The 71,852-nt window shown below is 41.4% G+C and overlaps 2 protein-coding genes and 3 non-coding genes across 8 annotated transcripts; all 5 read right to left on the bottom strand.

Annotated features, from left to right (window-relative positions):
• Positions 1-30,524: 30,524 nt before the first annotated feature.
• On the bottom strand, positions 30,525-37,480 carry LOC128825761 (uncharacterized). 3 transcript variants are annotated; one of them, XM_054008529.1, is made up of 5 exons: positions 37,412-37,480; positions 35,868-35,893; positions 32,087-35,126; positions 31,632-31,688; positions 30,525-30,693 (listed from the first exon to the last, which is right to left on the bottom strand). In XM_054008529.1, exon 3 carries the CDS (start codon positions 34,419-34,421, stop codon positions 32,733-32,735), a length of 1,689 nt encoding a protein of 562 aa, XP_053864504.1. In that variant the 5' UTR covers positions 34,422-35,126; positions 35,868-35,893; positions 37,412-37,480; the 3' UTR covers positions 30,525-30,693; positions 31,632-31,688; positions 32,087-32,732. The 3 variants fall into 3 exon arrangements, with proteins under 3 accessions (XP_053864504.1, XP_053864502.1, XP_053864503.1); XM_054008527.1 differs by having other exon boundaries at positions 31,632-35,126; XM_054008528.1 differs by lacking the exon at positions 37,412-37,480 and adding an exon at positions 37,006-37,162 and having other exon boundaries at positions 31,632-35,126.
• Positions 30,770-30,842, bottom strand: LOC128825930 (small nucleolar RNA SNORD65). The gene has a single exon (XR_008442763.1). It is a non-coding gene; the product is annotated as a small nucleolar RNA SNORD65 (small nucleolar RNA).
• On the bottom strand, positions 35,354-35,429 carry LOC128825925 (small nucleolar RNA SNORD49). The gene has a single exon (XR_008442758.1). It is a non-coding gene; the product is annotated as a small nucleolar RNA SNORD49 (small nucleolar RNA).
• LOC128825933 (small nucleolar RNA SNORD65) lies at positions 35,964-36,037 on the bottom strand. Its single transcript, XR_008442765.1, has one exon. It is a non-coding gene; the product is annotated as a small nucleolar RNA SNORD65 (small nucleolar RNA).
• Positions 37,481-42,495: 5,015 nt separating the features above from the next.
• NCBP3 (nuclear cap binding subunit 3) lies at positions 42,496-67,279 on the bottom strand. Of its 2 annotated transcripts, XM_054008155.1 has the most exons (14): positions 67,066-67,279; positions 65,899-65,964; positions 63,078-63,183; positions 61,418-61,543; positions 59,546-59,674; positions 55,734-55,807; positions 54,551-54,659; positions 53,620-53,719; positions 53,158-53,264; positions 50,805-51,090; positions 49,028-49,185; positions 48,130-48,294; positions 47,746-47,791; positions 45,847-45,930 (listed from the first exon to the last, which is right to left on the bottom strand). In XM_054008155.1, the coding sequence occupies exons 1-13, from the start codon at positions 67,216-67,218 to the stop codon at positions 47,769-47,771; spliced, it is 1,602 nt and encodes a 533-aa protein (XP_053864130.1). In that variant the 5' UTR covers positions 67,219-67,279; the 3' UTR covers positions 45,847-45,930; positions 47,746-47,768. The 2 variants fall into 2 exon arrangements, with proteins under 2 accessions (XP_053864129.1, XP_053864130.1); XM_054008154.1 differs by lacking the exon at positions 47,746-47,791 and having other exon boundaries at positions 42,496-45,930; positions 67,066-67,276.
• Between the last annotated feature and the right edge of the window lie 4,573 nt (positions 67,280-71,852).

Below are 71,852 nucleotides of genomic sequence, written 5' to 3'. Positions count from 1 at the left end.
TGATTTCTTGGTGAAACCCTGTGGATTGAGCAAAAGATTCACAGAGATGGGCTAGTTTGTGATGGAACATGGAAATCAGGAGAGTTTCACATGACTTTTGGAGTCTAGCTCTGAACGGATTTGTGTGGCCAAACTGAGACAATCCAACAAATCCATCTCAATTTCATGTTGTTCCTGGTGGCATTCCGTACCTGCTCCTGTGTCTCATCCAGTACTTAGGGAAGTGATTAGGAAGTCAGCAGAAGGGGCAGACTTTTGCTGCAGTTGTCCATGCAATTTATCCATCTAATTTCATCCCTACCTACTTCTATAAACGCCTTCAAGCTTCCCTCAACACTTGATTGTTTATGACTGCTGCCTGCCTTCTATTTGTTTCCCTTCTTGCTATCTACTGCAGTTTTAGTATGGTACAGTAAGTTTTCAGTCGCAGCTTGGGGCCTCATCGGAGATCAGGGCCCTACTGTGTCAGGCACTGTAGATGAAGCAGCACTGTCTGTCTCAAGTTCACAGTCTAACTAGGCCAAGGAAGTATTATTCCCATTTTACAAATAGGGAAGTGAAAGAAAGAGAGGCCAGGCATTAAGGGCCAGATTTTAAAAGGTATTTAGGTGGCTAATGGGATTTGTAAAAGCACCACTGCACCTAACTCCCACTGATTTGGGCTCCTAGGCACGTATCTGCATCTTTAAAAATCTGGTCCTAAGAGACATGATCGAGGTCACACCTGTGGTCTGTGGCAGAGCCAGGAATGGAATCCAGTCTTACCCCAGTGCCTGAATCACAAGCTCACCTTTTCCCTCTGCTTGCCCTTTTTTTGTCCCCCACAGCAGATACCCCTCGTTTATGGTGTGTTTCTGTTAGTGAGGGTGACATCCTAGAGCAGGTCTCCACTACCCCACAAGGGGGTGTGAATAGCGCTGCGCTGTAACTCCCTCATGTGGACGCCGTGGGCATGAACTAAAAGGTTCCTACCTGTTTGAAGAGGATTACATTCATGTGGATTTCAGTTCGCCCCCGCAGCATCCACACGGGGCAGCACTTCGGTGCACACCACAAAGCAGTGTAGACATGCCCTTAATGGCTTTTGTTTCAGTTCTGCCCTACAGTGCCCCTCTATGTTCTGGCCAGAGTAGCAGGGGCAAGGCAGGACATCAGTAACCTTATTTTAAAAAGCTGCTGGAATCACAGACAGATGCAAGGCTCTGCTACAGGAAATCAGCTGTTTTCAAACTTCCACTTAATCCAGTTTTATACTAGTAAATCTTGACAACAGTAACCGAGATGGAACTAACCACCATCGTCTGCATGGCTGCAGGCTCTAACTGCAAGAGAGGTGACCTTGCTTTAGGCTTTGCACTCCAACGTTTTAGCTTGTCAATTATCTTCTCAGCTACAGTGAGGGCTAATGATCAAATACTGTTTCCAGGTGTGAAACATCCCTTTCACTAGAAGTATGGGCCAGAATATCTAACTTCTATTATTTTTATTTATTATAGGACAGAGCCAGGATCAAGGCCTCATTGTGGTAGATGCTATGGAAGTATACCATAGGGACAGTCTGTGTCCCAGTGAGCTTACAATCTATATAGACACAACAGACAAAGGAAGTATTGTTATTCCCATTTACAGATGGGGGACTGAACGTTAAGTGACCTGACCAAGGATGTCTGGGCTAGTCTACACTACCCGCCCGGATCGGCGGGTAGAAATCGATCTCTCGGGGATCGATTTATCGCGTCTCATCTAGACGGATATATCGATCCCCAAATCGACGCGCTTACTCCCACCTCGTCAGGAGGAGTAAGCGCCGTCGACAGGGGAGCCGCGGCAGTCGATTTGCCACCGTCCTCACAGCGGGGTAAGTCGAATAGGATACACTGAATTCAGCTACGCTATTCGCGTAGCTGAATTTGCGTATCTTAAACCAACCCCCCCCACCTCCCTTAGTGTAGATCTAGCCTCTGAGATACAGCTGAGAATTGTACCTAGATCTACTGAGCTTCAGTCCAGTGCCTTCGCTCTGAGACCATCTTTCCTAATGAACAAATTGCACAGAGTTCCTTTCAGACTGCTTTGAGGGCCCAATCCTGTGACATGCTCAGGACATCACAGGATTGGGCCCTAGAAGAGTTTCTTTTACAGAGATGTACATTTCATTTGTTATTTGCTCTGGGAGTGTGGAACCTGGTGCCCCTGATAGAATTAGCAATTGGCTTTGTGTAATGCTATTTAGGATGTGCTAGATTGCTCCATCTGTGCAATTTATGTAAATCTCTGCCAGAATTAAAGTATCACACTACAAAATCATTTTCAAAGCATCAACGTGGTGGGGGTGATTCCTTGTTGTTAATCTCTTTGAGTCAAATTCTGCATCTAGGCCAACAGCCAGTTATTGAAATGCTAGGAAGGAAGAGGTGTTAAAAACCATAAAGCAATTATCAATAATCCTACAAATATTTAGTCAAAGGTGTGATTATTTCATGGATTCTAAAGGGAAGTAAATTGTTCTCAGGTGAAAGTTACTTACATGTCTGCCTCACAGGAATTACAAACTGCTTATGTTGTTGTTGGTTTATAACCTCAAGGTTGCCAGGTGCTGAGAGCCTCCTTAGAGGGGGCTGAGAGCTCTCAGTTTGGGCAGGGGGAGCGCTGAGAAGCCCCAGGTGGCTTCCCCCCCAGTTCCTGGAGAGGAACAGGGACGTGAGAAGTTCTGGGCAGCTTCCCCTGCGCTCCCAGCGGGGAACGAGGAGTGGAGTGGAGTGGAGTGGAGGCAGCCCACCAGGAGCTCGTGGGGAAGCCAGGTTCCTGGCAGGGAGCTGCCAGCGGAGCTGAGAGACCAGGCTAATTACTGCGGTGGTTGTAAGTCAACCTAATATAGGTTGCCTTATGTTTCTCGTGTAGACATACCCTAAAAGAGGCATATAGAAGAGATGTACTCTGCAGAGTACATACTGGGGATCGTGTACTTAGACAAAAAACCTAATGGGAGGACATCGGATGTTGATTAGAGCTGGGAACTAGGACTCCAGAGTTCTTTTCCTGAATTGCCCAAAGTGGCGAAAGGTAATAAAAATCCAGCTTGGCCTGTTAAGGTTATTTTTATAAGCAATTTACTGTGCGTTAGAGACAGCAAAACTGGTACAAACTGGATGGGTTTATGATAAGAATCACCGATTATGGGTCTCCAGGGTTCCTGGAGAGGTCACCACATTGCTATAGCAACAAATCAAGATAGTGCTAGAACTGGAAATAAGCATCCACATATAAAAATCACTGGATAAGTGGTTTGATTGCATAATTTTAATGGGACAAGGTTGCCATCCCTTTTTGCTCACTGCTTTTCTGGAAGTCACTGAGAAACTCGTTCCAGCTAAATTAGTTTGACAGGTTGGGACTGAACAGCTTGTGCTAAACGCTGCTTCATGGTCATAGGTGACATCAGCCCCAACTCGCTCATCTACCTTCCCACCATTGGGCCTTTGCTTTTCTGATCCCGAAAGTCGCCCTGATCAAGTGGGCGAGAGTACCAAACAACATCTCTGCTTCCGATGTGTTCAGCTGAACCCTGAGCAGCACCTGGGATGTGAGCTTGAGGTTCTTGATATCAACATCACTGGAGCATGTCATCTTTCCTACCCCATCTTATTTGTCCTCTTGTCTAGTAAGAGTTTGGGTTAGCCAGCCAAGACACCTTTTGCAACACTGTTGCAATTAAAAAGGAAAGCTCTGTGCAATGTTTTAGCCCAAGTTTGGTAAAAGTTTGCCAGCCCTCAGAGTGCCTAATGGAGTCATGTGCCTTGCCACTGGTTTTCCAGCACCTATGTTGCAAGCAAGAAAAAGACAGCCAGAAGTTGGATTTTCTATTTTCACTTTTCTTCTCTCTCCTTGTGGATGCAGCTGTTTTCTCTTATCTTAAAAAGATAACAGGATGGTCTTCAGCTAACTTTTCCCCCAACAAATCAAATAGCTGTGTTATTACAATTAATAAAAGATTTAATACCATATCTTAATACCATCTAAAGGACTTTAAAAAAAGGTGATCTTATCCTATAAAACACACTGTACAACTAAACTGAAGAAGGAGGGAAATTGTTAAAATTTGGAAACTTTGACTTCTAAAGTTTCAAACGCTTTAACGATTTCTTCTACTTTTTACTACATGACTGAGAAAAGGTGTTTATGGTGATTGTTACAATAGAAGGAAGCCAATGACAACTTGAAGTGAAACCTTGAACCACACTTTATGGTGTTGTACCAGGAAACAAGAAAGTTTTAGAATGCCCTATCCATGCTGGGCCTGAGACACACCTCCTTATCAGTACACCGGCTCTAGTTCCTGCTCTGGCATTGATCTCCTGTAGGACTTGGGCCAGCTATTTAAACTCACTACTGCAATTTTCCCATCTCTAAAATGGGAATACTACTCACAGAGCTATTCCAGTTAGTTATATTTGTGAAGGGTTGAGATATTGGGATGTAAGAAGCTATATAAAAGCAAAGGGATAAGAAGGTAAGAGCAAGTCTAATCCTCAACATCTTACATTGCTCGCAAATATCTAGATAAAATGTTAAATTTAGCATTTTTCACCATTCAGTCAAAGCTAATGACCTTTGAAAGAGGACACCTGTGTCAAGATGCATTTGTTGAACAGTTCCCCTGACTTTTCAGGATTAAACAACATCTATGGAATTATCTTTGAAATCAAAGGACTTGTCCTATGCTTTTAAGGTGGTCAATAGTGGGAGAAGGCCTCAAACTTATTTATTTTATATTCTTGCCCTTAAAATCACAGTAGTAGTCAGAGAATGTCAGTGGTGCAGTGTTCAGTGGTCAAAGCTGAGTTGAGTGGATCCACTGCCTATTCTATTCATTGCCAGCACAATTAAAAATGGTGATACATAATACATAACTTGATTATTAACTTGCTATAGATCATTTTTGAGGAGCTATATTGTAGAGAAAGCAGGTAGCAGCAGCAGGAATAAGTGACATCAGCCACTGCTCATTAGTTGTAGAGATCAGTGAACATTTTACACTAATAGTTTCTGATGTTTGTAACAATAAAAAAAAGTTACAGCAGTTCCTGTAGTATGCTACGATATCCTATAATTTCCCTGACCTTAGAAGAATCAAAAAGGCCAATTCCAGGAAAATCGATACCAAGTTTTACATTGAGCCAGCTGTTTGGGTGTAGACTGTGGGAGTTTAGCTCGTACTGTGTCGATATGCCTACAGCATAGCCATGATCAATAAGCCCCGCTGATGTAAATAATAGCATTTGACCTAATGCAAGATATTAATGCCTTTGAGCACTGCAGAATGAACACAGCTGTGGAAAGTGAGCCAGGTTCTATTCTGATTGTGCATTATCCTCAAAAAACGTTGTAACAAAACTAGAACAAGTTCCAACTGCAGGAACTTGATTAGTGATGGCGATGCACAAGCCAGAAATAACCCAGCTTGGCTCTCAGGTTGTTGGGGGAGATCATAGGGCAGGCAGTGGGGAACAAAAAATAATCTCTCTATTTGCAAACTGAGCAAATCACACAGAGACTAATTGAGACACAGAATTTCAGGCTCTGTCTTTCCCATTCTCTAACTTCCTATGTAGAAAAGAGAGCTGCTTACTTTTGAAATCCTACATTGCATCTTTTCTGACTATTACCTTAGGGTTTCAATCTGTTCACCACTGCCTTTGATTATGTGCACTGTATTCTAAATTAATTGCCTAGGTTTGCTGACAGCTAATGGCTTATTGATTCTGTAACTTGTGCACCGTAATTTACTTTTCTTTACTCCTTTATTAATTCAATCTGAGGGGGAAATAAACCAGTGGAATCCATACAGCAGCATCCAGTAACAGTTTAAGCAAGTATATTCTGCAAGTGCTGGAAGGGTTTGGCTAAAGAATTCAATTTGCAACCTCTCTCTTTAGTAAGTCTGTATCTACCTTATCCTTGATGGATTATTAGTGGAAACTTATGCAGTATTTCAGATCTAAAAAACATAACATGGGGCCTTGTTGGGGCGTATGAAGTCAATGGAGTTGCACCAGTTTACACCAGTTGAACATCTGGTCTAAGGTATTTTCTCTGGTTTGAATCTGAATGTTTACAGTTGGGTTGGCAGTCCTGAGTTCTATTCCTGACCCTGCCACTGACTCACTGCGTTACCTTCAGTACATCACTTATCCTCTCAGTACTGCATCTTTCCACACCTGCAAAGCGAGGACGGTAATTCTCGCCCACCTGAGTGATGTGTGTTGATGTCTATTATTATTCATTTTATTTGTATTGTGGTGGTGTCCTTAGGCCCCCACCAGGATCAGGGCCCCACTGTGATGGGTGTGATACAAACATCACAACGGTCCTTACCCTGAAGAGCTGACAATCTATGTGCGCAGGGCCAGTAAGAGCCTCCGTTCTGATCTCGCTTATGCCAATTTTACACAATGTAACTTCACTGAAGTCAGTGGCGTACCTGTGTAAATTAGGAGGACCTCTGCTGACTTCAACAGAGTTCCATTAGTGTAAGACTGGCGCGCGAGAGATCAGACTCAGCACTTCTCATGCTTAGGTCTCCAACTGCTTTACAAAGGTCAGTTTGCATTATAAGAAACAACTATTAGAATTACTGGTCTACGGAGATTTAGGGCTGGTTGTCTTTAATAAATGCTTGTCAGGGAAGGTAAAGGAGACAATGCACTAAGAGTGGGCCTTGGCTCCAACAGCCAAATGGGAGCAGAATCCAGTTGGAAAAAAACACCAACTGAATCAGGCTGGGAATAAACCCCACTTTCCATTTCCAGCCATCCTCCTTGTCACATTTCCATCCACAAATGGCAAAACCTGTACTTCCAGTCTAAATTGGCTTATTTAAACAAAAGGAAAGAAAGAACAGAAGTAAGGTATTCATACGAGAGCACAGTGTGTATGACTCCTTTGTAACTTGCTACATGTAAGTAACCCACATATTAAATGGCTGTTGAACACTATGCATAGAAATTTAGGCAGAGATTTTCAAAGGTTGCAAGATCTCTTAAGGCAGCTTTGAAAATCTCAGCCTTAAAATAAAAGGAAAACAGAAGTCTTCCATTTCATAGCTACCCCCTCACATCACTTTCTGATCTGTAGAGATCCTTGATACTACTATTCACTATTTCACATGACAGTAACTGTTTTATTTTCTCTCTTTTTCCTTACACACCTGGATGCTAAATTAGGGATTTAAGACCAAAACATTTTTAGACTGCTGTAGGGAAAGCTATAATTTCATGTAAGACGAGAGCTCATCCTGCCACATGTTGTGGAAGTAGGTTTTCACAGGGTTGTAGGTTAAAATGTAAAATGTAATTGGCAGGATTTCATGGGAAAAGGGGTAGGAGGGTAATGCAAAAATTGTGGAACAGAGTCGGATTATGTTCAGGTCCTGTATGGAGGAGACTAAGAGAAAAAACGACCAAAAATTTAAGGGTCAGATTTTCATAAGATCTCAGAGCCACCTAAATAAGTGATCGGATTGTCAAGAAAGCTCGACTGCCAGTCCTCAACAGGTGATGAGCACTTTCTAAAAATTGTCCCTAACATTACTATGAAATAGATCCATTTTTCCCCCTCACTCAGGAGAAACATGCAACAGAACGTTTGAAAATATCACTATAAGGGGACCAAACGACTCAGGAGATAGACCCTGTATTCCATAGAATTCACTAGTAGGCTGTAGCTTTAAACTTCAGCTCATATCCGTGATGACTCAAGCCCACCCCCTCATCCCCCAGATGGCTGTTTAGCCAGAGTATGCCTACCTTGCAAGGGAAGGTGTGATTGTAGTACAGGGAGGCATACCCATGCCAGCTTTAATCTAGCTACCGCAGATAACAAGAATAATGAAGATGTGATGGCATGGGCCACCAGAGTACGACCCTCCCAGGGACACTGGGCACGTACACAGGTGCCCACATCACACAACCAACCACCAAAGCTGGCACCCTGGAGGGGGCCTTTCTGGCTCACCATCCAGAAGTCCTGATGATGCTTCCCATGCCAAACTTCCACAGACTTCTAAGTGAATTTCACTCAGAGCAGCTGCAGCATCAGCCCCATAACAAAACACAAACAACATATCTACAGAATTAACAGGGAAGAGGAAAAGAGTAGAAAAGAATGCAATCAGCTTGCAGCTCCAGGGGCTACAAAAACACACCAAGGGATTTGGGGTTGCAATGAAATTTAAAAATGAAATGCATGGTTTGGGGGGCGGTGGAGGAGGGTGCTACATGCACATTTAGCACCTGATCCTGTTCGTAATTACTAATGCAAGTAGTGCCATTCAAGTCACTTGAGTGAATAAGGGCTGCAGGATCGAACCCTCCCACATTAACTAGTCCATGGAAAAATTTTGTGCGTTCAGCAGAATCTGGCAGGATTTCATTAACAGGGGCCCTCTGCACCTCGCTGCCTCTAGCGCTTCTGGCTCCCTCAGACGTTGCTTCTTTGGCTGTGCTGTGCGATGGAGCTCTAGGGAACGGGGAGGTGCTTGGAGTCAGCCAGTCTGCTAACAACCTGATTTAGAGGCTCAGATTGCGGCTGTAGATACCTGCTGCACAGAGCCAGGGCACCCGCTAGTTTTGTTTGTTTCTTTCTTCATTATACGGCAACCCTAGTAGCAACACATTCGTACTTTGCGTGGAACAACTTCTGTAAGCAGACTGAGGAAAAGCCTGAGTTTTCTCTGCTATTTATTTCAGAGGTGGTAACATTTGCTCCTTTAAATGTCGCCTTCACTTTCGAAATTGAACTCTTTCCAGCTAATAAATCACAGTTTAGTTGAGAGGAGACTGTTTGCTTAAGTGACGTTATTTATATGAAGAAATGATCCTGCAAGAGCTGGTTTTTCTGACACTGAAAACTCCCATATAATGCAAACGCAATATTCATTTGTATAGTGTTTCTCATGCCAAATGTATCTCAAAGAGGTCTTGTTGAACAAATGTGATGTTGTTTAACAAGGTTACAAGTCCGGTTGATAAAGGCAATTGTGTTGGTGTTTTCTATACTAGGATTTTTGTAAGGCTGTGACAGGGTTCGACTCACCACCGCTGGCGCCCTCTGTTGGTCGGTCCAGGAATTAGCTCTCGTCAGCTGCAGAGCGCCCTCTGCGCGTGGCGTTTCGTCCGTTGTCTGCTCTGCTGGTTTGGGAGCCGCGTTGATCCCCGCTTGGCGGTGTCTGCTTCAGGACACTGCCCTGCGGCAGTGCCCACTACTCCAGTCTCACCCCCTTCCGGGGGGTGGGGGGCTAACAGCAGTCTTTCGGCTTGCACCTGCCTCAGTGGCCAACCACAACTCCAAAGTCTAGCCCCTCACTTCAAGGGCAAGTTGCAGTCTGTCTGCTGTGGCCAGGTGCAGAGTAACGGGGGAAGGGAGGGACCCAGGCCCACTCACTACTCTGGGTCCCAACCCAGGGACCCTCTAACGGTAGCCTCTCTCTGCCCTCCTTCTCTCCCCTCTTGTCCAACTATGTTCCCTGGGCCACTTCCCCTTTGGCCCTGTGCACCTTCTAGACCTTTCTTAGCAGGGCCACAGCCTGGCAGGTAACCAGGTCGGATCTCTCCTCTGCGCCCCGGAGCCTGCCCAGCACTGCTCTGTCCAAGGTGCTAGCTCCTTTCCTTAGGAGCCAGTCCTTCTCCCTTGCCAGCCAGGGAGAGACTGATCCCTTCTCTGCTAGGCAGCCTTTATATAGAACCCAGCTCGGCCCTGATTGGCTCTCCAAAGGCCTTTGACGATTGGCTGCTGGCCTGTGCAGCCTCTCTGGCCTGTTCTAGCCCTTTTTCTCAGGGGGTGGGTCAGCCGCCCCACCACAAAGGCATGTAACTGTCTACTTTTAAAACTTAATATGTCCCATATTAAATGGATTAACAATTGATACTCAAAAGTATAATTGCTAATCAAGAGACATCAGCAAATAGAGGTAAGTTTCTAGTAGGGATGTAAATAGTATTTAAAAAAGTAACCATTTAACTATTTAAATTGTATCGGTTAAATGTTTAGCCGTTAACAAGTTCACAACATAGGCACAGGAACTTGGGGTGCAGGGGGTGCTGCAGCATCCCCACGTTTTAAGCGGGGTCCCAGCTGCCGCCCCATGCCCAGGGTCCCGGCTGCTGCCCCGCATATTAGGCATTTAAACGTTAATGGAATACATTACTGGTAAGACTGATGCTTATCGGTTAACCGGTTACAGCCCTAGTTTCCAGTAAACTCCCACGGGATCCGTTTTTGGCACAATGCTTTTCTTAAGCATATGTGTGCAATCATCAATGCAAAGCTGTGTTAGTCCTTAGAAATACAGCAAATTGTTATAAAGTTTCCAACAATTTTGCACCTTTTTTTTCCAGTTTCCAAGGTTTACCATCACCCTTTCCATATTTGAATCCCCTACATATGCAGTAAACATTAAGGTCTCAATCATGAATTTCTTCCTCGTTCTTCTATTGGGGAAGGGGTAAGTATGCCCCTTCCACAGGGGATTCAGCTTCCCAAACAATTCATACCCCAGTACATGCAGAGACCCTAGGCCTTGGCCCTGGCTGCTGGCTCGTTGGGAGCCATCTGAGATTCAGCTCTGCCAACATTTTACCAACAATCCCCTCTCAAAATTACTCTATGTTGATGGTCCACTTCACAATTTCCCCACCTTCTAGGGAGATCTAAAGATTGTGAGCAAACCCCAGCTTCAGTGGGAGACTGAAATTAAGCATTTTTTCTTTCATGTTTTTTGTGGTTCCCTCTCCCACTCTGTCCTATTAATGGAGGTGGAGAACATCAGCTCAGAACTACCAGCCTCACAGTTGCCTTGTGACCTTTTGTCTGGCTAGTCTCAACTACTCCAATTAAAGTTCCAAGACTCAGGGCTGGTCTATACTGAACCGGTACGATGGCATAGCTACATCTCTAAAGGGTGGGAAAAATCCACACCTCTGAGAAATACAGTTAAACCGACTTGACCACTGGCATCGACAGCGCTATGTTGATGGAAGAAACTTCCACTGACCTAGCTACTATCTCTTTGGATGGTTGATTAACGACAGTGACAGGAGAACCCCTCCCATGGCTGTTATAAGTGTTTACAGTTACACTGTACGTCTTGAAGACCTGAGCAGGGCACTACACAAGAGGAGAGTTCAAAGAAATAGGAGATACAAAGACTGCTTTCATTTTTTTAAAGAATAAAGAGATTTCACCAAAAAAGTGTTGAAAGAAGCAGAGGATTTGCACCGAGCCAGAGCTAACGTTGCAAGAAATAGAACTGAATATGTGAATGTGAAAAGGGAGAGGAAGAGGTGAGCAACCTTAGGTGAGGTCCAGAATGATCATTAGCTATTTCAGCCTTAAGGGTCAGATTGCACTGCCCTTCCTCACACCTTACTCCAAGAGTAGCCCCCGTGATTTTAATCCGGGCTGATTCAGAACTAAGTTAATACACATTGCCAGTATGGATGGCACAGTCTGGCCCTCAGGGTTGAACTATTGCCTGAAAAGAACTAGTGTTTATAATTTGATAGACATTCCAGGCGTAACCTTCAAGGGCGGCATAAGGCACTAGAGAAAGTGACAAAGAGAGAGAGAGATGACACACAATTGTTAGGTCCTGGGTTACTGAGAGTTCTTGACAGGCAATGAGACCCAACAGTGAAGGATATTATGGGCTTGGCTAATCATGCACCCTAGAGGGTCATGGAGGAACATTGGAGCGGAGGAGGGGGCGGGCTCAGGCCACCCAACCCTGCCCACCCCAGCTGCAGCACCAGTTTCCGGCCCTGCACATGGCCCCAGCTCTAGTGAAGCTTCACACGCGGCTGGGGGCCCTGCTGCTGGCCCCCACTGCAGCCCAGCTGTGGCTCCCCTCCTGCCCCCGCCCCCAGCCGCTGGCCATGGCTCCTTCCCCAGCCCTGCTCCCAGCCTCAGCCCCACCTCCAGCCTCGCTTTGGGGGGTGCGGACAGGGGCAAGGGGGGGCGCACGACCCTCAAAAGTTTGGGGACCGCTGCTCTACACCATGAGAATCCTCACTGCACTGAGTCCTGAGTCTGACCCAGCATGCACTGGGCTCAATGTAAAACCTGGAATGGATTCTTGTGACACTTCTGGGGGTGCCCAGGGTTGTGAGGCACCTGGCTCCCATCTACGCTGAGCACGAAGAACCCTTGACTCTGCCTGCTGGGGGTCAGCTCCCCACTGCATGGGCAACACAAGCCCTCTCCTCTAGGCCTATCCAGGCCCATCACTTTGACAGGTCACACCTTAGCCCCCGAGAACATCTCCCCGGAGTGTCCAGCCCCTGTTCCACCGGACGCTTGCAGTGTTCACAGATTTGCTGCTCCCAAAGAAGCCGGACGGCACAGTTCACCTCTTACACCTAAGAGCACGGCCCTGCTTCGCACACAGCACTTAGATTTGTTTTGAACGAAAACAAGCATTTAACAAAGTACAGTGATTCAAGTGATAGCAAGCAGCGGTATTGGAAACCCAGGGTAACAAAATCACAACATGCATTCTAGAACCTAGCCTGACTTAACTAGATACCAACATGTCTTATAGAGAAAGGTTCACCCAAAGTCCTCCCAGCATTTTACAGCCAGGCTTGGTTGATAAATCACATTCCCAGCTTACCTCCTCGGAGAAAGGGGTACACCCTGGCTCTGCACCCCCAGAAGTACCCAAGAACTCATTGTCTATACGTGTAAACAGGATCCTCTCCTGCTGTTTTTGTTTCATCCTCTAAACTTCCTCTCTTGAAGATTTCACAATGTCTTTATTCGCCTTTGACTCGATAAGCAAACCGCCCTCCATCCATTGTGAGACACACAATGCTCAATACACACAAGACCAGAAAGAGAGTTAAGCATCATTACCTCCTGCTGGAAAGAAACCGGTCCAAGACACATCACCTCTCGGTTACCTGCCTTAAGAACATAATTTTCAATATAGGGACACAAAACTCCTTAAATATTATCCATACTTCCATTTTGCAGTGATGATGACCAGTGAGCTGCTAACTTGCAGCGGAGACCTCACATGCCATGCTTTAGTGAATGCATATATCTGACCCCAGGGATCCCAGTAAAACACTATGTCAGTTGTCCTTGTCAGTTGTCACCAAGAGGTTCCTGGGTCACAGTCCCCTTGAGGCAGTCTCTTCTTTGGGCGTTCGGGAATCTGGAAGGGATTTCCCCAGGACAGTACAACTCCACCACAGCCTACATCTCTTCTCTCACTGCCCCCTACCTCCACATTGTCCATACATATCTCCCTTCTAACAGCTCCCGGCGTCTCTTTTCCTTCCCTCCAATTGCTTATGACCTTCTTTCATACCTCACGGTGCGGTCCTGTGACCTGCACTGCCTCCTTATGCCTGGATCTGAGTGTCCCACTGAAATCAAAACGGCCTTCCTCTCTGTTTTCATTTCTCTTGCAAAGCCATCCCTCAGAAGAATTAACTAGTTCATACATGGCTGCTTGGGAAACTGACATACCAAACAATGGAAGTAACTTGCCCAAGGCCACAAAGTCTGTGGCAGAGATAGGATCAGGACTCCCATTTCTATACTCTCCTTTAGACCATGCTGCCCTTAGTCTAATCATAGCCAAGAAGGTATCAGTTCCTTTAAGCCGTTCTAGTGTCATTGCTGTTACCTCGATCTTCTCCTTACTCTGAATCCTAGTTCTTCTCCAGCCGCAGACAATTCAGGGTTGCCAATATGCTGCTGTTTGACATGGTACTGCTCTCATCTCCACAGATCTCTTTGAAGCTCAAAAGCGGTAGCTTTGAGATACTTTTTCCCTTGATGTAGCCACCTTAGTATCTCTTTCCCTCACAAGCTGAGCATCTTCCCCCATTACAGACACTTCCTCGGAGGTGCATAGACTGGATAAGGAGGATGCCTGGGAGTAGGGAGCATTAATTCAAGTTCAAAGTGCATGTAACGTGGTGCAGTTTCCTCCTATTTCTTTTGTAAAATCATCAGCAGGCTTTTCAGAAGAGCCAAGTTTGGTACCTAAGGCTAAAGGTAATAATTTGACATGGGTGAGTGGTTGGTTCCTTGATGGAATCCTGATCTAAATGTGAATCCCTCCCCCTTTTCACCCCATAAGCCCTGGGACAGAAATGCTATTTGCGAGGTAATACCAGAGCAAGCTGTCAGGCAATTCCATTTTAACCTACTGCTATTATTGTTTATTTTTTCTAGCGTGGTAGCATCCAGAGGCCGCAATCAGAATCACAACCTCATTTTACTAGATGCTGTACAAACCTATAAGAACAACCAGTGCCTGCCCATAAGAGCTTAGTCCCATGTGGGCAATGGCCTTCTGAAGAAACAAATCAGTTACTAGAAACAACCAAGATGGGGAAGACCTAGGGACAAAGCTCCCCATGTTAGGTTTCTATGTACTTAAGTCTAAGGAAAACTTATTTGGAGATCAACAGAATCAAACACAATGATTGGTCAGATTTATTTCATGAACATTTGAAGCTCTGCTCCATGATTTCTCTGTCCCCTTCTCCAGTCGTTTAATTTTGGGGAAGACAAAGGAGACACTTAGGGTCTCATTTTCAAATAGGGTCTCTAAAATTTGCAAGCCCAAAGTTCTGCCCAGTTCCTTAAAGTTGCACTTGCATTTAGAGATGAATTGTTGTGTTTGGAGCTAAGGTTTTGGTTCAGTCCCTTAATAAAGCTGCCTCAGAGGAGTGCTGGAAAAGGATGGGACAGATTCAGTGGAAGTCTATAGAGTGAAATCAGTTTGTCCATTTGGGGATTTCTTCACTCCATGCAGGGGATAGGGAGAGAGATTAAAAAAAATAAATAAGGCCTTTAATGCAGCAGAAATAATAATAAAAAAAAAAAAGACATTTTAACCCAGCAAGGAAAGCACTAGGGACCTAACTCTTGCAAGAAAATGCATCTTCTTCTTCTCCTCCTCCTTCTTGCCTTCTGCCATCGAGAGGTGTCCTGACCTCCCATTCACTAGACACCAGGGAGATAAATCAGTGTTGCCGGATGGAGCTGGGTTTTCTTTCAATTACCCTTTGACCATTTATTTCCTTTGCTTCTTTCCAACAGTAAAATATTTTATATGCACGGATTACAAACTGTCCCCCTTTCAACAGAGTGCAGGACACATTTCCATCTAGGTGGAGCATATGCCTTAAAGGAGATGGAGGAGCAGCTCAAGTTTGCTTTTCATTTAGGTTGGGTTCTTTCAGCAAGAGCGAGTTACAATACAAATCCACGGGTGGAAACTCTAAATAGGACCACAGGCCAACATTTTTAAACTTGGTGCCTAAATTAAAGAATCTGAATAAGTGGCATGATTGTCTGACGCACTCAAGTTAATAGGATCTGTAGATTCTCAAACCCCCTAAAAATCCAGGCCAGCTATTGAGGTGTCTAACTTGAACATTTTGGCTTTAGTTTACCTTATATTTAAAGTCCAATGTTGGATGTAGGGAAGAATGTTTCTCTGGCTGAAGCACAGGCCTTGGAATCAGGTCCTAATTCCTGGCTTTGATACAGGCTTCCTGTATGATCTTGGGTAAGTCAATTCACCTCTCTGTGCCCCAGTCTTTTCATCTGTAAAATGGGAATAATGTTGCTTCCCCATTTCCCAGGGGTGTTGGTAAAATGATTCAAGATCCTCTGATGGAAGCACAATAGAAGTATAAAGCATTATTTTTGTGTCTTCAGCCATTCCAACTGACATTGTTTGGGTGGACAGCATATTAAATGGTTGTTACATATGAGATAATTTCAACATGTAGTATTACATTTGCTATCAGATGAGCTGGGCTCAAAGGTTTATTAGTCTAATCACTACATGAAGCATTCTATGCCACTGGTGTATATTTACAAAGTTGTCTCCTATATGCATTTGACAGAGTTAAAGCTGTTCAGGAAGATTCATCATCATCATAGCATTGTGGTGGCATATAAATAACATTAATTCCTAGACCTATCCTAGAATCCTAGAATTCATAGAAATAAGCCAGAGAAAACTTCCCAGATCATCCAGAAGTATGCTAACACCACAAAGAAGTCATCCAAAAAGTTATGTCCAGTATTTCAAGTGTTAAGCTGGGGGAGCGGGGAGGAATGACAGGACTGCAAGAAAGACGTATTCAGTGTTGGAAATCTTGCAGTTTGATGTATTTTGCATGCGTATGTTTGCAATCTAATACTACCTTTTTGATTCACTCAGAGGTACTCTTCACACAGCGCACAGTCAACTTGTGGAACTCCCTGCCTGAGGAGGTTGTGAAGGTTAGGATTATAACAGGGTTTAAAAAAGAACTGGATAAATTCATGGAGGTTAAGTCCATTAATGGCTATTAGCCAGGATGGGTAAGGAATGGTGTCCCTAGACTCTGTTTGTCAGAGGGTGGAGATGGATGGCAGGAGAGAGATCACTTGATCCTGTTAGGTTCACTCCCTCTGGGGCACCTGGCATTAGCCACTGTCGGTAGACAGGATATTGGACAGGATGGACCTTTGGTCTGACCCAGTATGGCCATTCTTATGTTCTGATGTACTCACTTGTGGTGCTACTCTTGCAGTTTGAGTACTGTATTATTAACCATTGTAAATAAAAACGTGTGAACCAGAACTAACTTGGTGAAGTAGAAAGTGAAACTGTGACAACCAAATGGACATCACTAACCAAGGTACTGATGCAGCAGAGCAAAATGTCTATAGTTTCATAGAAATGTAGGGACCTTGAAAGGTCATCTAGTCCATTTCTCTCCCCCTCCGTCCCATGCAGGGTCAGGACCAAGTAAACCTAGACCATCTCTGACAGGTTTTTGTTTAACCTGTTCTTAAAAATGTCCAGTGACAGGTATTCCACAACCTCCCCCAGAAAGCCTAGTCCAGTACTTAACTATTCTTACAGTTAGAAAGTGTTTCCTAATATCTAACCTAAATCTCCCTTGCTGCAGACTGAGCTGATCACTTCTTTTCCTGCTTTCAGTGAACATGGAGAACAACTGATCTCCATCCTCTTTATCCCAGCCTTAACATTTCTGAAGCTTGTTATCAGGTCCCTTCTCGCTCTCTCTTTTCTCGGTTTTGTTTAACCTTTACTCACAGGTCAGGTTTTCTAAACCTTTTATCGTTTTTGTTGCTCTCCTCTGGACTCTTTCCAATATGTCCACATCATTCTTAAAGTGTGGTGCACAAAACTAGACGAAATACTCTAGCTGAGGCCTCACCAGTGCCAAGTAGAGCAGAACAATTACCTCCCATCTCTGACATACAACACTCCTGTTAATACACTCAAAACTGACATTAGCCTTTTTCACAACTGTATTATACTATTAGCTCATTCAATTTGTGATCCACTACAAGCACCATATCCTTTTTAGCAGTACTACTGCCTAGCCAGTTATTCCTCATTTTTGTAGCTGGGCAGTCAATTTTTCCTTCCTACATGTAATACTTTGCACTTGTCTTATTGCATTTCATCTTGTGGATTTCAGACCAATTGTCCCATTTGTCAAGGTTGTTTTGGATCCGAATCCTCTCCTCTAAAGTGCTTGCAACCCTTCCCCGTGTGGTTTCATCTGCAAATTTTATAAACCTAGTCTCTACTTCATTATCCAAGTTATAAATGAAAATATCAAATCGTATTGGCACCAGGACAGATCCCTGCAGGACCCCACTAGATATGCCCTCCCACTTTAACAGTGAACAGCTGAGAACTACTCTGAGAACTACTCTGAGTCGAGTTGTTCAACCAGTTGTGCATCCACTTTATAGGAATTTCATCTAGACCATATTTCCTTAGTGTGCTTATGGGAATGTCAGGTGAGATGTGTCAAAAATCAAGATATGTCTACGGCTTGACGATTATTAAAATGTCAAGAATTTCAGAGATTGAATTTACTCTTCACCACATATGCAATTTTCTGACTTTTTTGCATTTTGCTCAGTTTTTATAGCAAAACCTGTCTGATCAATTACTTTTTAGCTTTCAGTCCTGAAGTATTGACCTCAGTGAGTCTACTCCAGAGGTGGGCAAACTACGGCGCGTGGGCTACATCCGGCCCGTGGAACCCTCCTGCCCGGCCTCTGAGCTCCTGGCCCGGGAGCCTAGCCCTTGGCCCCTCCCTTGCTGTTCCCCCTCCCCCGCAGCCTCAGCTCACTGCACTGCTGGAGCAATGCTCTGGGCAGCGGGCCTGTGAGCTCTGGGGCAGCGCGGCTGCAGAGCCTGGCCTGACCCAGTGCTATGTGCTGCGCGGTGGCGTGGCTGGCTGCAACCGGGCGGTGCGGCTGTAGCGCCACCAGCCACCGGTGATCCAGGCAACACGGTAAGGGGGCAAGGAGCGGGGAGTTGGATAGAGGGCAGGGAACAGGGAGGTTGAACGGGGGGGGGGGTTACCAGGAAGGAGGAGGGTTGGATGGGGTGGTGGGGGGCAGTCAGGGGCAGGGGTTTCAGGGGGGCCGTCAGGAATGAGAGGAGGGGTTGGATGGGGAGGCAGGGGGCAGTCGGGGTGGGAGTTCCAGGGACGGTCAGGGGAGAGGGATCAGGGGTGTGTGTGGATGGGGCAGTGGTCTCGGAGGGGCCGTCAGGGAACAGAGGGTTTGGATGGTGCAGGAATCTGGGGGGGGGGGGGGGGGGAGGACGTCAGGGGGCAAGAAGCGGGGGGTGAGGGGTGGATATGGGGTGGGGGCCAGGCCATGCCTGGTTGTTTGGGAAGGCACAGCCTCCCCTAACTGGCCCTCCATACAATTTCTAAAACCTGATGCGGCCCTCAGGCCAAAAAGTTTGCCCACCCCTGGTCTACTCATTGCCCACAGGTTAAGCATGTGCTTAACTGCTCTACTAAATCATACCCTACAGCTCCATCTGCTCTTCAATCATTGCGTGACTGCAGCACTTGGACTCACACCCAAGCTAGTTTTGATCAACCTAGTTCAAATAACAATAGCTGTGAAGCTGCGGCAATATGGAACACAAGCTTACACAGTACCCTGGGGATGTATTTGCGTGGTTAGCCCTTGCCAAGTAGACTATACCAAACACTCCGCTTAGCTCCCTGACGGACAGTGCTGAAATGGTGTGAGGAGGGATAGAGGGCAGGTAGCTTCCTTATTTTTTGTTTTTAAGGACTGGAAAAAAAAGAAAACAAAATCTTTAGGTGTCTTTGGCAATCTCATTCTATTGCTTTCAATGGAAATGAACGGCCTAAGACTAGTCTCTACACTGCTACATCAAATTACTGTACAATACAGCTACAATAAATCAAAGAGTGACATTTCATTGGGTGAGGGTTTGTCTATACGTTAATCTAAGTCGCCTATCTGAGCTAATAGCCAGGAACAGAACAATTGTTTCCCAAACCAGCACTTTTACTATCTTTAAAGGCTACAAATCCATTTTTCTTCTTGAGGTTAACAGCACATCCTCTTAACTTGCATCTGAAGAAGTGAGGTTCTTACCCGTGAAAGCTTATGCTCCCAATATTTCTGTTAGTCTTAAAGGTGCCACAGGACCCTCTGTTCCTCTTAACTTGATCACTGCACCACCTTGTGGCGAAATACTAGTTCACTTACCGTACCCCTGCATCTGAAGCTTAGTCTTGCTTTAAAATGTTCCTTTTTGCACCTATGGAATCACATTCTACTCTCAGTTATAACTGTGCCCAGTTCACTGAAGCAAGATGGGCTGCATGGGTGTAACCAAAAGCGGAGTTTGGCCCAATCTAGCAGAGCTGGCTTAAAATTCTTTTATAAGTGGAAATTGAAAAAGACAAAAACACACATGAACTGATGACAGGGAAGATGAAGAATGGAGATATTACTGATTTTACCATATTGCTAATGCATCACCTTAGCTTTCTTGGTAGTTGCCATGACACTGTTGTTTGAGCCCAGATAACGATTCCCGTTAGGTTTTCAGGGCAGGTAGTTTTGGTTCCCCACACCCATTTGGCACTGATTTACTATCTAAATAGAGAGCATCTGGTCATCAGATCCTGGGAAAATTACAGAAGCAATGATCTCAGCCTCTGAGCATGAGTGGAGAAGAGAACATGGCTAGTACTGATTTCAGTACCCATACCTAGTGGCCAAGGCTTAAGCACCCACTGTTAGCTCTACTGAGGAAGATTCAGGTTTTACATCTCCGACCAAGGCATTTTGATAGGCTACAGAAGGGGGAAGCGTTTGCTAGGATGTAGGGCTCGGAGGAAACAAACTTTTTTTTGCCTCACACTAATATCAGGGTAATCAGAGTTTGTCAGCAGCAGGTGTCTCTTGGGAGTTCCTCACTTTCCCTTTGCCCCGACTTGAGGATGGGATGGGGGGAAGGAAGTACCCCTCCCCCTGCCTTCAAAGCAAAGGAATGAAGACATGCAGCTGAGCTCCTATTTCATTCTGAAATCAGCTCTCTCTAACTGTGATTAATCTCATTTTCCCGAGATGGGATGAAACTGACTAAGCCTCAAACATTAACATATGTTAAGGAGTTTCTTCCCCCCCCCCCCCGCCCGCTTTTACTAAGTAAGAGTGCATTGATTTAATCGTAATAGCAGCCAGCTAGGCAAGAAATTGAGCTTGGCTCACAGATTGTAGATTTGAAGTGGGATTTGTTTTGCGTTAGTAGCAGGGATTTATTAAATACTGGAATTGTTGTTTCTTCAACAATGGTAACATTAATATGCAGGTGTGCCTGATTACTTTACAACGAGATTGCGAGCCTCTAACCAGCACTTATAGAAAACACCCCATCGTTTATTGCAAATTAAACAGACAAAAGAACTAGAATATTTGAAATTCAACCACTTTCCTTGAAGACCTTTTTCGATTACAGATGTATACTATTATTGGCACTGTTATATGGCTTTTGGGACATTTAGGTCACTCAGACCACATCACTACTCTATTCAACTCCTTTCCATGATCCTCTACCCTCCCATTTCCAGGGGCTTGTTCCTGCAGTGTCTAGCACTACAGCCTGGGTCAGCCAAGCACCTAGGCACGTGCTTCACTTTAAGCACGTGACGAGTCCCACTGAGTTAAATGAGATTTCAAGTTGAGCGTACGCTTAAGTGCTTTGCTGGATCAAGCCCAGAGCGCTGAGCACCAGGAAGGATTGGAGCCCTGCTGAATCAAGTTTCCTATGATTGCCCCTGGCTGACAAAGCTCTGCAGACTTCCACCCCGCCTATCATCTCTGTTCTTGTGTGTTATCACATCCTACCTCGCCAGCTATGCTCCTGTAAATGATACCAGCCATACCACTCCCTTTGTCTCCTTTTCCCATTCCTAGTCCTCTTCCATGCTACTCTTTATGGCTGGGTCAGCCCAGGTCAGCGCACCAGACTCCCACCCTCTGTTCATTTAAATCCCTCCCACTTGTTCCACAAGGCTTACAAACACTAACCCACGTCAATCCAATGCCATCACCAATCCCACCTATGCAAACCTCTGCATCTCTTTTGGCGTTCTTGTCTGATCTTTCTCGGTTTTGACTGTAAGCCCCTTGGGGCAAAAAGCCGCCATAAACTGTTGGCCACATATGAGAGCTTAAGAAAAAATAAAACATAATATGTAAAATAGACGCCTGTATGGTTTGAGATCTACTGATGAAAAGCGCTATGTAAGAACTAGGTATTATTATTACTACAAAGTCCTTTCTTGACTACACAACAATTGCTATAATATGAACACAACACAACACAGAGCCTTTCTTCCTAAAGCACTTTACAATCTAGTGGCCTAACACTGCCAGAATTAACTAATGAGTGCAGTGCTTACTCCTGAGTAGCAGCAACCGGGGAGAGAAGAAACTTAGCATAAACCCCCTCCTCTTTGAAATTACCATGGGTTCATTAATGGTCACCCAGAGCACAAGGCCTCAAATATTATGACAGCTATCCTAGAAATAGAAGACCTACGTTTTCCAAGAGGCCCTTCATCAAACTCAATCTATCACCAAAGGGTTGCAATGCCTAAGCTGGGATCTCGACTCGTGTTTCCAAGGTATCCCTTTGGCTTAGGTCACTCTGTGGGTACGTCTATACTTACTTCCTGGTCCGGATGTAAGCGATCGATCTTCTGGGATCGATTTATCGCGTCTTGTCTAGACGCGATAAATCAATCCTGGAAGTGCTTGCCGTCGACGCCGGTACTCCCGCTCAGCGAGAGGAGTACGCGGCATCGACGGGGGAGCCTGCCTGCCGCGTCTGGACCCGCGGTAAGTTCGGACTAAGGTACTTCAAATTCAGCTACGTTATTAACGTAGTTGAATTTGCGTACCTTAGTCTGAAGTGGGGGGTTAGTGTGGACCAGGCCTGTGTTTTGCAGTGATTAAAATTTCCAATGAAAAGAAATGAATCCTTAGCATGTGCACCAAGGGGACACGTCTTTCAGTTAACAAACACTCTTGTTGGCTTACTTTATAAGTGTCACTTTTTCCAAGCTCACATTTTTTCCCCTGCCCCATATAAGGATAAATGTTTGCTCCAAACCTATTTCAATGACTATGTTCGGAGCCAGAGTTTGGTAGCATCCACTAAAACATAGTGAACCTAGCACCAGCATAGATATTTCAAATGCTAAATGAGATGCAAGCATGTGACTTTGGGGAGTTGGCGTTTAATAGTTGTTCCTAATTTATTCAGTTGAAGTAGCTCACAATTGTCAATGTTGAAGGACTGATGCTGTTTTAACTTGTCCATGGACTAGTGCATTATGGTTACGAATGAACTGCCTGCAGAAAAGTGCTTTCAGAATAATATTAATGTATGTCTCCTTAGGAAAGATGTTAAAAAAATAAGAAACAGAAAATGTCTTGACATCTCAACTCTCTATGAGCAAAAACTGGAAGTCATCTTCTCGTATGAAGATTAATTCAGAAATGCCTACATACTCTTGGTAAATACATCGCAGGATTAATCTATAATAGAAGGCAGTCAGAAAAATTTGGATGACTATGTGGTTAGAGAGAGAGAACCTGTATTTATTTTACGAAGGATAAAAGTTATTTGTTCCATGCACCTGAAGGCTAATGATTCATATACAAATCAGGGGATTCCATTGCTGTATCTTGAGTTCAGAGGCCCTGATTCTGCAATGAGACTTGAGGGCAGACCCTCATGCCCATGCAAATCTCATGGCACGGCTGGCGCCAGAGCGTATTGCTTGCAGGCAGCCTGACTTGCCAAAATGGCTCATCTGAAATAATGGAAGTAGTCCCCTTCGGTCACAGAGTACAAATATAACAACACATGAGCACACCCAAATGTAGGGTTTCATCTTTGTGTTCAATTTTTAAAGGTTGTGTCTTAGTAACCACCCATAATTATCTGTGGCACTTCCCACAGGCAGGATCTAGTCTTGCTGATGGCGAGAGAGAATTTGGTTTTTCATATTAAAGTTTAAAACAAAATTGTTACATGGCATGAATGAATGAATGATGAAATATATTGTATTTAAGAACACAGAGTAGACTACTGAGTGCGGTGTCAAATGCAATAGAGGAGGAGATGTGTTACATTTTTAGTCCTACTGCTTCTAATACCAAAACTACAAAGGATAAAAAGTGCAGATTTTACACTTGACTAGGATAACTAATAGTTCATTTCAAAGTGGCTCATTTAATCAGAAATTGTGGCAATTTTTAGAGTGGTACCGCTCAGAGAGAGGGGAAAAAACCTATTAGTAATAACAATTTATGCTTCAATATCACCATCTGAAGATCTCACTGACCTTTAACAATATTAATGAATTAGTATTACCACCCTGGGTTGACAAAAATCCTCTCTCTATCTGACAGAGGGAGAGACAAAGGCACAGGCTAATGCCATGACCTGGCCCAGGTCACATGGCAAGCCTGCGGCAGAACCAGGAACTGAACTCAGACGTCCTGGCACTGAGTCCTGTGCTTTAACTACCAACCAAGCCTACCCTTGTCGCTGGCAGAACTTGGCTATTTGTGGAATTTCAATTCAGTCCTGAAGTTCACGTAGGTACCTTTCCAAACTTTAACCTAAGTGACTTAGAAGCCTAAGTCCCATTGACTTTGTGCTGCAGCGAGAGCAGGAGATTGAAAGCAAGAGCTCAGAGGGAAAGTGAAATAGAGGATTTGCCATGTCTTCCCGCAGTAACAGAAAGAGAGAGAAGTATCAGGTGGAACTCCAGTTGTTACCTCCCTGAGAGCACCCCAGCTTTTACTCTTACATTTACAGTGCAAGTTTTTACAGGCACACTGGGTATTTATGCACTTTCACCCACACTGGAAATGGAACCTCCACATGAGAGTATTCTTTTCTTTCCACTTCACTACAGGTCTAATTCTGCCTTCAGATGCCTGCATGCAACTCTCCTTCACGGCTGCAGGCACCTCACAAACTCTATGGGCAGAGATCAAAGGTCACTACCATCTGATGGCTGCTTGTTGGCCTATGTGAAAATGAGCTCAGTGAGGTCTCACTGATGTTTCTACTAACCAAGTACCTGCAACACATAAAACAGTCACAAATAGCATCCTCAGTGGCCGTCTCAGCATAAAAAAGTATAATCACCTTCTCACCACAGCAATGGCCACTCCAGATCAGGATTGAAACTTCTAGTCATAACCTATAGTAGGTGTTCGGTGTATCAGGGCACCTTACATCAGCACTGAATTTGCTCATAAATGAATTGCAACAGGATATTCCCATCTCAGACTGGGAGCCCTTCTTGCTTTCAGCATCTAATGTTTATCATTATTTTCTTGCAGCCTTAATCTTTTGATAGGTTTTAAATTTATTCATGGACTTGAGTTTAGCTCTTGTTAAGCTCTGGGGGAGCAAGCTGCCACTTTCTCTCAAGCTTTTGCTACTCAAAATAATTTTAATTCAAGACCTTTCCATTGCTTATTTCCTAATAACTCTGCAAAACCAAATACATTGCAAATGCAATGCAAATGAATCCATTTTATTTTCCCCACAGAAGGACTGACAGTTATATATTTCATGTTTATGAAACAGAAGTTAGTTCAATCAATGCACAATTTTAATAAGGATGAGCCTTTGTTACACATCCATTTAAGCAACAAATGGTGTTTGAGGATCCCTGCTGGGAAACTATATTGTTTACATCATTTCATCAACAAACCACCAACAAATTGAAGGTCATTAATGGTGAAGATAGTTAATCTATAATAGCTATTTATGATGGATACCATTGTCTTATAACCCAAATTCCAGCTAATTAAGTGTCTTCTGAATGTAGCTAAATAGTCCCAAATCAACACCTTATAGTTTACTCAGCAGGAACACTTCCAATTTGCAATCTCAATAAGCTAACAGATATTAGAAAAGAGGCTTTTTTTGTTAATAAAAACAAAGGTTTTAAACAAAACATTAGCCGTAGACTGCAGCCAATTCATCCACAAAAACCCAGCAAGCTAAACTATCAAGCAAACATTTGCTGAGTTGCTTCCGTCTACCCAAGGTCTGTGAGAGTATATAATGGCCATTAACATCAGCGGAGTTTGTAGTCTTATTTAATCAGAGGCCTTGCAGCCCAAACTTGTACTCTTTCCAGATGATGTTTTTAAACCTTTAAAATAAATAAACTTTCTATGTGTAACACATCATCTGAGAAATGTATTTTGTTTTGTCTCAACAAAAACGCTGAACAAGTTTACAATATACTAAAACTACGCCAAGAAAAAAAAAAAAAAACGCCTCACACTTGTTGTAATACAAAAAGTGCTTTTGATTACATTTCCATTTCACAACACAGCAGAACAGACTGTGATTCTATTAAGGATTTTAATTAAACAGGGTTTGAACAATCAGTGTTTCATAGTGCTCTGCTTCGCATTCACAAAAGAAGAATCTAATTAGTAACAACATGCAGTTTGCATGCTCCATTGAAGAGGTCAGAAACTTACTGTGAAATACAGTGCTCTTTCTATGTTCTCGTTAAACCAAACATTTTGGGTAACTATTGCATAGCTATGCAATTTCTTTTGTAATAGCAAGAATACAGTTTCACTTTGTTATTTATTGTAGTTTGCAGAAACATGCTGACTTTTCAAAATATTTGTATATGTGCTTCCTGGGTTCACATACTATATTGATATATTTCTTCACCACAAATTACATTCTGTAGCCTCGTTGGATTACAAATAAGATTTAAAAATTTAAGCCCCAATCCTGCAAAAATTTAGGTATGTGGTGAATTTTAATTATGGGAGTAGATCCAATGGACAAAAGCTTTAGCAACATTGGAGTCTTATACTTATTCTGTCAATTTGAGAAAATAAGAAATGAGATAATGAAGAACAAAGATCCAAGTAAAAAATTCATTTAAATGACCATTTAAAAGAGTACAACTACAATGTTTTAGAGATATCAAAAACATTTAGCAAAACAAGTTAACGTGAAAGGTAGGAGGCCAATTAGCTTGTGATGCACAATGAGAAACTCATGATTCAGAGAAAAGTTTTGGTTGAACAGGGGTTAGAAAAAAAAAAGATTATTTTTATATTAACTATTCTTTACACTATATAAAAATTGGTTGTTTAAGTAATTACAACCTACCTCCCAGATGGCCTCAGTAGTTTCTTTTGAATCTGGATTTTCTTCATTTCCTGGTGTAAGTGGTTGTCTTTCAAATCACACCTAGCGATCCACCTCCTTTGCTGCAAAAGGAAACATGGAAGTGATGGTATTGTTATAAAATTCTCTCAATTAACTCTTTCATCTGCATCTCTGCCCATTTTGATTTTCTAGGTACGATTTGAGGTTGTAAGCATTCTGACACAAGGCATTGTGTCCTCATGTCTACATCTTCTTTCGCCTCCCACTTGTCTATTTAAAACACAGTACAAGCTTTTTAGGGCAGGGACTCTTACTCTGTGTTATACAGTGCCTCGCAGGAGGCCCTGATCTTCATTAGGGCCTATAGGCACTACCACCCAAAACAATGTTTTTAAAAAAATTGTACAATACAACAAAGTAGAAGCCCAAGTGTTGCCATTTTACAGGCCAGAAGTATCCCCATTTCAAAGATAGGTGAAGGGAGTCGGGGTGCTGGAACAATTTTCATGAGAGAGTGCTGATGATGGAAACCATGTAAACTATGTATTTGGTGTTTGTTAATACGACTTCAAGGTAGGGGCTGCGACAGCACCCCCAGCACCACTGAAGTGAGTGCTGCATGTAGTTTGAAGTCCTTTCACAGACAGTGACCCCATCTTGTTATTATTAATCGTGTTCTGTATAGTAATGCATTGTGCTAGGTGCTGTACAAACAGACTAGTAGATGGCCCCATCCCAAAGAGCTTACAATCTAAATAGACAAAACTCAGAGGGATGGGGAAAGGGATAGAATACAACAGCAGAGTGAACAATGTGATGGCAGCAAATGGCAGGTTAGTTCCACTTTTTTTTTTTTTTTTTTTTGAAAATGGGCTTTGTTAGTTAGGAGGGGGATCACCTACATGTAAGGAAAAGGGAAGAGCGGGTGAGGGGGCCAGGGTGGAGTGAAGGTGAGGTGAAGAGAGGGTTGGAGCATACAGCACAGAGCAGAGAAAGGCCAGTCAGAACTGCAGAAAGTTCTCCATGTCCAGAGCTCTGTGCTTTGGTCGCTTCTGCGACTACCTGCCAGAGTCTCTGGCTGGCTCCTTTCTGCAGTTTTCTTCTAAGCCCACAGGGAAGGGAGAAGAGTGGCCACAGCTAGGCTCCATTTTACCTCTGCCCCCTCAGTGCAGCAGGCCCAATTTTCTCCCTCCCCCAGAGTGCAGCAGTCCCTGCTTTGACTGCTTCTGCCCCTAGCGGGTGGAGTCCCTAGTCTATGAATTTGTGAGCTGAAGTTAGCTGACTGTAGATACAGTCAGCTTGGTTTGTATATTGCTAGTAACAAGGTCCAACTTCTTGCAAAGTATCTAACAATTTTTTTTGAGAAAAATCAGCATGACAGAAGGCCAATACTACCAAAAGCAAGCTAAATTCAAAAGCTCTCCCATAGTGACACCATGTGGACAAACTTCTTCAGTAATTTTTCAGTGGTGTTAAGTGGCTAGTTCCAAAGCCTCAGCAAACATGTTCAAAACCAAAGAGATTATAATGAAGTAATCTTTGATACCCCACCTTTTTACAATAAAGCCAGATACTGGTGTGGCAGCATATCGAATAGCAGACATGAAGTTTCTCTATTGCTAGAATCCTGGATTTTTAGCCATAGCAAAGTTGATCTCAGCCTCAGATACCCTATTTACTTTCCCCGCACAAGGGTTGTAACAAAAAGTCAAAATGAACAAAGTTGTGCCGATTCATCATATTGGTTCACTTTTATACTAAATCCACAGGTGCTACCCCTTCACTTTTTGCATTTTAGTCTGCAATCCAGGGCAGGGATTAGTTTGGATGTTTGCACAGAACAGAACTAGTGTAATATAAATGCTTACCAATGATAAAGAACATGGGTACGTTGGACAGAATCTCCTCTACGTTCTCCACTGACTGGAAGTGAATGTTACCCATTTTCTACCTAGGCAGTTGTATCCATCTCAGAGCTAGGACAAGTGGCCTGAAGTATCTTCTTTCAGTTAGTAGTATCACTGACCACCATCACGTATCAACTCCTTAGAGCAAGTTCTGGCACTGCAGTGCCCTGCCTCAGTTTCTCCCTCAGGCTCTTGAGCAGGGAACTTCACAGAGTCTGCATTTTGGTAACACATGTCTTTAGGCTCAATTATTAAGACCAACTTAAGTCTCCCAAACCCAAAGATAAAGTCCTCAAAGTCCAAATCTGACAATGTCCACCAGACTAGAAATCATAAACAGGAAATCTTCTGCCATCATCATGCTGACCTTCAACAATGGTCTCACCAAGTCATTTAAACAAGCAAATTCAGCCCCTTTCCTGGGCACTGCAGGGTGCTTCCTTTGTGTTTTAGCTAAGCAGTGTCTCCCACAAGGCCCTTTTCCACAGCAGCCTCCCACTGTCTCAAAGACAGCCTGACTCATTATAGGAAACACCTGCCCCCACCCCCTCAGCTGCATCTCATTAATGAACAGACCTGTCCAGCCCCAAGTTCCTAAACAGGAAGACCAGTTATAGCTGAAATTTAAGCTTATGAGCCCTTTCATTCCCTACCCCAAACACAAATTGGGACAGGTTAGTATAAGCAAATAGCTTATGTCTGTACATTTTACTATAAAACACTTGACAACTTTTGGACACAAGGAGGAAACCAGTACTTCAGCCTTATAGGAAAGGAGCCTGAATGTCAAATATTAAACTTGAAATGTTGACCTATTCTACAAAGAGTGGCTAAATGTCACAGCTCACTAGAAAAGAGTCTCCTCAACACCTTAAACAGTGAAGGGATGTGGCTTCTTTCCATGCTCTTTTCATTACACCCAAGCATGTTACTGAACAATCCAGACCTAGTGGGGGCATTGCCTTTACAACTTTAAGACTTATTAACCAGTTGTTTGAAATTGGTATATTTGCAATATACACAACTTTGACTGGAATGTTACCCTGCCCCCTCTGCAAATTCTGCTGTATGTGGGAGATCTTCAGCATTCATTTTATTCCTCAAGAGAACCTGCAGTGTAAGGCCAAAGATGGTGGTGATATAGAAACCCTTCTTTCAATTTTGTTTGCTGTGGAATTACTTGCTTGAAAATTCCATTATGGTGCAAACTTTTACACCTTGTTAATCACGTAGTGTGTTTTGGATGACTGATTAATGGATTGCTCATTCAATGGTCTGCCCACCTCAAAGATTAAGATACATGTCTACTTCAAGGAGGAAGATTTCCTCCTTGAAGTATTTAAAGAAATCAGTGAATTGTAAACAAAGTATGTAAAAAATGAGCAGCAGGGTATGAAAAGACTTCTGTGCAGCCAGCACATTTTAAATGTTACTTGCTCTAACTAAAGGGTTATTGCAGTAGGAAGCAGTCATTTAAAGTTCCACAACTGCAACACTGTGTATGTGTTAAAGAGGCAGGTGAGGTAATATCCCTAATTGGACCAGCTTCTGTTGGGGGACAAACTTTCAAGCTTACAGAGCTCTTCACAATAGCATGTCTTTCTCCAACAGAAGCTGAGTCAACAAGAGATTCTCTCCTTTAGACCATATCAGATGAGCAGAGAATTCAGATTCTGTAACTGAAAACAAGCAGGGTCCCCTTCCCTGACCTCCCCATGAACTATATGTGAGGCATGTTTCACTAATGCTACTTAAGCTTAAAGGCTGAGCACTCTTTAAAGGAAACAGTTCAGCTACAGGCAGCATTTTAAAAGAGGCAATTGTGTTTAAACAAAGCAAAAATGTCAAAAATCCAGTATGTTCTAGTTACAAAGTTTATTTGTATTACCTTATACATTGCTGAAAAAACTGCACACACTGTAGTTAATGATAGTATCCATTTGTGTAAATGCTGTATTTTAAATTACATAAAGGGGTAATTTTCTATTATGAACAATGAGTTTGTTATTTGAAATAAAGACCAAGAGTACAATGATTTGAAAATTTTAATTGTGCACTCAACAGTATGCATCTTCTACTTGTAAAAGAGTGATCAGACACATTTGATAATGCTCACAAAAACACAGTTGCTAATTCTCAGGGTCTTTTGGATATTTTGTGATGTTCTATCGCAGACCGACAGGCTTGCAATAAGGACACCTGCAACACAATATGACAAATAAGTTACAGTGCAATGTGAACTTCTACCCAACCAATTCATTAGTATACAAGATGTCTTCAGAAAACCTTTGCTCACCACTAGTCAATCTGCCGGTAATTCCAGCTATTTTTGGTGAATTTCATCATTTGATATCTTGTACTGAATGGTACACATTTATAAATATCTATACAAGATTCCAGGATTGTCACTGAAACCTAGAATGTTTTAAGTAATAAAAAAAGCTACAAACATGGCTGAGTTTTTTGTTTAGAGTATCAGCAGGTTCAACCACCACTGGGATTTGATGTCTTACCATTTAATTTAAATTCTCAGCCATTTTTTACACTTTATGAATTACACCCATACAACCACATGGGCTTTCACCTCCAGTTCATCAATGCCTCACATTGTTCACTTATTTGCACTTGATAAGCTTTCATTCAGTGAACAAATATGATGGAGGGACAACTCTCTTGTACAACATCAAGCACATCAGTGGTTAACTTTTTTAGCCCTTAAAATTTTTAACCTAGCACTGCATGTTTTTAGAAAAGGTGGTATCTCACTGAGTCTGCTAATCAATTATGCCCCTTAGAGTGTAAAATGAATAGCAAGTGTAGCTGACAATTTCTCATTTAGAGTTTATGAACACAACATGTAAAATTTTATTAAAGCTAATGTTAAAAAAATTAACTACATAGGTTGAGAAAAGGATGTCTGTACATCAGGGTATAGTGCTTAGATTATCCAAATACAAAGTTTGTTTTTAAAAAAGTCAGATACATATACTGCATAATCAGCAATAACCCAAATTTAAGTGAACTAATTTAAGAATACAGTTTAGATATCTAGCATCCATACATTCAGGTACATTACTCATGAAAAAAGTTGTACAGAGTTGGTGTGGAAAGCAAAATATATTTGTATTCAAACTCACCCAAAAAGATTTTCTAGTGCTGTACTTTCTTTACTGCAGGAATCTCATTTAACTTCCCTGATAATTTTTGGGAAAAAAAAAAAAAAAAAAAGCTGTAACATGTTTCCAAACCAACATTAAAATGATAAAGGACAGGTTGCAGAGGGAACTGCTAGTGATGTCTAGGCACATTGGTTCTGTGAACTAAGACTCATTGGGGGGGGGGAATTTGGTCAAGAAGGGAAAATTGAGAGTTCACTCAGAGGGGAGGGAAGCAGATTAGTTGCAAAACTATCAGGGTCCAAACTTACAAGGGATGTGATTAAGAGTTGCCGGACATATTATTTTCTGATTTCTAAGGATGTACATGTGTAAACACTTTTAACAGTACAGTTGTGTTTGAGACCATATACAGGATTAGAAATATTCAATCTTTACTGTAGCATCACATTTTATCAGGAAAGGGAAAAAAGTACCTGTAGACAAGTGATCTGGAATTACAACAGGATGGTGGGGAGAGAACGTTTTCTGTCCAGATTCCTCAATGACTACATTACCAGTCCGCTGCTGCCATATATTGGAGAACTGTACAGCTGAATTTCACTAGAAGCTATTCTTGTGTAGAACAGAAACCTTACATAGGTCTTCTATTAAGCTAGTGAAATATAACTTGACACCTTGCACACTTTAAGCTATAGGCAAGTGCAAGAGAAGAGAGCTGGAAAAATCTGCCTCCTGTGGTGGATGCCCATGTCTAGTGGGGACAAGATGGTCTGTCACAACTTACATAACACTGGTCTATAATTTTTGAGAAGTCGTCCGCTTCAGAGATCAAAATACATAATAAATAGCACATTATGTGCTAAATTCAAATATGACAATTAAAACAACTGATTGGCTACTGTTTCTAAGATATTTAAGTTTTTACATTCTATGTTTATGTATATTGTGCAGATAGAGTTTTAATCATAAATTGTAAACCTAGGTCTTTTCATGTGTTTATGGTTGCTTTACATGATAATATTTCACCTGTCCTGTTTATGTAACACTTTAAAAATCAGCAAAAGGGTTATATAAATAAAATTTATTATGAGACAAAAGACTTATGTACATAGTTTAGTCCTATTCAGTGTCTACTCGGCGCTTCTTGGTTTGTCTCTTGTATTTATTAAATGGAGCATCTCTTGTCACTGTCCAGCAATAGTCTGCAAGCATTGATGGGCTCCATTTGCCCTGATAGAGTTTCTCCATTGTTGCAATGTCCTGGTGAAATCGCTCGCTGTGCTCGTCGCTCACTGCTCCGCAGTTCAGTGGAAAAAAATCTAGATGAGAGTGCAAAAAATGCATCTTTAGTGACATGTTGCAACCAAGGCTTTTGTATGCCTTGAGGAGGTTTTCCACCAACAATCTGTAGTTGTCTGCCTTGTTGTTTCCGAGAAAATTTATTGCCACTAACTGGAAGGCTTTCCATGCCGTCTTTTCCTTGCCACGCAGTGCATGGTCAAATGCATCGTCTCGAAGAAGTTCACGAATCTGAGGACCAACAAAGACACTTTCCTTTATCTTAGCTTCACTTAAACTTGGAAATTTTCCACAGAGGTACTTGAAAGCTGCTTGTGTTTTGTCAATGGCCTTGACAAAGTTCTTCATCAGACCCAGCTTGATGTGTAAGGGTGGTAACAAAATCTTCCTTGATTCAACAAGTGGTGGATGCTGAACGCTTTTCCTCCCAGGCTCCAATGACTGTCGTAGTGGCCAATCTTTCTTGATGTAGTGGGAATCTCTTGCACAACTATCCCATCCGCAGAGAAAACAGCAGTACTTTGTGTATCCAGTCTGCAGACCAAGCAAGAGAGCAACAACCTTCAAATCGCCACAAAGCTGCCACTGATGTTGGTCATAGTTTATGCACCTCAAAAGTTGTTTCATGTTGTCATAGGTTTCCTTCTTATGGACTGCATGACCAACTGGAATTGATGGCAAAACATTGCCATTATGCAGTAAAACAGCTTTAAGACTGGTCTTTGATGAATCAACGAACAGTCTCCACTCATCTGGATTGTGAACGATGTTGAGGGCTGCCATCACACCATCGATGTCGTTGCAGGCTACAAGATCACCTTCCATGAAGAAGAATGGGACAAGATCCTTTTGACGGTCACGGAACATGGAAACCCTATCACCACCTGCCAGGAGATTCCATTGCTGTAGTCTGGAGCCCAACAGCTCTGCCTTACTCTTGGGTAGTTCCAAATCCCTGACAAGGTCATTCAGTTCACCTTGTGTTATGAGGTGTGGTTCAGAGGAGGAGGATGGGAGAAAATGTGGGTCCTGTGACATTGATGGTTCAGGACCAGAAGTTTCATCCTCTTCCTCGTCTAACTCAAGTGAGAATGATTCTGGTGCATCAGGAATCGGTAGTCCTTCTCTGTGGGGTACTGGGCGTATAGCTGATGGAATGTTTGGATAATGCACAGTTCCCTTTTTCTTCTTTGACACACCTTTCCCAACTGGAGGCACCATGCAGAAGTAACAATTGCTGGTATGATCTGTTGGCTCTCTCCAAATCATTGGCACTGCAAAAGGCATAGATTTCCTTTTCCTGTTCAACCACTGGCGAAGATTTGTTGCACAAGTGTTGCAGCATATGTGTGGGGCCCACCTCTTGTCCTGATCTCCAATTTTGCAGCCAAAATAAAGGTGATAGGCTTTCTTAACCATAGTGGTTATACTGCGCTTTTGTGATGCAAAAGTCACTTCACCACAAACATAGCAGAAGTTATCTGCACTGTTCACACAAGTACAAGGCATCTCTGCTCACTTCGGCTAAACAGAAATGTGTCCCTTTTTGCAAAATCAAACACTGACAAATAAGAGAACACGACACTTTATAATTTCTAGAGCTGACATAGGGCAATTTGTTCAGCAGAGTGATGCAAGCTTCGTTATGATTGCATCATCCATGACTTCTAGGAATAACATGATGCAATTCATATCATGTATGGTGCAATACCAGCTTCAGATTGCATCATTCATTGTTTTGCCTAAAAAGCAAGTACTGTCCAAACCCAGTCATAGATTTATTCATAGATCCTGTCAAAGATGTATTTTAGTCATTTCTTGTTTAAATTGAGATCCCTTCCCTTTATAACTCACTTATCCCCCGCCATTCCCAAGTTAAGGGTCGTATATACTGACCCAATAGCATATCTTAAAAACTAGAGCCAATCAACAATTTTAAGAATCATTTTCGTTCTCAGTGACCCAGAATTAGTAAAGTTTGACTACATTTATTTCAGAAGCATTTTGGCTGTACAGCAGTGTAATTCATGCAATATCCAGTTTCAGCTCTTGACCTTGAATCTGTGTATTAAGAGGGTCTGAAGAACAGAAGGCTCCACTTTTCCACCACGTTTTGGTAAGCCATGACCCAGTTCTCCTTTTCCACGCAGATTAGGCAAGGGAGCTGCTTTCCACCCTTCCTGTAGACATCTCACTCCTTTGAAATATCGAAGTCTACAGAGTAAATGGAAACAAGAGAACAAAAATGGACATTACATGATGCCCTGAGTAGACTGAGGCTGCAGTGAAAACAGCAAGCATGGAAGAGCCAGTCTTCAAATAAACTGCATGCCTGATTGTATTTTGGCTCCTAGTACTAGTGTCATTTTAGCACAACACAAACAGCCAAGTTTAGCATACAGGCCTCCTGACAACTTGAATACAATATACATATAGCTGTATTTCAGACAAGTTGAGAAGGTTATCGTCAGTTCTCGCATCTGACGGCACTTCCTATTCAAGGGTATCATCATGTCAACAGCTTTTTGCATTTGTTTGTGTAGATAAGCATTTAACACAAGCCCAACACTTGCAAATTTTGCTCTAACTTTCCCCTTAACTAGGGGTAAGCTGCAAAGCATTAGCTCATCAAATCCGTAACTTACTTAATCAACTAACCATCAGCTTTAGACTGGTAACTTACAGTTGAATACACCAAAGTGCTTCTATTTCAACCCTCACGGAGCAACTCCAAAAAAAACCACAAATCTTTCTATCAGCTTTTCCTTTTGCATTAGGCCAGGTCCGTATGGTGCACTACTAGTCAAGTACCTAACTAGAGTCTGTCCCCCCCCCCACATCCAGAATATGATGAATGGGACTGCCATGTTTCAACTTTAGAGTTTGTCAATATGCAAGTAAAATCCCCAATCTGGCTTAAGAATTTATACAAGTTAGTGCAAAAATAAAGCTTACCATATACTTCAAGATACCATTCTGCCCTAAAAAGAGGAAATATTGATTATTAGAGGACAATATTACAGTATTATACAAAGTATATTTTGTAGGTTTATTCAGAAAAAAACCTTCTCACCACCAACAATCTGTCGGTAATTCCAGCTATTTTCGGTTTTATTTCATCATTATGCACCTTTAATTTGACCAATTATATAGGACTATTAAAATGCTCATTTTGAAAGCAGCATTAAGACTCAACTAGGTTTTTGCATGTAATTAAAGTTCAGTAATTCCCTTATTACAGCTTGCTATACATTATCCATAACTTCAGTTTCTGAATTTAAGTGCCCTGCAGAATCCAGAACTATAACCACTGCTACAGGACAGTGCTGGAGAACTTTTGTATTCTACTCCCTAGCACATGCATAAACTGGCAAAGGACAAAAGGAGGTTCACCCTTTTTGATTATGATACAGGAAAGGAAACCCTGCTTTTTCTATAGGAAACTTTAGTCTGAGCACTATTAAGCAAATTAAATCTTGTATTCCTATTTCTGATTGGAAGAACAGAATTGCAGATCTTACTCCAACTTCTCAGCCCTTAATAGCCAGCATGGGTGTCTTCCACAACAGAGTTTTAAACAATATGGGGAACAAACACAACTGGCTGAGTCTGATCATCCCTTCCCCTCCCTGCTCAGATTCTACTCTTGATGCCTAGGATATCCTTTTGTTTCAGTCACAGTGCAGCAGCAGTTCATAGACTATCAGGGTTGGAAGAGATCTCAGGAGGTCATCTAGTCCAACCCCCTGCTCAAAACAGGGCCAACCCCAACTAAATCATCCCAGGCAGGGCTTTGTCAAGTCTGACCTTAAAAACCTCTAAGGATGGAGATTCCACCACCTCCCTAGGTAACCCATTCCAGTGCTTCACCACCCTCCTCGTGAAATAGTGTTTCCTAATATCCAACCTAGACCTCCCCCACTGCAACTTGAGCCCATTGCTGCTCGTTCTCAGTCTCTCGCCTAGTGTAACCGCCTGTTCAGGATAAAGGGGGCCCCAGCCCTACAGCAAAGCTGGGTGGGCCCAGGGCCATGAGCCCCGCCGTGCCCCGGGGCGAGGCGCCCCCCCAGCACAGCTGCAAGCGCCATCTTACCCCAGCCGCGGAGCCGCGCACGAGGCGCCCAGCCCTGGCCACGCCGTGCCTGGGCCTCGGGCAGCCGCCGCCATCTTCCCCCCGGCGCCTCGGGACCACGCGGGTCGCCCCGCCCGTAAGACGGACACACGGAGGCTCGGTCAGTCCCCCATAGCTGTGCCCGCCGGGCCGGCAGCGCGCTCAGCATCGCCCCCTCCCCGCCCACCGGAGCCCCCGGCTCCCGCCCAGCGCACGCGCGCTGCAGTCCCAACGGCCCCCTCAGGCCCGGATGCCGCGAGCCCATCCCCCCTACCGAGCGCGGGACGGGGAGGCAGCCCCCCCACTCCCCTCAGGTTAGCGCACAAGGGGCCCAGCCCCGCCCCAGAGCCGCTGTCCCCTCAGGCAGCCCCGTTCCAGCGCCACTTACCAGTCAGGGAGAGAGCGAAGCGCGGGAGGGCGGCGGCTTTTAAGGAGTTGGAATGTACCATCCTGTGGGGGAGGGGAGGATCATCGTAGGCCGTCAAGACTCTAGAGCACGCCTCAGCGCTGGTGGAACGTACCATCTCGATCGCAGGATACGGGGGAGCAATCATGATCGCGTTTGCCTGCCTTTTAAAGGGACAGAGGGTTGCGGAGCTCAGGTAGCGGTGGCACAGAGGCCCCCTGGCGGCTCACTATTCTGTCAGCAGCTCTCTTCAGGCCTGACACACTCACTCCACCTCTCCCATTGCTGACATGGAATTATCTACCAAGACTGCCCTGGGGGCTATCAAAGGAAAGCTTATTGCATCCTGACCATCCTAAGCATTGTGGGACTATGTACCAGCATCATTCCAGGCGTTCTGTGCATGTGCTAAAAATATCTTTAAACTATGTAACCAGGCAGCGTTGATAAATGTTTTCCCCAAACAACGGAATTTTAATTTACCTCTCTACCTAGTTCTCCAACATAAATTAAGCAGGATAAGTCAAATACAATAGGAGTTAATTTGCACCTGAGGTAAACAAAAACCGAGAAAGCAGCATGCTGGAGAATCTTATCTGAGTGTACACATCAAAAGGATACATTTCAAAGGTTTACTGGACTATGAGAAGAAGGAAAAAGAAACGTTTAGTTGTCTATGGCTAAGGGAGCAAAAAGGACAATATTTTTTACCTCCATGAAAGTTGGATCCCGAACCAAGGGTGGAAATGCTAGTAACACTGAGTATCAGAGGGGTAGCCGTGTTAGTCTGTATCTGTAAAAAGCAACAGAGAGATTCTTGCCGGAATATTTATACCTGCCTCTGAAAATTTCCATTACATGCATACAACAAAGTGGGCATTCACCCACGAAAGCTTATGCTCCAATACATCTGTTAGTCTTAAAGGTGCCACAGGACTCTCTGTTGCTAGTAACACTGAGACGTTTTCTTTAGACAAGGCCTGTGAAAGTTAAGTTCAGTCCCTTAGAAGAAGTATATGTTATATACTTTTGTCTTATTTGTAACCAGCACTGTTTCCATTATTCATACTCAATTACTTGAATCTGAGAATCTCTGGTCTTTGCTAATACATATTCTGTTTTGACTATAAAATCATCGCAGTGCTCTGATATTACATAGGATGTGTCTTCTTGGTCGAATCAAGTAAGCAGGTGTGTACACTGTCTCCTTGGAGGTAGCGTACATGGTAATTTCTGTGAGTAGCCAGTGACAGGAGGTGGATGCCACAGGACTGCTTTTCAACATGGCTTGGGGACCAGGGTGGACCTAGTTAAACGGCAACGCAAAGTAAAGGCTGACTGCTTCTGAGAACATTGTTTGAGCTGGCTAACGGACTGGAGTAACAGGGAGCAGACATCCAGTTTATAACCAGCCAATCTTCCTCTTGCTGAGGCAGGGTGAGGGAGATACCAAGGTGATTTATAATCCTGCCTGCCCAAGAAAGTGTCTCAGTAACCTAGGGCTATCTACAGGGAGAAGGCGATCATAGGGCTTTTTATACTTTGTATGGTATAGACAACCTGGGGCTATAAGATAGAGCAGGGGTCAGCAACCTTTCAGAAGTGGGGTGCCGAGTCTTCATTTATTCACTCTAATTTAAGGTTTCACGTGCCAGTAATACATTTTAACATGTTTAGGTCTCTTTCTATAATATATAACCAAACTATTGTTGTATGTAAAGTAAATAAGGTTTTTAAAATGTTTAAGAAGCTTCCTTTAAAATTAAATTAAAATTCAGAGCCCCCTGGACCGGTGGCCAGGACCCGGGCAGTGTGAGTGCCACTGAAAATCACGTGTGCCATAGGTTGCTTACCCCTGAGATAGAGGGATGGATGCGATTATTTTTAGTGTTAAAACTCTAGAGATCTGATTGATCACATAGAAACATAGGGCTGGACTGGACCTCAAAAGTACATGAAGTCTAGCCCTCTGCACTGAGGCAGGACCAAGTAAACCCACACCATAAACGTCAGGTATATCTTCAACATGTCGTTAAAAACCTTCAGTGATGGGGATTCCACAACTTCCTTGGAAGCCTCTATTCCAGCTCTTAACAACCCTTATAGGCAGAAAGTTTTTCCTAATATCTATCCTAAATCTCCCTGGCTGCAGATTAAGCCCATTACACTTGATCACCATTCTCTTTATAACAATATGTACCAGAGCACACAATTCCTGGAATTCACCTTTGACTTGCATGACCCATCTTCACACCCATTTCTGTCAGACTCCTAGAACCAAGAATAACTCAGCTTCAGCAGTTTTTGAGACAGGGGGCCCTATATTGAGAACTGTACTGAGACCATTGAACACCCATTAAATTGTAACAACTAAGTCACTATCACCTAGGCTGTACTTAAACCAGCAGTCAGGTGAAACTTTCTATCCCTTTACCTACCTAGAGTCCCATAATGTATGCCCTGCAGGATCTCCCAGACATGGCATAACCAACTGACTGTGGCACTATCCCCCTCACCTGGCATCCACACTACATACAGAGGTTGAGATGAGCCTGCTACCGCCTGGGCAAATTTTCTGCATGGTGTTTTATTAGGTAATACTGTGATCTGTATAGAACACAGCTGCTGACTTGAGGCATCCTACAATCTACCACGGGGTGCTTTTCTCCACTGCAATCATTCAGGTTATGAACCAGTTGGTTTTTATTCACCATTTGCTTGAAGGACTTTTTCTCACACATGCAACTCTGCTGAAGTTTCATAACTTCTATGGGTACATCTACACTAAAAATTAAGTCAACCTAACTTACATTGTCATAGAACCACCACAGTAATTACATTGCTTGTGCATGCCTACACTTTGCTCCGTGTGTTGCTGATATGCATCATCAGGAGCGCTTGTATCGATTGTACTATCAGTGTGGGGCATTGCGGGATGGCTCTTGAAAGCCAGTAATAGTTCACACAAACAACGCAGTATCTACACTGACACTGCATCAATCTAACTACATTGACCTTGACTCTACGCCACTTGCATAGGTGGAGTTAAATCAGCGTAGCAGGGAAGTCGCATCAGTGGGAGTGAAATTTACGTATAAACACTTACAGTTCGGTTGATGTAAGCTGCCTTGCGTCAACCTAACTCGGTGGTATAGAACAGACCTAAATCTTTAGATTATACTTGGCAAAGATAAAGGACACAGCTTCAGTGAATCATCTCTTATTTAGATACTGCCAATTCTTCATGGACATGTCATTTCAGAATAGGAAAATAGTTTACATCTCTTTTCGTCAGGACCCGATTTACACAGGAAGGTGCCTTAGTCACCCACTCTTTTTCATATCAACCTATCAATTACCTGGCCTTATAATTCCTTACATTTATAGATTCACCCACGAAAGCTCATGCTCCAATATGTCTGTTAGTCTATAAGGTGCCACAGGACTCTGTCACTTTTTATAGTTATAGGGCTCCCATCCCAGTTACAATATTGAAATTATGATGTAGTACTAATAGAATTAACAGGGGCAGTGGTTGCTTTTCTATCAATTAGATGATTAAGCAGCTCTCCATATTTTCATTTACAGTATGAGGGTGTAGTGATTTGATTTACTGGCACACTGCTCCATCATCCTTTGGATGCCTGATACCTTGGTATTGCTACAGTTGCAATACCAAGGTATCAGGCATATTCAACAGAGAATCCTATTGCTTTATTCATTAAGGTCTCTCATGAGCCTCACTCAAAAGCTTATATAGACTAGAATATAAAAAGTGTAGTTTTAGTACTTTAATATATTTTAACATGAGCTGGGTTGAATTTTTTTCATTGAAAAATGGGGTTGTGATAACATTTTTGTGGGAAAAAATCCACTCACTTTTTTGTTTGAAAAACTTTACTCACCCCCCCCTTTAAAAAAAGAAAAAAAAAACATTGTGGGGAAGAAGTAAAATAAAAGAAAGTAGTTTCCCCTCCCGCCAGTTCCCTACTTTCTCTTACTATATTCTCTACCATTTCTGGAGGAGAGGGGGAAGAAAGTGGGCTTTTTCACAAAGCAAAATGAAAAAAAAATAATTTCAATTTTCAAAAACTGTAAACTAAATTAATATTTCCAACATTTTTTGCAAACTATTTTACCTTTTCCTGATCAGATCTATTTTTAACTAAGGGCTTGCCTACACAGGGCAATTGCCTGAAATAACTATTGCAGAATAACTTATTCTGCAAAAGCTATTCTAGAATAGCTGTCCACGGGGACACTTCTGAAATAAAAGTGATATTATTCCAGAATAATTTTCCCCTCTGGATGCACACTAATTATTCCAGCATAAGGTGACTTTTTAATTATTCCATAACATCCCTTCGTAAACAAGCCTTTAGGTAGTAGGCCCCTTGGAGCAGGCTGTCTTTTTGTTACGTATTTGTACAATGTATAGCAAAACGAGACCCTTGTGTGCGTGAGGCTCCTACATGCCAGCACAACACAAATAGTAAGTATTTTAAAACACATTAGCTGATTGAACCTTAAACTTCACGGTTGACCATCTAACCCAAATTAATATTATTAAACATTTAAATTGAGGGGAGTGCCTTAAAAGCCACAATCTGGTTGGATCCTATTGCACTAGGCACTGTACAAACATGACAGTTCCTGCCCTCTTAAATACATCACAAAAGAAAAAAAGGGTTACAAACCCAAATATTTTAAAAACATTTGCAAGACACCTTTAACCAAACCTCAGAAACTAGTAAGGCTCCTTTAACCTTGACATGATCAGGGAATACCAGTTTGCATTGAAACACCATATGATCAGGTTGAGTTTGGATTACAGGACCATGAAGTAAAGCTAAAGGTTGTTTAATCCAGATTAATTTGTTTCTCACCCCCATATAAAAAGAGGAGAAAGGGCTAATTGATGCACCCACATCCTCTATATTAAAATAATCACATCCTTTTCTCTTAATTTGTGTAATTGCTAGGGTCCGGACTATACTGCAGTAGGCCCTTTTCAGGAACTGATTTAAATGATTACCCAACAAAATTTCAGTAAAATTGGACATTAATGTAATTTCTAGCAGTTTTTATTTGGAAGAAGACCAAGCCAACAGACATCAGCAATATCTGCTTAAATAAAGGTATAAATATTTTCACATTATATTCTTTGCCTTGAATTGAAAAAAAAAATGTACTTTTGCTCTCTTCTTTCCCTTGTCTGGTATTGGATGCACTTACCTGAAAGAAAAATCTTGGTTTTAAAGTCCTAAGTCCTGGTTCTGCCCATAGAGAATTGGGGCCTAAAATGCCACATGTCAATTTCTTTTGAAAAACAGAATGCAAGTCACCTGAACCACTCACTAAAAGAGTTTTTTTCCCTTTAATAAGAAATGATCTAAATAAAGTCTTAAGGTGTTTCTAGAACAGTTCACTTAGAATTGAGGAATGCTCATTTCCCTTCCCTGGCGTAGGTCCTACGGCAAAACCAGAATATCTCTCTCCCAAATCTGAGAGACTGAACAGATTTCATTTATTCTAATGGAACAGACAGGTCAAATTTCTCACATTCACTACCTGAATATTTATTATTAACATTAATCACTTAAAAATGCCCATCTTTTCTTTCCTTTTTTGGTTATGAGCTTTTTGCTTCATTATGTTGCAGAGAGACCTACAGGCTTTTTTTTTTTTTTTTTTTTCCAGCTTGCCTTTTACATTACTAATTTAAATTTGTCTTGCACAGAAGACACAATAATGACTTGAGAACTAGTGAAACGCCAACCAAACAAGAATCAAGGGAGTGCAAAAAGCCAAGCAAAATGGGGGGGAGGAGAAGTATTTTTAGTACACCTGCTTACAATTTTTTCCTATGTCTTTTGTTAACATCTGCTTAATTTCATTGAGTAATTAACATTTTTAGGAAAGGATATCTTTGTTAAAAAGACTCACTACCCACTTTTAATTAAGGTGAGAGAAAACAATACACACCACATCTGAGACAACGGATCGGGTCCTCTAGCCAAACCAGACTTGACACATGTGATACTGGCAAATACCTTTCAAACCCTCTTTATACTTCATAAAGAAGCACAAATGGGCACAAGGTCAATTCTAGAAGAATCCTTTGTATGGTCCCTTTAACAATACACTTACATTACACTCACAATTAGGGCTATGAGGACTCAGGCCTAAAGATTTTAAAGATATTGGAGCCTCCTACTGTGAAAGGCATAGCCACTTCTTGGTTGAGAAGGAAGACACAGCAGCATGCCCATCAGCAACACTAAAAGCAGATTAAAGGCCCAGTTACTCTGCCTAGGCAGAAACCTGCAAGGGCTCCAGAGCAGTGCAGCTTACATGATCAGGGGCCTACACCATCTCTACTTCCAGAAAGAGTAAGATGTGATATTGGAGTCAAGCCAGCAATACAACCCAAGTAATTTACTGGCAGAAACACAGCAGTTAAGGGAACTTTTATCAGGATCTTATATAGGTAAGGTGTCAAATGTATTGTTAGATATGGTTCTATTTTAAAGCTTTATAAGGGGAAATATATTAATGAAAGTACACATCAAAATAACCCATTACAGTGATATTGCAGTCATTTACTCTTGTCATGAACAGTATTTTTAGGCAGCCATGTTTACCAGACAATAGTCAATTCAATTAAATATATAAAAAAGGGTGAATGTCACAAAAGCAAGGAAACAGTTAAGGCTAGAAGCCCAGTCAGTCCCCAGCTCACCCTGCTGTATTTAGTCACTGTAGCTTATCTTCAGTTTCACATACTGCTATTAGAACATAATATTCTTATACACGCACTGACATAACGGAGGTTAACTGCAGATTCCTCGCTTTTGCAAAGCCCCAAACCTATTTCAATATAGTATGAAAAAATTAGAAAAACAGAAGAAAAATGTATGTTTAAAAGGAAGAAGGGGAAGGGCCACACTGACATTTTGGGCTAACAGAACCTAGGAATTAAATACAATGCAAACAGATTTGCAGGCTGTCAAACCTTGGCAGGTAATATTTTGCTACATGTTGTATTTACCAGAATGTCATACACATTATTCCTTTTCCTGGAGTTGTGGGCAATCAAAATAAATGCCACAAATAAAAAAAATCCAGTTGCACATTCATTAACCTTTTTACCTACTAAGGAAGAGGACATGGGTAAGAAAAGTGAAGTGAATGTAACTAGTCAACCATGTGCACATCCACATGTACTATACAATTAGGACATTCAAAAATATTGACATGAAACACTGATCCTATATTTTCCTTTTCTCTTTCAATCATATTATATATCTATATATATAGATAGATATATATAGATATATATATAGTTTAACAGCACATATGAAAACACCACTATAAGCTTTCACTGTAGCCAACAGAATTTTCACAAATATAAACATTATTTTAAGCTTTTAAATTGTTAGATTTCTTCAAACATAATACAGCTATATTGAAATATTTTTTTAAATTGTTTCAACATTTAAACTCCAAAAAAATTAATCATCTCAGGAATTTGCACCATTCTGTCAACAAATCTAACTCTGCAGTCTTGAACTTGTCAATCTTCACTTAAAGCAAAAAGTTATCACCAAAATGAATGAAGCAGAATCCTTTCTGAGACTAATATAGTGGTGCTGCTCTGATGTTATTTTGAAGTATTACTGTACTAGGAGGTCTAGTTTAGATTTACATTCAGTATTTTGGAGGAGTGGGAGGCAGCAATCCCTTTATAAGCTTTACCCTTGCTGGCTGGCACCCAGGAAGCATCATTGTTATTACTCTATGAGGAGAATAAAGGTGCTGGTAACAGCTATAAGGGCAAGGCAATAGTGATTATTCTGAAGTTCCCTAGTCTTTGGATGAACTGTGTAAAACATTTTCTTAAAAGACTCCATGTTAAAAAGATTAAGAACAAAAAGTCTTCTACAAAATCCAGGAGTAGTTCTGCCCCTTCTTTAAAGTTTGAAGCTTGGGGAAAAAATGTTTTGCAATAACTACTACAGGTTTGCTGTAATAAATGTATATGACAATGCCCTACGCAACACAGGGCCACACATACTGAAGACAAATGTGATTGCTTTAAATGTCAAGTGGTATACAGGTCTTTACTTCTGTGTAAACAGAACGGAGAGGCTCCTGGAACCTCAATAAGAGTCCTGCCACACTTCCATAATGTTCAGCCTTTGGGCAATGGACATCTTGCCATGCTGCAGCGTTCAAATCCTGAAGATCAGGGTCTAAAGAGCATCATGATTCAGTGTCTGACCCAGAACTACTCTCCCGGCTAATTTCAATTTGTAGAGATGGCAAGTTATCTAATCGGCTTTTCTTCTGGCGAGACTGTTCTTTTTCTTTTATTAGAGCACCCCATGCCCGCTGGAGCTCTGAATCGTCCTCCTCTGGAGCGGTTACTGAGTTTTCTGGTTTATCTGGAGTCTTTTCTTGTGTCTTAGGTGCTGATCCTAAGCGGGTCCATAAATTACCTAAATTGGATTAAAAACATGATGTTTGAAAAATCACAGAAATGGATAGTAATGAAAAACTGACGTGTTCAAAAATGTCTTCAATTTTAACCATTGCATTTCCTAAATTTTGAACACTTCAACTATGCAACCTTAATGTTCTCAACATTTTTTTAAACAGAATTTAGTATATTTTAAAGTGCAGGTCTACTCTTAAAAAGTAACTATGTAAGATGGTGCTTTTATTTAATTCTTCTACTATATGTATCCAGAGCAATCCTTGCTTACAGCAGTGATAGTTAGGGCTCTGTGTTTGTCACAAATCACATGGATTCCGTGACTTCTGCAGTGGCTGATCCCGGGGCCAGCTGCAGGAGTGGCCCTGCAGCCGGGCACTGCTCTGATGACCCCGGGGAGCTGGTCCTGGGGACCACCCGAGCAGCAGCTGGCCCCAGAGACTGCCTGAACAGCGGTCCCAGGGTGGCCGGAGCAGCGGCTGGCCCCCCAGGGCTTCCTCCCCCATGGCAGCCAGATCGGCGGGCCCCCAGATTCATTCAGGGGTATTGAACAGGTCACGGACTGTGATGTTTTGTTTTTTGCCCGTGACCTGTCCATGACTTTTGCTAAAAATCCCATGATTAAATCATAGCCTTAGTGATAGTACATTTTCACTAATTTTACTTCTGTTAGAACTGTAGAATCACACATTTTTGAATAAGGCTTTGTCTACACTAGAAAGTGGAACCTTTTTAACTATACCAATATAGTTAAACTGGTACAACCCCTCCCAATGTGGGCACAGTTATATCAGTATAAAGGTGCTTTGTACTGAGATATAACTTATTCTCCTTCCAGTATGGGAATAGCAACCCATATAAGAAACCTTTATGTTGTGTCCATGCTAGGAGCTGGTATATGTACATTGATTAAAAAATAATCAAATCATACCCCGTAACAACAAAGTTATACTGATAGTCCTGGTCCACACACAGATTTTGTAAGACAGCTGGATTCAAATGCATCATCAAAAGAAGTTACAGTCTTCCCCAATACTTCCCTTGCATCTGTGCAGCCTCTATGTGGCCTATAGACGCTTTATTACTGGTGATTTACAAGTATGAAAAAAAGACACTATGACTCCCAGGTTAAGTTTTCAGGGCTGTCACCAAAAAGAGCTTTCTTTTTGTAAACTGAGAAAATGTGACCTAGCCTCACTAAGAAAGTTACGGAACTGTATCGAATTATTTTCATGAAGTCTTCTGAAAGTAGAGCCACACTTTAAAGAGAATGACAGTGAACATAAATAATTGTATTGCAATTCACAGTCAAAATGACTGAAGGTTAGGAACGTATATAAGCAGTTTGAAATGCAAATTCTTTGGTTGCTATAGTTTTGCACTTTTTATTAGCACATTATTACACCTCAGAGTTTGAGATATCTTTAACAACTGCTCTGTTCAGACAAGCTGAGCAAAAGAATAAAAAATAAAAATCAGGAAAAGTTCAACACTGAGGATAGAGAACAACATTCAGGGAAAATCTGTCTTAAAAGTTCCTTTATTCTATATGTTGAGAGAAAAGTAGAAATTAAATGCAATAAATTATATAATAATTCAACCATCATTCTATGATATTCTCCAAGACCAGATTTTGAAGACATTTCAACCAAATTCTGCCCTCAAAAAAGTGCACAAGTCTCATTATCTTTTATGGTAATTGTATACATCTCTCAGGGCAGAATTTGGCACTTGTGACTTCTAATAACCATTACTGTAGTGCTTTACAACTTCAAAACATTCCACAAACATTCACTACTTGATTTCTAACTTCAGTCACCAGAATATTATTCCTCCAGGTTTTCATTTGAAGTTCCTCTTGTTCCCTAGAATCAAAGCAGTAAAGTATCTTAAAGGGAATAAGCCAACATTTGTGATCTTCATTACAAAAACTGCTTTAGCTATTACAAGTTATTCACATGAGGATTTTGTAATAAAGCTCATGAGATGCAATCTCTATGCAAGATTATAAAGTCTAGAATTTTATCCACATGAATGGCAAAGCTTTAATGTTTAGGAATAATATTCTGTTTTTAAGTTAATATCCTTTGGTTATTTTCTAGTCAAATGCCACTAACAGCATCAAGACATCATTGTCGTCTGTAGTTACAAGCTACATATGCACCCCTAAAGTAAAGTCACATTTTCTCTCTGTAAAACAAACCTGCTTTCTTCTCTCTGGTGTCAGAGTAAAGGCCTTTCACATCTTGTTTGGGTATCCCTAACCGGCTATGTACATCTGATACTGATTCTCGACGAGGGGTGGAGGTGCTACTTGGGGGCTTGACTTCTGGAGAATGAGGTCTCTTTCCTAGTCTCTGCCGTACATCTGGAAATAACATCACAGTGATTAAACTGAGTATTTATGTACTGCATTTATTTTAACTCTTCCAGCTGATCCTGTGTCCTTTATCCATTTGCAAAATTTGGAATTAGAGAGGCTATGTATTATTGTTTTTTCTGAAGTCTTAATTAAATCTTAACATAGCTCACTGTCTTTGAAATGCTCTGAATTCCTGTATTACAGTTTATCCAGGCTTGAATTATTTCTATGACAGATTTGTCACATGGCATCTTTGCAAGGTACCCCCTTTTGGGATGTTTACTCTTACGTGGCTGGGCTTTGTCCCCAAAGATTAAAAAGTAACAACTTTTCTAAAGATCGCCAAAAGCCATCTTTGTTTTGGATTCCATTTCTATTTTAGGAATATAAATACTGAAGGAAGAGAAAAGGGTCTCTGTCTAATGTGAGGCAGTTTATATGAAAAGCATGATTCCATTAATTACTTTTTAGAATACATGAAAAAATCCGCTTTAAAATTACAGTATTGCTTCCTCTAACTTAGAGAACTAAACTGAAAACCAGAGCAAAAGAATCTTATTGTAAAGATACTTAACCCATGACGTGAACCATACCATACTGAAAACTGTAAGGGCTGGTCTACACGATCACGCTAAATCGATCTAAGTTACACAACTTCAGTTACGTGAATAACGTAATGGAAGTTGACGTAGTTAGAGCCACTTACCACGATGGCTACATTGCGCTATGTTTACATTACCTGATTTTGTAGTGCTGACTGGCTGACGCTGCCCTGTATTATTCTGACGTTTTTCCTCTAACAGTAGTCTTACATCTGCAACTTTTTCTGACGATCCTTTGCTGCCAATCCGGTTTTTGACATTACTGGATGCTATACTATCCGCTCTCATAGAGTTCCTAAATAAAGACATAATGTATTTCTAATCAGCAAATAAATTCTCATGAATGAATCCCAACAGAGTCCTCAGGAAGGCCCCCTGTGCATAAACACATTTTGGAAGTTAGTGATATCACACACAAAATCTATCACTGTAAAAAAAAAAAAAATCTGCATTCCAGAATCAGTCTTAGCTCTTCTTCAAGCATATTATCAATATGCTCAGAGCATTATATGCTGCATATCCTGCATCCAGGATGCCTTAGAAGCCTGTAACAAATAGGTAGCAATGTTTTCCAGTTTTAAACCAGGATATAAGCATATCTTGTCAAAACAACAATAGACAGAGTACCAATGCTTCTCTAAGTTTAGGTTCATCATCGTTTGTTACTCAAGACTATAAGCAATGTGCACAGGGGCTGCTTGTAAACATCATACCAGTCGGGGATAGTGCAGATAAGGGATACATTTGTAGGCTATGATAGTACAGAGCTTTCTGTATTTCTTCTTTTTAAATATCTTTTACTGAATCATGTCAGAGCTAAAGAGGGCATGCTGATGCTGCTACTTCACTTAAGTCATTACAGTTATGCCACTGAAATGACAAGTGATTGATCTTAACGAAGAGTCAAATGGGATAAGATTTCAAGGAGAGTTGTTACTCAGTGCTAAGGATTTTCAGCATTAAATATACTACACATTGAGATGTCATCCTATAGTGGCTACTTCAGAAGGGTTCCATATTATATCCAGTCAAAGCAGAATACAGGTCTGTCGCATCTTAGGCGCATTTAACATGCGTAATTTCAGCTTTATGCAGTTGGCAAAAACAAAAACAAAAAAACAAACACACAAAAAAAGAAAAATAACAATTTTAATACTGTACTTGTAGTGCGGGCAATTCCACCCGCCATTCAACTCAATGTAATTTTGACTATATGCGGTTTTCGCTTTACGCCTAACCGCGGAACGGAACCCCCGCGTAAGATGAGACTCGCCTGTACTGCAATTGTTGTTAAGATCTTCACATGTACTATTGAGTCACTTCTTTTGAAATACATGGTCTAACTGGAATGATCTTAATATACAAGATGTTCTGTGCCATGAACAATATTAAGTAGTTACTGAACATGTTTTTGGACAATTCTTTTATATTTACTATTTAATAAACAGTTATTTCATAGATTTTTACATAATCAGTATATACTTAAAAAATTACAGCCCCAGTCTTGCAGACACTTATGCATATGAGTAAATTTAAACTTGAGTAGTCCCATTGAATGCAACAGGAAACTCAGATATATAAAATTACTACGTACATATTCGCAGGATCAGGATCAAACGCCTGTACTACATGGGTTTTAACCATTAAAGCGTGACTCAAAATACTTAAGTTAATGAGTTGAGATCCTGAACAGTTATTGTACTTTTTTTTTTTTTAATTAAAAAAAAAAAAAAAAATCAACTGAACTGCTCGTCAATTCATATAAGTGATTACATTAAATTATTTTCAACAGCTTTCAAGCTTTAAAAAAATTATTTTAACCAAATCAAAATATAATATAATTATAATATAATGCAAGAAACACTTTATGACTGGGGTTTTTAAGTAATAAAATGCAAGAAATTAAATTTTTACCTAATAGTTTTCAATTGAGATTCCACCTCATCAGCATACATTGTCATTTTCATGCTCTTTTTGGGAGATGGAGTGGATATCATTTTCAGTTCAAGATCATAGTCCATTTCATCAGAATCAGACGCACTGGCACTTGATCGTCTTGCTGCACTGCGATCTCGAGACTGTTTGAAAGCTTGTAGTTCATCCCGGTACTCTACCACAACCCTGTCATCCTCATCCATATCCTCCTCTTCCTCCTCCTCCTCCTCTTCCTCAATAGGCTCCTCAGGAACATTCACTAGGCCTGAAACACAACAATTAATTTTGAGAGATCGCAGCTTATCTTTCTGATACATGTTTGCACAGTTTTTGTAGTCATATCGGTCCCAGGATACGAGACACAAGATGGGTCAGGTGATCTCTTTCACCGGACCAACTTTAAATCCTGAAGAAGGGGTCTGTGGAGCTCAAAAGCTTGTCTCTTTCATCAGCAAAAGTTGGTCCCATAAAAGACATTACCTCACGTATCTTATCTCTTTTTCATAAAGTTAATTAAAAATCAAGATTTAGAAAAAATGGCAAGTAAATACAGGAAATATAAACCTGCCATGAAACATGCCATAATCTGTACCATTCACTGTCTCAGAAGGGAGGTTAAGTACTACCGCTGGATTTTTTTAAAATGTCTGAGTAACTGTATGATCAATAATATGAAGCGATACTTGATAAAATAAAGATAATTAATTCTAATGATTATATAGTGCCTTAAGGTGATCACTGCTGGTGACAGAGAAAGATTTCTTCCTGATCCCATATTCAGCATTGCACAACAGAACAGGTGCATCATGTATTGCCAATGTTCTAAACCTTTAATATATACTCGGTTAGAAGTAAAACGGTGTTTTAATCTTGTGTCGTATGCAACAGGAGGCAAACACTGCCCCATCAAGTAATACAGTGTTAATCACACATAGTTAAATGGATGATGGGGCAGTTTCAGCACCCTCTTCCAATCTTCATGTGACTCAGTACATATACAGGAATATATTCTAGAAAATGTACTGAATGCACTTTGTATCAGTCTTTTTTTTTTTTTCTCCTTCAAAGTAGTCAGCAGATATGCAGCCTCCTGTACAGCTTTTCCTTAGCACTTAACATATTTCTTCCCATATTAGCTCCCTAATACACACACCCATAAATCACGTGACCACTGTAAAGGCTAAAATACCAATTAGAAGCTCATTGATTGGGTTTTCTGGACTATTTCCCCCTGGAATATATACCACCCAACTACTTTATTTTTGTCATGTATTGTAAGACAAGAGTTGAAATGGCAAATATGACAGTTTAAAAGTGAAGTGTAAACAAACCACTAGAGATTTTTGTTTTTTACGCTCCAGACCCCATTTCCTAAATCTCTAAAAGAAAACAATCAAGTAAAATGAAGTACCTACTGACTTACACCAAGTGATTTGATGTTTTGTATCTGAACTGTTGCTTGCAAAACCATAGGACAAAATCTAAGTGCTGGGTGGAAAAAAGCATAGCTCTCTTTCACTTATCCGACACTGTTCTATTTATCAGATTAATTATGCACAATCTATGTCAAGTTGACAAATCCAAAGACAGTAACAATTATATTTTGTCAGGTATTCCATTAATAAATATTTCAATTACTGTTTTACTTGAGAGATTGCTTTTATTTAATTAAATTTATTATTTTAGAATTTATATTGTGTATATTGATGCTTAGGTTATACTTTGCATTTGCATAGCACTTTTCACAAGAGGATCTTAAAAGGACTCACAACATCCTTGAGAAATAGTTATCAAGTAAAGGTTAAGAACAATGTTTAAAGCACTGGACACACATCTGGGCTTGAGTCCTAACTCTGTCTCAGATTTCCTAAGTGATCTTGGACAAGTGACTTCATTTCTGTGTCTCAGTTCCTCACCTGCAAAGTGGGAATAATGTTGTCCTGTCACAGAGAGGTATTGTAAGAATGATTCATTCAGATACTATGAGCCATATAAAGTGGCTAGACAGATAGGGAAACAGGAAAAATTAGGTCATGTAGCAAGTAAATCAGTGGCTAAGCAGGGCCAAGAACCCTAGTATCTCGACTCAATTCCATGTTTTAACTATTAGAAATGCCTCCACCCAAAACTAGCATGTGGTAACCACTGTTTTCTCCTGGACTAAACTCTGCTTCGGTTAATTATTTAATGAGGCGAAGTGGACAGAAAAGGCAGGCCGGTGAAGCACAAAGACCTATATTTTATTTCATTGTGCAGTTTCACAACAGCTGCAACACAACTTGTTTGAAGATGTAAAGCACTATATATGTTCCCAGTACGGTCATTAAATTACCTGAATGCCGGTGTTTATAAGGAGGTGTCAACCCAACATCATCCCCAATGAGTGTCCTTTTCTTTATCACATCACGATGGATTCGACGTGAATGATATCTTCGTTTCCTGGAATGCCAACAAAAGCAAACACATTTCTGCCATGTAAAAGGCCAAAAGAAAGTGACCTAAATTCAGCCACGGAGTAACAGCTCTAACTTCCATTGACTTCAGCGGCAGCTGAACGCATTTACTCTATGGCTTTATTTTGCCCAGTATGAATATCTCAACTATAAGCACTTGTTAATTTTGAATTCAAATTTTTATAAATGTAAAGTCAACAAGTCAACTTTGCTAAAATACAAATCAATGCTCCCCACCCGCAAGTCTACAGAACTTTGAGGGATGACACTCACAAGTTAGACAGCCTTGTAAGCATGGCTAGACCCATGCAAGGTTCTACTCCCCTTTATCATGTACTCACCAAGAGTTGCTAAGAATTCCTTTCATGCCACCATAATTAGGGTTGCCATATTTCATGTAGTACTGACTTCTTCTTGCAGCTCCCAGCTCTTTTTTATCATCTGAAAATGTGTAATTAAGTTAAAGGAATACTTTTTCCCTAACCACACTGGAGCAAAAATAAAAGAGTGCCCAGTCAAAGATATGAAGCATGTATCGTAATAGGCAGTCTCAACTATTGTTGAGCTATACAATATGCAATCTCCTTCATGTGAGTAAAAGATCCATGTACTTACTAGGAACAAAACGGATTACAATGCTTGCTGACAATTCCTCTGAAATAAAACTAACAGTAAAAGACACTGGGTTCAACTAATTTCATTCCATGGAGATACGAGTTTCCATTTATCACTTTCCTGTTGTATTATGTATCACTTTAAGAGCTGGAATATGGAGACTATCTAATTAGAGATGTCACTGTCAGAACTGTATGAAAAAGGACATAGTCAAACTGGAAAAAAGGCAGGACTTCAGTTTGTTTACCTTAAATGCATTAATATTATCTATTGACATGACTGGAGCTGGCAACAGCTTCCACCAATACCACATAAAGAATTCCAACACCATAAGCACGGCAAATGATTCTTGATGCTCAGAAAAGGCAAAATTTGCCCTTATGCAGAACCTTTTTCGTGGGCTTCAGTGGGATTGAAGTGGTAGATAGATCTTTTACCGAATCTTTGCATTAGGCTGAATTTTACCCAGAATAAGTTTTACATATACGTTCTTCACACATTAAAAAAATACACACAAGTACTATGAGATTTTAACATATAATGCTTGACAATCTAACACTTTAATAATGATTTTATTTTTATCTGTGATGTAAAGACATCATTTTAGTCATCAGTCACCTTCAAACACTGTACAGTGCAGTGCAGTGAGTCATTTACCTTTCGTAGCAAATCTCATGAACAGTTTGTTTCCTTTAGCCAGCCTGTTGGCTGGGCGTAGATCGTTACGTAGGAGAGAATCTTCCTCTACCTGGGACAGCACATCCAACTTTGGAAAGAAAATATTTTAGATACAAAGATTTCAGCACAGATTACATTCAACAGCAAAGCTAACAAATGATTACTAAGAAAGTTTATTTTTGTGTTAGGAGCTTTCCAGCAGATTTGTGAACTCAAGCTGTTTTGCTTTTCTTTAACAGACTGATTTATTAAAGTAACATTGGCTAAAATTATTATTATTTTTTTAACAAAGATTCCCCTCCCTGTCTTATTAATACACTCAGTTACTAAAACGAGGCTTTTTAAAATCTAATTTACTTTCCACTACTTCTGACTATCTACGTTTCATTCAACCTGGACAATGAAAGACAACTAGTCAATTTTATTTTTGCTTACAGTCAGTTTCTAGCCTGTCACACACTAGCACAATGCTGCAATGTCTGGACTGCAAAAATACAATAAGTGTTTGTTTAGAGAAGTTTCCATTAAATTTATTATTATTAAATCTGTTATACACAAACTGAAATTTGGACCAAACTGACCTGACAGTATCTATTAAGCAGCTCATCTTAAAATAAACAGCTTTTTAAAAATTTCTTTCATCTCTAGCAATATTTCAGTTGGTTTCTTTTCAAAAGCAGCATTATTTTAGATGTGCTGTCCCTGCTGTTGTAAGAGTGAAACAAATGACTTAAATAGATACATTCCCCCATGCATACCTTTATGTACAGTTTGCCAAAACCGAATAGCTTGGCTCCTCTTCATCCTTCCTCCTAATTACTCTCTTTATCTCCTCCTTCCAGTCTTTTCCATACCTGCTTTCATACTGTCCTCACATGGGTGGAGCAGTTTCAGACTTCCCATATGCCAAATGCCCTCCCGCTCCTAAAAACTCACTTTCACAAAGCCATCCTAGGCTGGTATCTCCACTGACAAAGTCTCTGGACTTCTCCTTGCCTTAAATGTTTTCATAAGTACTAAATCTGATTTAGCAATTTAATTTATAATACTATACAATAGTCCAGATTCTGTATAATATTTTTGCATTAAGAGTAGAATATCGGAACGACCTCACTGCCCAAAACTGAATCTCTCATGTTAATGTTTTTCTTTCTGTACTGACCTCAACATCACTTGGATTGTCATCCTCAACCTCTCCTTCCTCGGTCTCATCATCCGAGCTTTCCTCCTGTTTGTCTAAGAATAAACAAATTTTAGGATATTCTTCCTGATTTTATGATGTCGCCAGCATTTGCTTTTCATTTCCTTATATTTTCTGAAATCAAACTGAGTAAGTTATCAATTGTTCTGTGTAGCCTGGAGAATAATTAAGATAGTAAACCTCTGCAAAAATTTTAAACAGGTGTATAAACTAACCAATCATAGAGCTTCCGTCATGCTGGCGCTCTCTACTAATGTAAGTGGTTGAAGCAGTAAGGATGGATTACCAGTTTAATTGTCTGTCAATATAAGAAAACACACTGTGTTTCATTATTAACTGCAGAGAGGTCATTAAATGCCTTAATTTAGCTGCCACTTAAAAATACTTGAGTTAATCTTCAATAGTTAGAACTATGTTCAATAGTTAGAAAGTCACTGAAATAATCTTTGCAGCTAAAAAAAACTATGAGTTATTTCATTTCAAGAATCTAACATAAGTAGTTTTGGAAGCAAACTTTTAAACAGTAATACCTGATTACACTAGTCTATTGATTGTGTACACTGTGCATTGCTAGTTGATGGCAGATATTTTCAGTTTATTTTTTGGGGCTAAGAAAAAGATTTTGTTTATATTGTCAGCAGAATCTTGTTTCAAATATTTCTGAAAGACAACTTAATAGTCCTTTAATGGTGCCTCTCACTCAGATATCTCAAAGCACTTTACCAACATTGGGTAAGCCTCTCAGCAGCCCTGTTTAGTAAGGGAATATAGATTCTTCACCTAGCAACTAAATGCAGCAACTTTCAGAGTGGAATACAACAGCTGGTTACAGCACACAGCAACTTCACAAACGTTATGGACAGGAACGAAGGAATACTGAACCCAAATGAAACCATGGAGAATATTCAGACAGCAGAATGCAATTACTTTGGTGGAATTTGGCCAAGTTATCAGGGCTAGCATACTGCCTCTTACAAAAAGGGCCACAGGATCTTTAATTACTGCAAGAGGTTTTTAATGACAAAATGCGCCTAGCTAACTCCAAAATTATTTAAAAAAAAAAAGAATATATTTGAGCCAAAGCCTCCCTAATATGTTGGATTTATCCGATTCCTCAGACCTTAACTTACTTCATAAATTCTTTCCAACTGAAGAAGTCTGAACTTGGCCCAGTATCCTGCTTTTCCAGATGACCAGATGCAGAAATGTATGTGGGAGTTTAGGTCAATACATATTTTACTACTGTTGATATACACAGCATAATAATTACTTTGCACCCGACAGGATCAATGTGAAATAGTCTCCAAAAATAACACAAGATGTATTTTAAGAATGTTACATTTTGTAGAATCTTGGTATTTGCCTGAAATCAAAGGTTATGTTGTGTTTTAATACTGCACAAAAAAAGTTTTCAGTACAAAGAAATAAGACATGGTATAGAGGAGGCTGGTAAAATGGTATAAAAAGCACCTAAGTCTTCCTCACAATAGCTATTTTTGTATAGACTTGAGTTTTCCCAAGGCAGGAAGGGGGTTGTTAGAAAGGCTCTGAGTTGCAGTGGAAAGCTGCAAGGAGAAATCTGCTCTGAAGGCATCTGGAAGCATAACAGAGTTGTGAAAACAGACCACATTTGATGGTTTCTGCTAGTGCATAACGTACAGAAAGTGGAGATCGGTAATCTGGATTTTGTTCATGCAACTCAGACCTAAGCATAATTTATAGTTTCAGTTGAAACAAATGTTTTTATGAATTGCATTGTCACTATTGGTTGATAATGTGCAATTCAATATCTTGGTTTGAACCACATCACAGGAAGTTAACACATCACCTAGCAGCAAAACAGTTGGATGTAGTTAAAGTAATAAAAGCTACAAATTCCTGTCTGTAGAAGTATAATGGGGTTATAATTAGGGGGGGGGGGGGGGATGTTGTCAGCAACTAGGTTCCAGGTTTATCACAATTTGAAGGTGTACCTTAACTGCTTCAATTTATACAACTTACCTTGCAGTATGCTCTGTCTGCAAAAGGAGACTATGGGCACTGTGACAGAGTGGAATATGTCCAAGTCAAATTATGAACATTATCTCGTTTTATGTGTGGAAATGTTGGACACTGACTGCACAAGCCTGGACATGCGCAAAGACTCCTTAAAGGACTAACACTAAGAGCCATCAAGACTGCAATCTAAGGTCAACAACTTCGATTATCTTTCAACTATTGGCCCATCCCCATGGAACAATGAGTTTTCTACACAGGGTCCTGCAGTGAGGAAGGGGCAAGCATGACTGAGGGGTCACTAGCGTTTGAATCTGAGCACATGGCTCAGAGGAGAAACCCTATTTAAGGGCAGGGTTCTGCTCTGGGGGCTGGGGTGGGGGGGAGTGACCATCGGCTACATACAGGGACTTGCAGAGAAAGGAGGGAGGGAAGAGAGAGAGAGAGAGAGAGAGAGAGAGACCAATGCACACGCACAGGAGGGACTCTGTCCAACTTAAAATACTGATAAAACCTTAGACTCACGCAAGGGGTGAGCTCATACTAGGTCTCAGGACTTTTGTTTTAAAAGATCTGTAACTCGAATGCTTTAATAAGAAGGTCACTATGGTTAAACAATTCCTGTGTTAGTTGCTTTCCTGCCACACTGTCCCCAACGGGGTAAAGGTACAAGTCCAGAGTGCTCACAGTCCAGGTGGAACTCTGGGGAGTGTATGTGACTGGGGGACTCAGGAGGTCACAGACATTGATTTCAAAGTCCTGGATAACGGCATCCCACATCCCAAGGAAGGGCATTAGACAAGAGGTCAGAGCTTGGGAATGTGCCCTAGGGTCTCAAAGCTAGAAACAGTGGCTAGACCAGCAGTCGGCAACCTTTCAGAAGTGCTGTGCCGAGTCTTCATTTATTCACTCTAATTTAACGTTTCGCGTGCCAGTCATACATTTTAATGTTTTTAGAAGGACTCTTTCTATAAGTCTATAATATATAACTAAACTATTGTTGTATGTAAAGTAAATAAGGTTTTTAAAATGTTTAAGAAGCTTCATTTAAAATTAAATTAAAATGCAGAGTCCCCTAGACCGGTGGCCAGGACTCAGGCAGTGTGAGTGCCACTGAAAATCAGCTCGTGCGCCACCTTCGGCACGCGTGCCATAGGTTGCCTACCCCAGGGCTAGACTCTAGCCAGACGCAGTTGGTTTGGAAGCACATGGGACCCAGCAATTGGGTCCATTTGCAATAGATTTGTAAACATACAGTGGGGTATTGGGTCAGGTTTTAACAGGGTCAAATTCAGAGATAATATAAATAGTGATGGAAGTTACACATTGGTAAATTAATGTCATTTGCAGAAAGGACGGTGTAGTAACAAGGAAAAGCAACCAACAGGAGGGTTGAAGATGATAAAGCATCTTCTTACACCCACTTGTTTCTCATTGTTACCACCCCACCCTTCCACCCACTCAGCTTGTGAGTTACAAGGACTGTGTAACTTGCCCCACTACTTAAAACACCTCTGAATTTGTGTCCTTATGTCTAGAATGTTTAGTACAGATCATATTACTGATTCTGGTATCTCTACAACCCACCTTTTAGGAAGCAGCTCCTTCAAAAGGTTTCCAAGATGAAAGCCTTTTTTAAAGTGGCAGAATACCATTACCTGAAACTACATGACAGAACCTCCTTCAGTAACTCAAATTATGCAGCACCCAAGCCAAGAAAATATACTTTAAAGAATGCGGATTTTTAACTGCATGACCTATATCTTCTGTGCATCTACCTTTCTTGTTTTTTTCAGTTGCTTTCTCCTCGTTGTTTTCTCTGTTTTTGAGTTTATCCTGATCAGGCATAGAGCTCATATTTATAAGAGCTCGTGTTGCTGTCACTTCATCAAGCCAGACTACATTACCTAAAACAAAAAACCCATACAAAAATAGTTCTAGTTAGCTAAAATTTTCCACACAGGCTCTTAAGATTATATCCTTTATCTTACAGTCCTTTATGTAGAAGACAAATTACTAGTATAAAACTTCAGTCACATAAGTATATAAAGTTATATGTACCAACAGGAAGGGAGATTATCAGCTGTATTTCATAAAGGGAAAACAAATCCTTTAGCATGTTTGATCAGCAGGAGACAACTCTTATCACAAAGGACAACATAGGCCATACACCATATTATTTTCTGATCAAAACTAAAAAAAAAAAAAAACCAAAAAAACGCTGAAATGATTAAGGTCTACATAAATAATAGATGTCAAGTATCAGAGGGGTAGCCGTGTTAGTCTGAATCTGTAAAAAGCAACAGAGGGTCCTGTGGTACCTTTAAGACTAACCGAAGTATTGGGAGCATAAGCTTTTGTGGGTAAGAACCTCACTTCTTCTCTTGCATCTGAAGAAGTGAGGTTCTTACCCACGAAAGCTTATGCTCCCAATACTTCTGTTAGTCTTAAAGGTGCCACAGGACCCTCTGTTGATAAATAATAGGGGCTCATTTATTTGTGCCAATAACTAGAAGACCCACTCAAGATTATTGCACCTTTTGAATATGCTAGTGAGCAACCATGATCAAATCAAGGATACTGCCTCATAAAATGATCCGTTCATTTATTTTTAAGAGTGTTGTTTAGTTTCACTGTGTAAAACTCTTGACAGTATTCTAGGAAGTATGACTGAAGTATACTTTGTAAAATAATTAAGTTTAAGTAACAAGAGACTTCATTGCAGAACTCTGCTGTTAATCTTTGCTGAGAAGAAAGGAGAGACTGTTAAGGGGTTTTTGTACAGATCATCAAATTTGTAGATTAGTGATGCAAGGATTAGCAAGGTTCTCGTGCATTGAAGAAAATACAATGCAGATTTCGTACATATAAGAAAAATGCTTGTAAGAAGAGATAGAATTAAAATTATATGCAGTAAAACTGATCATGTCAGGCTGATGATAACTCTGTAAGAAATGTGACAATGAAAGAGGGGAAAAAGATTTGAGAGGTGCTTCTTAAAAATAAGCATTGAGCAAAAGTCCTTTTATTGAGATGCATTCAGTCCAGATACAGCCACAAGCGTTATATGCTGCTCTGCTGTTTAATGATTCTGGAAAAACCAGAGCAATACATTTTATCTTGTTTTATATTAAGATGCCTGAACTGATAAGATTCACTGTACGTAAAGGCAGGCTGAAGAAGGAAAAGTTACATATAAACCAAATACCCAAGTGCCCTTCAACCTTTGGATTTTTAAAGTCTACACCTTTTCTTTGTTTCTCACTCTGAAGAACAAGGACAATACCTCAATACGTCTCGGACCTTTGGTGCAACAGTATTGTACCATTTGCTGCAGCTTGTCATTTTCACCAGTGTTAGCATCTTTCACAAAATTCTATATTGCAGCAGGGTGTAGCCAACCTAACCTGCTAGAGCTGGGGTAATTTTTCTCACTAACCAATAACTTAACTATATATTGCTTTTGATATTCACAGTTCTTTAACAACTAGTTCTTTCAAACACCCCTTTGAGGTAGTAAGTTTACAGATGGGGAAGCTAAAGCGCAGAAGGGTCAGCAACTTGCCCAAAAGCTACAAAGGAAATCAGTGGCAGAACTCTGGAATACGAAAAATATTAAGAACTATAGGCTAAAGACTTAGTTTACTTACACGATGTGTCATCTAGCCACTCAATATGAGCAGGAGGATACTCTTTAAAATAGGCAAAGATGTCCTGGGTACTCATCTCATCTACCCCGCAAACGTGGACTGTATCCAGCCTCACTTTAGGGATTGCTGTAAACAAGAAACAAAACCATTGCTCATTTTTACAAAATGAGTTTATGTATTAGAAACATGTTGAATTAAAAATCAAAATCATTTTTAAAAAGGGGAGAATAGTTTATTAAAGTCAGGTACATCCTATACCAATTTAAAGGCATGATCTTCTAGCCCAGTGGTCTGGAACTTAACTTATAATTTCACAATGTTTTGATCTTTTTAGTTGAAAATAAAAATAGGATATTTATCAACACAAAATCATTAAGAATATTAAAATGTATTGCTATAGAAATTCTACTGCCAATCACCGATTATAATTTGATTTTAAAGACAGCATGCATGTTGTTATTAACTTTTCAATAAGAATGTAAAATCTTCAGCTTATTTTAAAGGTACAGATGCCCCCCCGGGTTACGCAAACCCGACTTACACAAATCCGCACTTACGGACAAAGTTCCGTAAGCTAGAAATAGCTGTTGTTTTGTGGTTTTTTGCACATAATGGTCGGGTATACGTTTAAGACTTACGCAAAATTCGAGTTACGCAAGGTATTCCGGAACGGAACGCTTGCGTAAGTCGGGGAGCATCTGTACATGATCAAATAAAAAAACCAAATCATGCCATTCTGAAAGTTTTTTTACCTAGTATTGTTACAAGCAGTAGTAAGGTTATCCATAACGGAAAATTAAGGATATTATTTTCCTCTGTTTTCAATGTCTTCATCATATATTTCACAACCATCTGTACAGTCAATTTCAAGTTTCCTCTGTATAATCAATGGCCTAGGTCTTGATCCTGCAAATGGATCTGCACAGAAGGACCGTTAGGACCTAGGTCCTGCAACTGCATCCACATGGGTGGACCTCTATGACCACATTGAGCCCCACTAACTTCAACAGGATAACATGCACGTGGATCCCCCCACACTAATGCAGTTGCATGATTGGGGCTTTAGTTTCTTTTCTGTATGTTCTGTACACAGCAACAAAGAGAAATATTTTAAATAATATGGGAAAACATGGTTGTAAAACCACAAAGACTGGCAAGGGATTCAGAGGCAGGTGCTGAATGGTTTTCAGACTACTTTTAACCCTTTTAAAAAGTCTTTTCTTTTTTTTAACTTGATAACACCGTTTTCGTTAAATATTGAACGGACAACCTACTGGAGCCTTGTAACTGTGTGCGTGCCGACAGCTTCTGCTGTGTCAATTGGCAGAAAAGCCTTGGACAGCCAGTCTACACGCAGCAGTGGATATTGCTGCCACGTCAGAAAAAAATGGTGTCTGCCCAAAATGGTTTCTTTTAAGTGTCATCATCCTCCCACAACAATTTTAAGTGTATTTATTTTTTTAGATTGTCTTCAAGTATTTTTTTTAAATGGGAAAGTGAACAGAAAAAAAGGGAAGTGAAAAATACAAGATATTACTTGTACCGATGCTCGCTTTTTCAGGAGTGAGGTAGTTTGGCCATCAAGCCAGGAAACAGGAAGGAAGCAATATAGAGATTCTGCCTTTTGTTCTGTTTGGTAAACTCATGGTACATTCCCTACCTTTCTTCATCATGTCTCGCTCCAATGCCACATTCCTTTGGGCAAGGTTCACTTCAGCTCGAAAATGAAAGCGCTTCGCTCTTTGCTCCTTTTTCTCAATTGCTTCCTGCAGGAAACAAGGTCCAACGGAAAAGGAAATTGGTGCTTTGTTCCAAACAAGTTCCATAGTAATACCAGACATTTAATAAAACACAAATGGCTAGAAATTAATCATTACAAAGTTTCTATTAGTTTTCAATAGGCAATTTCAAAAGAAAATTATGTTAAAAAGGACAAAATTAAGAACTCTTTCACAGCTTAACTAAGAGTCAAATGATTATTGTCTTGTGGCCAAACAGCATAGCAGGAATCATGATGTGTTGTCTGTCACTGACTCTGTATGACCTTGGACAAATGCTTAACCTTTCTGATGGATAACCAAATTTATTTATCCTTAAAATGAGTATACATCAAAGGCAAAATTCAGCAAACCTTTACTTGAAACAAATGTTTCCTCTACCAGGCAGACCAATCTTTTATTTTGAGACTGCTGGCTTGTTTACTTGGAGGAAAAGAAAAAAACATGTTGAGAAGATACAGATCACACAGAGTTTCCAGACAGTTAAAAAAAATTATTTGAAGACCTGTGGCGACTGGGAATATCCCTTTGTGTTTGCACTTCACCAGTACTAACTGGAATGCTGACTATAGAAATCTTGTTGGGATTGGTAATCCAAACTATTTCCAGAGAGCCCATCAACAGTGATACAAAAGATGTTATGCAAGCCCTCAACAGAGACGGTAATTTTCTTTCTTGCGACTGATTAAGAATGCCTCAGTCTAAAAAATTAATGAGTGTTTTAAAAATCTCTCAATCAACTAAAATGAAACTTGTCTCATAAAAATATCCTTAAGCAAGAACTGCCCTCTGATATAACAAGGTAAATTTGTGATAAACTTTTAATCATAGTTTTATTAGATTTCCCAACCAACTCATTTTCATTATTCAGCACTGTACATTTTTATCCATAATTATGTATGCCATTTTGAAGCTGTTATTAAGGAAGGTAACAAAGGAGGGAGATTTTCTCACTGATACCATAACTTTAATTGCTTCCTGAATGACAAGTCTCTAACATACAGAAGCTATAGATTTGTAGCCAAGAATGCTGATTTTCAATCTCGAGCACCAGCTCCATTTGTGCTCTTGGGCAAGTAACAAGTTCTCTGGCTGAGCTTTCTCTAGGCAAAATGGGAATAAAACTCACGCATCAGCTCTCACAGCGCTGTTGTGAAGGTTCGTGTTTTATCATCATCTGAAAATGTAAAGTCCTAATACCACCACAGAACATGGAACAGTACATTTCCTTTTCAATTTCCAGATACAACGTACAGTGATCTGTCATACAGTGATGCCAATTATTTAAAAATTGCAGTGTGTGTCAGAGACCAGCTACAAATTTAAGCTCCCAAAGAACCACAAAATGAGCAAACCTTGTTTTGAAGTGGCTGTTAATTTATGTACTTAAGGCCCAGTATGTGGAAACACACAATGATGCCCTTTGAAGACTCAAGACAATGGAACTAGATTTTCCTGCCAAACACTTGCTTTTCCTTGTCTGTCATTCACATAAGAAAAATTCAGCTGACCTGACTCAAAGGGCTTTGCTTTGCACTATGGAGTGGCATCACTGCAATTCCAAGAGTCTCCTTGTTTTTTGGCACTGAGCATTTAGAAACAATATTACAAATTCTTGGTGGGGTATGAAAACTTTGTCTACAAATAAATCTTTCACTATAAAATCATAGAAAGAGATGTTTGGCTCAGCATTTTCTTGCAGCTTGTTTATTTTGTACATTTTGTGACTTACAAATCGCTGCCTCTAATAATTTAGATGAGACAGATATCACAGCAGGAGAAAAAAATGTCACCAACCTAACATCAAAACAAGAGCTCTCCAGCTATAAAAGAGTGTCTAAAGTCAGTAATACTCAGACCTTAGTGGTTCAGGAGCCAAATTAGTGCACAGCATTGCCCAAAAGAGCCACAGAAGTGTGAATTCATTTTTTCATTTACTATAGTAATATATATATATATATATATATAAAAAATTCTCACAGCAAAATGACTGATCAAGATTATTTTTTTATCAACAACAACTGGTTAATAATATAGTAAAAGCATCCTGATTGGTTAATTATTAAGGCTCAGATTTTGTCACAGATATGTTTAGTAAAAATCATGGATAGGTTGCAGGCAATAAATAAAAATTCATGGAAGCCCGTGACCTGTCCATGATTTTTACTAAAACTATCCTTAACAAAATGGGGAGGGAGGAGGGTCCAGCACCCACAGCGGCTGGGCTGCTGGAGGAGAGGAAGGATAGTGGTCCCCCTGCTCTCCCCCACCATGGTTGGGCTGCTGCGGGGTTCCCCGTCCTCCTCCACCAGCTGGGCAGCTGCAGGGGGCTCCTGCCTCGGAGGGAAGTGGGAGCTCTAGGGGACTCCCCAGGGAGCTCCAGGGTCCCCCTGCTGCCCAGCAGCTAGGAATTGCAGGGCTGCCTGCTGACAGCAGTCCAGCCCCGGGCAGAAAATGTCATGGAGGTCTCTGGAAGTCACAGATTCCATGAACTCCATTACATAATTGTAGCCCTATTAATAATTAAATCACACAGTGTTTTAATATCAAAACAGCTGCAGGAAACACATTAAAGAGCCAATCACTGGTCTAAGTGTACCTGAAAATGACCATTTATCTGAATTTCCTGGAGACCAGCTAACAATGCTTCCTATCCAACAACAGTAATACAAAACTTTAAAAAGACCCACAGCACAATATTACCTTGGAGGTGACATCTATTCCTGTGATGAAACTTCCAGCTTTGTTTTCATACCTTCTACTAGTGTCCTGAAACAAAGCAGAACTGTGATGAAGGCTAAATGCAACAAACCAGACTGATAAAATCTCACCTGGTAATCAGCTCTAAAATAAATCCATTCCTTTCTACTCTCTCCTAACTCAAAGCACCAGCATGTTCTTGACCCAGATGTGGACAACACTCACTCAATGGAATTACGTACAAACAGAATGGATCAAAACACATGCCGCTTCCTTTGGCATAAGTAATTTTTAGCAGTAGTTAAAAAACTAGTACATCCACAATCACAGGGGGAAATATACTCTGCCACAGCAGGAAGTGGAGGTGATAATCAAACAGCATTACCAACTCTAATGTCCATGGTTTCAAGTATAACTGTCTCCAATTGAAAAATTTGTGTGTTTAACATAATTATATTATTTTAAGACATCAGACTCTCTAAAAGTTACAACATACCAGTATTAAGTTATCAAGCAACCTTTTAGCACAAGAGAACATTAAACTCAACTTTCAGATCAAAAAAGTAACTTTTAAGCCTCTTGGCGTCATTGATTCTAGTCCCAGTTCCCAAAATATCCCAGTCTGAATCACTGCCTTTGTTTTGTTAAATCGCCCTAATAATGTCATAAGAATTAAGAGTGACATGGAAAGGAAAAAAACAGGCTTTTTCATTGTTATCGGTTAGTTCTGCTGAGTTCACCAGACTGCACTAAACCATGTAGACTCTATGCCAATAACCCCATTTCTTCTCTGCCCTCTAGCTAAAGCCTCAGCACTCCCCTGGGCGCCCCCCCCCCCCGACTCGACCTGTTAAGTGTGACAAGCCGCCCCGTCCTCACTAGGATTCTACCTCGTGTTAGCCCGCTCGAGTTACTCCCTAGTGCACAGTCTCAGAGATTGGGGGGGGGGGGGTTACTGTGCTACCTCGGCCGCCGCCCCCCCCTCCCGCCTCGCCCTATGTCCCCCGGAGACTCAGCTCCCCCCCCCCCATTGCCCACCCCGCGCCAGCTTCCCGCCTCCACCGTCTGCCCCCTCCCCCTATTGTCTCCTCGGCCTCCCCCCCCCCCGCCGCCGCCGCCGCCTTCCGCGCCCTCCGGCTTCCCCCCTCCCGGCCGGGCCCCGCACCGCACCGGGAGCAGCTCCCGCAGCGAGCGCCGCACGGGGACGGTCTCCAGCTCGCCCTCCTCCACCTCCATGGGCTCGGGCTCGGGGCCGCGGGGCTGCTCCTCCTCCGCCGCCGCCTCCGCCTTCACCGAGATCCGCAGGCCCCGCACGGCCGCCATCGCTCCGCCAGGCCCGCGCGCCCGCCCGACGCAACCAGCGAGAGGGGCCCGCCGGCTGGACTGAGCGCCGCGCCGCCTCCGAGCCGGCCTCCGCGAGCACAGAGACGGGGTGGCGGATAGAGCGCCGCCGGCAGGGCCATAGAGATGGCAGCTGGCCAGCTAGAGCGCGCTTCATGCCATAGAGACAGGGAGGGAGCGCGACCAGCTCGGTCCTCCAGGGCCATAGAGTATAGAGAGGAGGCTAGAGTGGCCAGTTGCCTTATTGGAGCCTGGCTCTGCCTGCAATAGCAAACCCTACAGCCTTGCCCCAGAGCAGGGGCCTCCCCTGGCTGCTCCCAGCATGTCACCACGCTGTCGTCCCGATTTTATAGGGACAGTCCTGATATTTGGGGCTTTTTTTTTATGTGGGCTCCTATTACCCCGCACCATCTGTCCCAATTTTTCACACTTGCTATCTGGTCACCCTACCATGCAGGCACCCCTCGGCCTAGCACGAGGGGGGCCCAGTATGATATGGCGCAGAACAAGAGGGTGTTGCAGCATCACCTCACGACAGCATGGTCAGTTTGTATCAGATCGAGCATCGAGTCACGTTGTCGTGATAGTGTAGCGCCAACATTCGGCCCCGGGGCTTAGGTTGGCGGAGCTGTGGTGCTCAGGAGTGTGAATTTTTGAGCGCCATAGCTTTGTTGAAAGAACAGGAGTACTTGTGGCACTTTAGAGACTAACAAATTTATTAGAGCATAAGCTTTCGTGGACTACAGCCCACTTCTTCGGATGCATATAGAATGGAACATATATTGAGGAGCTGTTGACCATAGCTTTGTTGACCTAAGTTTTACATGTAGGCCTCAGAGGGATAATATTGGGATAATTTGCACAACCTGAAGCATTGTTTTATATCCATGTTTATATCCCTGAGGAAATAATAAATGTCATGAAAAGACTCTGTGGTCAAGTCTGTAAAAAACTAGTGTCCAGGGACTCAGTCACAACATGGTCATCTCCTAATGCAGTTAATCTTGATTTAGTAATTACCATATAGATAGGTCTGTGGTAATTTTCCTCTACACAGCACTAAATCTTCGGGGTCTGAGCCAAAGCCCATTGCAATCAATAGAAAGACTCACGTTGACTTCAAAAGCCATCAGAGCAGGCCTTTAGACTTTGGAATCTGAAAAACAGAGGACTGTAGCATAGTTCTGTAACATGGCTGTAATGTAACCATAAAGATCCAAATGTGTTCTGATCAGAGCACTCCTGGGTTGTAGCTATGGCAAGTTCTACGTAGGGTGACCAGACAGCAAGTGTGAAAAATCAGGATGGGGTGGAGGGTAATAGGAGCCTATATAAGAAAAAGACCCAAAAATGGGGACTGTCCCTATAAAATCGGGACATCTGGTCACCCTGTTTCTACATGATTATTACAACTATGTTAGGGAGTTCAGTTGTTACACAGTTCTGCCCTAATCCTGTTATAACATAGTTTGGTTTTGCAATAAAGCTTCTTGCTAGTGGTCGTACTAAGGGAATCAAGACCAGAAGGAGATGAAAACTAATATTTCGTTTTCCCTTCTCCGTGATCTTTCAGGCACTTGAGAAGCAACATTTCTTTCTTCTGCAGTCACTTTGTATTGCTCTGGGGGGGGGGTATGTGTGCAATGTTTGTCATTTATTGCTCAGATGCACACAATGTGTGAGTGTATTTGTGAGTGTGTATGGCCTCTGCCATTTACTGTCTATATTTTTCCTGTTCATCTCTAGTTTGCAAACACTGACTATGTGTGGGGTGTGGGGGCTCCTGCCAGATATTGGATACACGATGTCAGGACTGAATATTGCACTTTGGAGAGACAGGCTGCAATTAGCTGTTGGGTAAAGGCTCCTAGGCAGGGACTGTTAAAAATAACAAATCCAGATAGTACAACTAATAGCAAGAAACTTTTATTTGATCCCCAGGGAGTTTCCCACTTACCAACTCCAGAATTTTCCAGCCTAAGAAGCAGCAGGAACTCTTTATGCCACATGGGGCTTCCACCTCTTGTCTCTTCCTCCTTCGTATATATTTCCGCCCTGTACATAGTTAGACTTCTGTGATCACCTATCTGGCAATTGATACACTTGTGTTCTGAACTTGTTAGATGCATGCTCTGCAGAACTCACTGAATCTCAGCAGGTTTGGTTCACAGGAATTTTCCTTTGGTTTTCAGTTCAAATGAAAGGAGACCCACATATACAATGGAAAATTAGGACCTGGTTACAAAGCAGCAGTACAATGAAACACAGTTCAGTCTTATAGGGTGTATGGAAAATGAACTGTGTTTTCCCAAACTGTGCTGATGAAGCCTTGGACTTTGCTGCAAAACTTTCATTCGAACTTACCCACATTTACAGGAGTTTTTGGGTCTAGGGTTTTGATTTAGCTTGTCTTTAGCTGCAATATTATTGTGCTTTGTGGGGATTTGTGACTGCCAAATACTTATTAGTATGTGTCTCTGTGTATCCACCTAATGGGATGTACTTAGCTGAGCTTCCAAAAGAGATCTTTGTGTTGGAGAATGAAGCCCCAGGTAGCTTCCCAGACTTCAAACATTTAGAGTCAGGCCTAAATGGGAAACAATATTCCCACCCCCCTACACTCCTGAACTTTGAAAGTTTGGATCAAATGGGGCCTAGATCCTAAAATAACCTTTGAGAAACAACAACCTCGTCTTCATTAGCCAGTATTTGCTTTTTCCTGTGTTTTTGAATGAAAGTGCTTGGGTTATAACTGTCCACCAGAGGGAGGTCTTGCAACAAGATTCCCTAACAGCTGCAAGATGAAGGGTAGAGCATAATTAAAGTTTGCACTGTCAGTTTTGTGATTAAGCTAAAAATAGGGGGATGGCGGGAGCAAGAGCAGTTTGAGGGCACCTGATCAAAGGGGTCTTTTTTGGAACGATCTGCAATGAGTTTCAAAGTTGGAAAAATTGGCTGTTGTGGGACAGTAAATGAAGTTCCCGTGACCTCTTGAACAGACCAGAGATATTTTACTCACCACAATGTTTTTTGTTTTTTTTTCTGTTATCTTGCCTGGCCACTATGACTCAGAGTAGGACCCAAGAGCTGCAGCCCTTTAAAACGCAGTGAATCACACAATGAGCGTGGGTATTTCTGCAACTGGATGGTGAACCCATAGAATCACCAGGATAAAATGGGAAAGGATTGCAGAGCTGATACTGATAGACAGCTATCTAATCACCCAAAGTAAAACTTCTTATCAAATCTGGAAGAGTAACAAGGCCATTAAATGATGGATGGCCAGTGGTTAGGGGTGTTACCTTAGCACTCAGGGGAACCTGCTTTACCACAAACTTCCTGTGTAACCCTAGTCAAATTATTTAATCTATATAAGCCTCAGCTCCCCCCCTATAAAATGGGGATAATCATACTGCTCTATCTCACAGGGGATCGTGAGGTGCTCAAATACTACAGTAACAGAGGCCCATATGTTCCTCAACTGGATAGATTTATCTGTTACATGGCAAGAATGAGACAATCAGTGCCTGTCCATGCTACAAGTTTAACCTCCAACGTTACAGAAACGGTGACCATATAAGTACCCAGGCTGAGAGAGATTGTGTGCTAGCGCAGTTATCTCACAGATGGGGCATCTCTGTTCTAATGTGATTTTTTTTATTGCTGCTAAGAAGAAGCAAAACAGTTTTAAATGTGTTTTACCTTATGGAAAAGTCTAACAGAACTCAACAGGGCTGAAACAGAATTTCACAGAAATTTAATAGGGATCTATAGAAATTCCTCTAAAAACCTATGGAATTTAATAAAAAATCAGTTCCTTTTAGGGATTTTGAACCTATAGAATTCTCCAATAAATTTTATAGGCTGCTTTGGAAAACCTATACAAAGATCTATTTATTTCGTAAGACCATTCCCTAATGGATAAAGGAGCTATGTTACAGAACAGTGTAGTCTTGTCCAGATGAGCAACAAACACTTTCGATTTATGACCAGAAAAAGGTCACTGAAAGAGATGTCAGTTGGCCAAATAAACACGAGATGGAAAAGTCTGTTAATGATTGTGTTTCCTTTCATCTTGGACTCAGTAAAGACAGTTCTAAGATTTAATTACCAAAACAATACCATCCTATAGGGAAGCCCATATGCAGCACCTTGTTTTCAAAGCTGTGTTTCTGGACTGGTCCTGGGATCAGATCCATGTGAACTACAGTTGTGTTTAAACCATGGCACCATTCCCTGACATCAGTGTCAGAAACTTAACAGGGCCTGGGCAGGCCTTCCTCCTGCCCTGGTTGAAAGAGCGTAGTGCATCGGTTCTCAACCAGGTCTGTGCTCCCTCTGGGGAGGGGAGGGGTCATGAGCAGGTTTCAGGGTGCCCACAAAGCAGAGCTGGCATTAAACTCGCTGGGGCCCAGGGCAGAAAGCCAAAGCCTGAGACCCGCCGTGGTGGGGCTGAAGCCCGAGCAACTTAGCTACGCAGGGCTCCCTGTGGCGTGAGGTGATGGGCAATTTCCCTGCTTACTATCCCCTAATGCTGGCCCTAGGTTTCATATGCAGAAAAACAGTTGTTGTGGCACACGTTAGCTGTGGAGTTTTTATAGCTCGCTGGGGCTCAG

This window comes from Malaclemys terrapin, chromosome 18 (assembly GCF_027887155.1).
Source record: "Malaclemys terrapin pileata isolate rMalTer1 chromosome 18, rMalTer1.hap1, whole genome shotgun sequence".
Classification (NCBI taxonomy): domain Eukaryota; kingdom Metazoa; phylum Chordata; order Testudines; family Emydidae; genus Malaclemys; species Malaclemys terrapin.
This window is presented reverse-complemented; position numbering and strand designations above follow the sequence as displayed.

What these genes read in the sequence shown, in the direction of transcription:
- LOC128825761 (XM_054008527.1), bottom strand. Translation starts at nt 34,421, where the DNA reads ATGCCTTGTACTTGTGTGAACAGTGCAGATAACTTCTGCTATGTTTGT.
- NCBP3 (XM_054008154.1), bottom strand. Translation starts at nt 67,218, where the DNA reads ATGGCGGCCGTGCGGGGCCTGCGGATCTCGGTGAAGGCGGAGGCGGCG. An exon ending in GAATAGATGTCACCTCCAAG is followed by an intron (nt 63,184 to 65,898) that starts GTAATATTGTGC and finishes TGTTTCCTGCAG; the next exon opens with GAAGCAATTGAGAAAAAGGA. An exon ending in TTATAAACACCGGCATTCAG is followed by an intron (nt 51,091 to 53,157) that starts GTAATTTAATGA and finishes GTTGTGTTTCAG; the next exon opens with GCCTAGTGAATGTTCCTGAG.